This window comes from Copadichromis virginalis, linkage group LG13, assembly GCF_057382275.1.
Source record: "Copadichromis virginalis isolate Kocher_CV1m ecotype Utaka linkage group LG13, C_Virginalis_male_GT1.1, whole genome shotgun sequence".
NCBI classification, from domain to species: Eukaryota; Metazoa; Chordata; class Actinopteri; order Cichliformes; family Cichlidae; genus Copadichromis; species Copadichromis virginalis.
Genome location: NC_140630.1, coordinates 25,744,384 through 25,803,103, shown reverse-complemented (window position 1 = coordinate 25,803,103; position 58,720 = coordinate 25,744,384). Strand labels below are relative to the sequence as shown.

Sequence of the window (58,720 nt, the reverse complement as noted above, 5' to 3'; positions counted from 1 at the left end):
CTGAAAGTGAGAATGACAGAGAGCACAGATTTAAACCACACAGAGTGGAGTCTGACTGGCTCAAAGAATCCAGGCAAGAAGATGATTGGACTAGAGTAATGATGTCAGTAATGAGACTGACAGCGTGGGAAAGTGGTAGTGATGTAATGAACAAACTAGTGGCGGAACAAAGAGGAAAGCAGGCAGATGAGTGATTATAGATTTTCCTCATTGAACTTACACATATGCTTCATTTGCTGAAATTCATAGCTGTTATAAGCAGAGAATGAACATGTATGGAAGTCTTGAACTCGAAAACCTTTGCTTCTCTTGCTCAGAGTATTCCATTTTCTAGTTTTCATTATCTGAAACAATCATTCTTCTATTGTGGAATGCTACTTTGTAATTGATAGAGGATGCTAACCAAGCCGTGAAATATGCGTCTTCACTTTGGGGAGTAGCTGAATTGTCTTTCACAGTTGGCTGTTCTGCTCAACAACTCATTCAGATTTCGGGGAACTAATAATAGAACTCCAAGAATAAAACATAAAACTGGATGTTTTTCCTCACAGAGTCTTCAGCTTTACTTTCCTTGAAAAGACATGCTTTCAAATGCACATCTTATTTAGCCCTGTAGTACACAATGCTGGAAAAACAGCATCAGACTTCAGACGTCCATATTTAGATCAGAATGTGTAAATGCTGCCCACGTAATAAAATGACTCTGTGTGCAAATGAACCAGACTTTTTTTTTTAAAACAATAAAAGTGTAATGAGAAGTGAGGTTCAATAAAGTGAAGAACTCGGGGAATTGATTCAACCAATCTCTGTGTGGCGTGATGAGTCACTCTGTCTCAGAGAATATGCACCCATACCCATGGAAGCGATTAGGAGCACTTTGTAATGATGCCTTCAACTTTGATTTATTGAAGTACAACCTGTTTTGGAGTGCGCTATATGTCTAACCTTGAAGGGTAACCAGAACCTCAGGGAATGTGACTCACAGTCTACATTCCAGAAAAGTGGAAGGGGGAAAACTTGGAGATGGGTCACAAATAAACATGGCAGGTTCTCTAAAAGCTGAAAACTCTGATGGCTGGCAGAAAGCTTTGAAGTTGGAGCTCACCTACCAACCTACCACCATCTCGCTTCTCCTCTTGTTTTGTTCTTATTAGGGAACTGGCAAAGACTCCAGGCACATCACCTAGAATTCAAATGTATGAAAAAAAGGGAATACATCAAAACCTCTGCTGTGCATCTGCGTGTATAAGAGCATGCACCCATAGCCTACATTTATTTATCTTAGCTACACATAGCTAAAGGGATGCCTTGTTAACCAAGCAAGATGCAGACTTTCTATTTCGTCCCAGGTTGCAGAGCTTGTGACCCAGAAAGAAATCTGTGGTCTGGGGCTTTCTCTTCAGTGGTCTCTCCCTCACGGCCTATAACACGCATTCAAATGCACACAGCGGCACGTTTCAGACTGGCAGGTAATGCAGGAAGGCCAGCTTTAGAGGGCATAAAATATTCATGTGTGTCTATAAAAGGCTGGCAAGGTTTCCTGGCTCACAGGTATTGCTGCTGTCTGTGCTTCTTCATCACTGCCTGACTGCTTAGACCCTGAGGTGCTAGATTTGTCATAGGGTATGATTGGACAGTATGTGGAAGGCCCAACAGAGAGAAAGTCCCTCCGCCCCTCCCAAAGTGGTCTTCTTTTGTTCCAGGATTGCAATATCATGTGTCAGTAATATCAGGTAAGCCTGATACCGGTGTTGATGGATTAGTTCTACTAGAGTTGTAAAGGGTCTGGTCATGAACACCTGCCCAGATTGTGCCAGCGGAGGGTCGCCCTGCTTTGTGTCGCTTTTACAGCCAGTGGGTCATTGTAGTCTGTGAAGAGATGTTGGTTCAAGGTCTCTTTAGTGCAGAGCAGACAAGAAGAAACATGGAGGAGTGTTGGACATGAGCACTCGAGCCTTTCTTTTCCTCCCATGAGTGTCTGTGTGGTGTTCCAGAAACTTCTAGTCATCTGAATCTCCAAAGTCAAACGCAGAGGATGAGAGAGAGGGAGAGGAAGAGAGAGAGAGAGAGAGAGAGAGAAGAGAGAGCGAGACCCACACCACACAAGCTCGCTGACGCTCTGAGTATCTCCCTTTTACTTTGCAGCCTCCCATCACTTCCCTCTCTGTGCTGACCCACACCTGTACCTTCTCCCAAATCGGCTGATATCTTCTGGCCCCGAACTCCAATCTTAAATTAAGAAACTGATGGAGTGGAAGAGGAAGAGTTTCACTCGATAGAAGAGCAGCTGTCAGCAACAGAGTTGCTTTAAAGAAAATCGCCCGAGGGGGACAGAAACAGACGGGGACGAGCGGAGACAGGCGAAGGAGCGAAAAAGAGAGGAAGACTGCTTCAGGTGACCGAGTTGCAATGGAGGTGCACGGCATGCGCGATTAGGGAGCGCTGGGCTTTTGTTAAGGTGGATTACAAAAGTGAAAAAGCCTCCAGAACTGACCGGGACCGCCTTTTTTCTGCTTGAGTTGACGGATTGTCTCCGAATCATGAACGTGTCGCCTCCAGACCGCAGGAAAAACATGCGAGAATTGGCTCTGGAGATTGGCATCAGAGTTCTGCTTTTCGGAGTTTTCGTGTAAGTAAAGGCTCCAGCAGCTGAGTTATCTGAGAAACACCGAAAACATTCAAATTAATAACAAAAATAATAATAATGAAAAACTGCCTGGCAACTACGCGCGTCTTGGCGATGACATTCATTTTCGTCACTGATGTTATACATATGCCTTTCCATTATTTCGACACAGAAGTGTTGTGTTCAGGTTTATGTGCCGCGGTGTGGTGCTGAACGAACAGGTCCCCGTGCTTGTGTGTGTGTGTGTGGCGGTAGCTGCGGTTCAGCAGCGTGGACAGACCGCTGTCAAACCAGCAGCAGACCGACGCTGTGGTTAACAGGTTGCAAAAAACAAAACAAAAAGAAACAACTTAAATCTCCACCAGAATAGACTTTCTGTTATGAGCGCGCTCTGTACTGACTCTTATGAAAGAACTAGTATTTAGTTTCTTTGGATCACAGCCGGTTAGAGAGCTGCAGCGACAGCTCATCTGACCGTTTCACCAGACACGACACAGTAATCTAACTAAGCACACAATGATGAAATGATACTTTGCCCCCCTTTTTTTCTGTGAAGCTTCTTCCTCGCAAGCAAAAACTAACATAAATAGGTTATAATTGTTTGTCTATCTTGGAGCTATTAAGCTCCAGGTGCATCATGATTTTATCATTTACCATTTTGCTTATTTTTATGCTCGATATCATCTCAGTTGAGCTACAAGTCCCGATATCTACAATGCATCCCCTTGCTGCATCTTTTCCATTTATGGGAAAATAAAAGAAGAAGGAAAAAAAAAGAAGAAGACGCTCCTCTCATTTTGGAGTGTGTAGACACAGTGCGTGCATTCCGTGTGTGTCATTAATATCTATCTCTTGGCTAAGTGGTCCAACTCTGTGTGTGCTCTCACAGCAGACGGATTATCCGGCCAACAAGAGCCTGATGGTGTGTCCTGATTGTGTTTGACATGGATAAACTCAGATAGAGAGATGAAAAAAAAGCATAAAGTATCTTGGATATACCCTTTGTATATTTGAATGTGATACTAGGCTCTAGGATTTGCTTCTGTGAATCTGTGCCACATTGAAAGAAAAATGCAGTTTCACACAATACAATCTTCATCATCATCATCATCATCATCATCACGAGGCAAGTGTTGTATTGTAGCACAGAAGCCCCAGCCACAAAGCACTTGATCACCTTAATGAAGTGAGTTTTACTCCCCATATTCCCTCTACACTGCACAGAGCTTTAATCTGCTTCTGATAACACTCAGTCTCCCCCATCAGTACACTTGATCTACCCCTAATAGGATATTAAGAGCAGGATGGTTACCGAGCATCACGTTCTTCTATGAGACAGTGCACACACACAGACATGCACTGCATGTTGTTCAGCTTTGGGAAGGTTGTTACTTTCCTGCTGGGCTACATTTGATACCGATACCTTGGATTAAATAGGATTAACTAGTGACAAAGCTGGTGAACCAAGAAGCCATAGAAGCCAGATTCCTTTGTTTGCTGTTCATTTTGATTTGATGGATACAGAGTGCCAAATTTTAAGAGCAAGTTTCAATCGTGTATTCAGAGAAGGGAGAATTTGATCTTCTGCGTTTCTTTGGGGCTCAAAGTTATTGTTGTATCGAACAAGTTTTATTTCAGCAGACCAGATAGAGTCGCCCTCTGGCCTCGAAGGGCAGTGGATCCTGTTCGTATCTAACCTCAAAGACTGTGGTGAAGGCAGGATAATTGGGGTCAACTAGTTTCTGTTGTTTTCTCCGCTGAAGGTGTAGAGGACAGGTTTTGGCTGCCGCTATCCGTGCCTGCTGTGCGGTGTAGGCTTGGTGTAGGTGTAATGCACTGTATTTTTATCTTGGGAAGAAAACGACAGTCTCATCTGTGCATGTTTGCCAGGGAGAGTTACCAGTCGTCTTAAATTTAGTTTCACAACTTGGTGTTTTCTTCCTCTGCAGCTCACTCTTGAATTTGACAAACTGGAAGGAAAATGAAGAAAAGATTTTTGCTCATTTTGCTGTTCATATTCTTTCATAATTGTGAACATGTACCGAGGGGAAATGAATGAATTCATCCTGAAGTAGGTCTAACGAGCAGATATGAATGCATCAGAGGTGTCTTTCCCATATGCAAGTTTGGTAATTCGGTTTGTCTTTGATTCTGATTAAATAATGCTGACTGTGGCAAGGAAGTTATCCTCTCTGCTTGACTGCCCACCCACACAAACAGTGGACTCCTAAGAGGCTTGAAATCTCTGCATTATTCACATCCAAATTTTTCCAAAGACAGCCTGCCTTTAAGGGAACGTTACTTTCTATTTGCCCTTGCTTGCCAAGCTGCTGTCTGTTCCAAGCCTCGGGAGATGCAGTGACCTTAGTGAGAGGCTGAAAGTGTGACTTTGGGTTGGCCCTGTGCTATGAAACCACTAATGCCATGCAGTCATCATAGGTTAGCACCCCAGGAGTCACGCATGTCTTATTCTAAAGGGATATGATCTCTGACATTAGGCAAAGTATAAAACAAGAGAAACACAAATAAACACAAAGATAAAGTCCTTTAAAAAAAAAAAAAATCTCTAGTTAAATGCTCAGCAAAGAAGGAGAGGATAATGAGATTGGTCTTATTTCCCTTTCCTTGTAATCCAGAGCGCAACAAGCAAGAGCTTAGACAAATACCAAGGACTCATTTCTTCCTTGAGTGGTTGTGTGACAGAGCTCGTGTCCTCAATCAAGCAATACAAGCTTGAATTTTGTCAGTGTGTTTGTCCCGAAGCTCATAGTCGGACAATTGAATAAGCACGTCCCATAAATACCCGAACACTGCTTGCAAGCAGAACAGGTGACAAAAGCAAGAAAGACAGAGACAAAAAGAAAGAGACAGAAGAGGAAGATAAGATGGAGGACACACAGTTAGGGAGATCTAGATTGTTGAGAGATTTTCAAGATTAAGACCTGAGGCTCAGAAAATAGATAGGCACCATAACAACCGTGAGAACCCGTATCAAAGCAATCTAAAAGCCTCTTGATTGCCCAGAGAAGATGGCTGCTATTTTACAGGCTGTCATACACAGCAAAACAGAGTAGATCTGTTTGTGCCAGAAGCAACAATTTGGAACCAGGCAGAAATTACTTATTTATTGAAGAAAATTATGGTGATAAAAAAGGATTATTCTTAATTGCATGCATTGGTAATGAGGCATACTAATGTGTGATCTGAAGCTGGCATCAGCCATTAGATCATTTTTTGATATGCAGTGTCATGAAAAACTATTTGCCCCCTTCCTGATTAATTTTTTTAGTATTTTTCATTAGTATTTTTTGCACATCTGTCACACGTACATGTTTGAGAGCAAAAGGTTTTTAATATTCGACAAAGATAATCCGGGGAAATACAAAATGCACTTTTTAAATATTTCTTAAATGAAAGAAACTGTCTACACCCCCCTATTCATATGTGGAAAAAGTAACCGCCACCTCGTGTTAAATCATGAAATAACTGCGTAACCACAATTTTTGGAAAGCTGAGTCACTCACAGGCCTGATTACTGCCAGGCACGTTGAATCAAGAAGTCCTTAAACAGAATCTGTCTGATGTAGGCTAAAAGATACCAAAACGCAACCATGATCTAAGAAACTCTGGAGGAGATGAGAAACAAAAACTTTGACAACAGTCACTCTGGAAAGGGTCACGAAGCCAGTATTTAAGGCTCTGGGACTCTAACCATGGTGTGAGCCATTATCCACACATGCAGAACACTTGGAGCAGCAGTGAATCTTCCCAGGAGTGGCAAGCCTACCAAAATTACTCAACAACTCATCCAGGAGGTCACAAAAGAACCCAGAACAGCATTTAAAGAACTGCAGGCCTAACTTGCCTCAGTCAAGGTCAGAGGTCTTGTTTTACATTTGCCAATAAAAGTCCTTGATGATCACCAAGACTTTTGGGAAAATGCTCTCTGTACTGACGAGACAAAAGTTGAACTTTCTGGAAGGTTTTTGTAATATAGCATTTGATGGTCTGATGATCTGGGCAATTTTGCTGCTTCAGGACCTGGAAGACTTACCATAGTTCTAAAAATTTGCTCTCTATCAGAAAATCCTGAAGAAGAATATCTGACCATCAATTCATCCCCTGAAGCTCAAGCACACTTGGTTTATTAAACAGATTTAAATCTGAGATCCTTTTTTTTTTTTTTTTGCCTGTCCCATTTGGTTCTTTAGCCATCAGAATTGTTGTCTGAAGACCAACAAGGATACCCAATGGATTTACTTTGCCAAATGGATCTTCGTGGCATTGCCGTATTGGTCCATTTGGTCGATCTTTGTTTTTATTATTTATTATATTTTATTTTCAGATGTTACAGATGGGACAGACATGAGTGAGGGATAGGAAAGGGAGAAAGAAAGAGGAAGGAAAGGAAAAACAGAAGGGGAGAGGGACAGTGAGAAAGGGGGGGAGAAAAAAAAAAAAATCTCCTGGATCACCTGTTGAGAGAAGAATAGAAAACAAGCAAAAAAACAAAAAAAACAAAGCAACATACTAAACACAACACCATCGCATTAATCTAGCTAAGTGTAAACAGCAGTAAATACTAAATATTCAATGTTGTTGTGCAGCACGCAGGACAGATGTGCTTCGAAGTAGTAGCCAAGAAAGGTGTAATTTAAGTCTACGAGCAGTGAACACCCGTGTGCATACCTGTGTGGATCAGCGTGCTTGTATTCCAAAGGTTTCTCCATGTAACGATCTGCTAGGGAGTGTGGGGGGGGCATAGCCCCGTCCTCCAGGGTATGAAGCAGGTATGGAGGAGATCAAAACTCCAGGCATCCAGAGGCCCCCAGAACACAAGAAACCATGGAAGACCAACAGAGGGGCAGCTGCGCCACTGTCCCAGCAAGAGCTGAGGAGAGTCCCAGATGAGGGCTCACTCAGCTGCCGCGGAGCAGAAGCCAGGGGGAGTTGCAGTGACGCGCCCGTGAGCTCCGCCGGCAGCCAGCTGTGCCTGAGTGACCGAGCCCCAGGCCGAGAGGCCGGGGGCACCCCACCTCCGAAGTGGCCCGAGCGAGCCCCAGGTTCCAGGCCCCGATAAGCGGCCGCCAAGGAGTGAGCCGGTGTGTACCTGGACGCCCACCCCCAGACACAAAGAACCACCAACGCACCGACACCTGAGGGAGTCCGCCACCGGCAGGGGAAGTGGTGGAGGGGTGGAGATAGGCCTCCAAACCTTGGAGGGCCTGAGGTGTCCCCAGAGAGGTGGTGTCTGATACCCAACCTGACATATAGACACAGACATACAGGCACATCCATTCCCCCCCTCATGCTCTCATATGCACTCACTCCACACTCAACCAACGTGGAGACAGACATAAAGAGACGTTGTACACACGATCACACTCCCCAAGCGTACTCTACAAACCGGGTCTAGGTACCCTTGCCCCTGGAGGGGGGAACTGCACCCAGACCCAGGTGGTGTTTCCCTTTTCCCTGCGGTGGAGAGAGGCAGACCGCCCCGACTCCGTAGCAGCAGGGAGGCCCCACACTCCAGACCGCAGTCGGACGGCCAACTCCTCCTAGCCCCCCCGCTCCAGCAGGCCGCAGAGAATGGGGGTGGGAGAAGACTCCAAACCTCCCTCCACCCGCTCATTGTAGTGTTGATGCATGTGTGTTCTAAGGTGCAATTAAAACCCAGGAGGGCATGGAGCTACCTGCCAAGAAGCAGCAGGTAAGCGCATGGTCCCTCCTGCTAGCCCTCAATGTCTACGTGTATTTAAAATTGAGAGGTGGGCAACAACGCCAGGGGTGAGGTGTACACCCTGATGGTAATATGGACTCCGTGATTGTGCCCGCCCCCAGGCCCCTGCAGGCCTAACTTGCCTCAGTCAAGGTCAGAGGTCTTGTTTTACATTTGCCAATAAAAGTCCTTGATGATCACCAAGACTTTTGGGAAAATGCTCTCTGTACTGACGAGACAAAAGTTGAACTTTCTGGAAGGTTTTTGTAATATAGCATTTGATGGTCTGATGATCTGGGCAATTTTGCTGCTTCAGGACCTGGAAGACTTACCATAGTTCTAAAAATTTGCTCTCTATCAGAAAATCCTGAAGAAGAATATCTGACCATCAATTCATCCCCTGAAGCTCAAGCACACTTGGTTTATTAAACAGATTTAAATCTGAGATCCTTAAACAGGCCCCTTGTGTTCAAAAAACCTCCAATATAACAGAACTAAAACACCTCTGCAAAGAAAGTGGGCCAAAGTGACGTGAAAATTAGTCATAGCCTGTTATCACAACCAGCTGATAGATTTAGGAGGCAGTTTCTTTTTCACACAGGGCCAGAGAGGTTTGGATTACTTGTTTCCCTTAATAAATAAAATCATAATTTAAAAACTGCATTTTGTATTTACTCGGGTTATCTTTGTCTAATATTAACATGAGTTTGATGCTCTGAAACATGAAAGTGTGACAAATATGCATAAAACTAAGAACTCAGGAAGGGGGTAAAATGCATTTTCACAGCACTGTAGTTGCTGTCAAATGAGGTTAGATGCAAGTGTATTGAAATAACACAATTCATCCCTCAAAACAGTGACTGCACATCATTCCCCATCTCAGAGGAAAGTTTAGGCAGTAGCGAGATACAGCCCAGAGCGTTAGCCAGTCTCAGAGATGATGGGGAGGAGCAGAGTCTTGAAAGAAACTTGGACTTTTTGAGAATAAACAGATTGTTTAGTCAACACGTCTGTTGGATTAAAGGTACTTTCAGCTGCTCAATATTTTCCCGAGGGTGGATCTGCATGTTTGATTTGGCAGAGATTTTTCACCATTTTACACCAGATGCCCTTCCTGACGCTATCCTCCCGTTTATCTGGGCCTGTGATCCCCTGAGGCTGGGTTTATTTCTCCTGCCGGTTATAAACTAGGGATCTTTCACGTGTAGAAGTGAACGTGTTATCGGATTAATGGTTAAAAAGAGAGACAGAAAAAAAAGAGCAATGCAGAGTTTAAACTAAGCTGTAATCCTGATATAATTAGTCCTGGTTGATTACCATGACTGCAGTTTAATGATACAACAATAATTCCTTAAACATCAAACACAAGTGGAAATACAGGTGACTCTGTTTTTAGTGCAATTAGCTCACTTTGGTTTTATAAAGATGTCTGATCTGATCTGGATCTGATCTCACGCAGCACATAGTACAAAGAGCCGTTGTGCACAGCGAATCACATCGCCGATGATGACCCTGTAGAGGAGGATTCAGCCAGTCACCTACAGCTCTTCATCTAACCACTCCTCTAACTGTGCCTGCGCCGTCTCGTTCCATTAAAAATTTAATGGACCGCTAAAAAAAAAGAAAAAAAAGATTGTTGATAAGCAGTCATAGTCAGCACTTACGTCAGTGCAAAACACATTGCAGTTTTTAAATCTTTCATAATTAATCCCTCATGTTTTGCCAGTCCAACGCTTTTAATGTGAGGCAGCATATTCTCTTTACATTAGCAGTAGCTTAATACTCTTACTTGGCAGTCTCCTGGTCCTCGTTTGAAGAGAAATAACAATAGACGGCGAGGCTGTTATCAGTGGTGTGGAGAATTTTTCTTTGTTTTTAATTACATGCATGCATAGTTTTCTTGTGCAAGAATACCCTCTGTGCTTGGAAAATCTAAATTCTGCACGGGTCTTTTCGTTGCATCCAACAAACATTACATTACATCAAGAGTGATTATAGAATGTAAATGAAAAGGAGCTGAAAAAAAAAGCTATAATCAAAATGGGGGTCTGAGATCATGAAAGCATTAATGTAATAAAAGATTATAACTTTAAAGTGGTGTGGACACTAAAATATTCTTGGCCTTTCTCCCGAACTCCACTCACAGAAACGGTAGAAATAGTGTAATTATTTTAATATAAGATGTCAGTAAAGAGATTTTTACCCAGAGGGCCACAGGTGTGAGTGCCAAAGCCATAATATAAAGTGCTGAATTTTAATCCTTGTAATCAGAAAGAGCCGACCCCCAAAATAGACACAGTAAGTCTGCAGCTTTGCAGCCTTCAGCTCTTCGTTTTATTCATCTGTCTATATGGTTTAGTCCAAACGCTTTTTCCCCACGGGCAAAATTTCTAAGTAAACAAGATCACTCCTGCACAGTACACAGTGGGTAATGGCAAAGAGAGGGAGTAAATTCTGCAGTCCACTAAGTCCAGTGTGAAGCATTTAGACTCAGATACAGTGTTCAGAATTTGGATGACTGAACTAGAAATACAGACAAGCAAGAATTGGGGTAGCAAACGTTGACTGGTGAGAAAGAGGACTCCAGAGGGATGCTGCTGTTGTACTATTTGCCTGTATACATATTTATTATGTTCGGCTGTGGACAAACATGACTTCTCAACACTGACACATCGCCGTCTTCAGTCATCTGCCATTTGTGTAAATTTCATAATACCCGTCTTCATAATTATAATATATTCTCCTCGCCTTAATTTTTCCTGCTACCACATTTGAAGCACTGAGTCACGGGTCATCCAACCTGTGACCCTCATTATCTTTGAGATGAAGAAAGAATTGAGATTGCATGTTTGACTACTGACTGTAACAAGGCACTGAAATACTTCCTGACTCGATAACACAAACAGACCGAGTCAGCAAGCGGTGACTGAAACAGTGTGACCTCAGTAGTGTTCCCTTTGTACATCTTTGTCTGAAGAGCCCAGGGAGAGCACCCAATGTTGTGCTTGATTGTATAAGCTATATTCGACACAGTAACTTAATCCCTAAATGTGTAGGTTTAATAAAGTGGCAGTTTATTCAACAGTTTCGAATTAAACCAAAAAACTATATGAGTGAAAATACAAAAGAGACAACGTCAGACTATGTGAGGTAATTTTAAAAAGAAATCACATTTTGGATGTGATTGTGATTAGTGACCATGGTGAATTGGGAATCTGAGTGGTGTGAGAAGATTTGAGAAAAGATTAGCAGAAGGAAAGCTCTATTAGCAAACGAGGCAGATGCTGCAGCAAAAATATCCATGAATCCAGCGAGAGCAGAGGCAGCTGACTCTCACACCAAGACCAGGGAATCCCTGACAGCTCAGTCTGTCACCGCTCTAAGCTACTCTGGCATTTCATTCTCCACAATCGTTTGATCAGCTCATTATGTCTTGCTGTCCCTGCTGTCATTTTTCCAAACCCGTATCTTTATCCCTCCATGGGTAGCAGATTGCTCAGTTACTCTCTGTGTGTCCTTTACACCAGTCTGCCTTAAAGGGGTACTGCAAGTCGCTTTGTGAAGATTGCCTTGTGGGTCAACTTACCTGTTAGAGGAAATTTACTGTAAGAAAAAAAGTCAAACAGTACTATGCAACAGTCTTGAGCTGCCCTTCATGTCTTTATTTTCTGGTAGGAAAATTAATCAGAACACATGCAAACATACACAGAGATACAGTATAAAAGGAAAAAACTGGGTTTGTACAGTTCTTATGAGCTTGAAGATGAATATTTAGTTTGACCACATATGAACTCTCTTAGGTGGCCTTGTTTCTCTGTCAAGCTGATTCAACACTACTTCAGTAAAGTTGAGGTCCGGGCTCTGGGGAGACCAAATCCATGACTGATAGTGTTCATGATGGTTTTTCAATTCAGTTCAATTCAATTTTATTTATTATGCGCCAAATCACAACAACAGTTGCCTCAGCTCGCTTTATATTGTAAGGTAGACCCTACAATAATACATACAAATAAAAACCCAACAATCATATGACCCCCTATGAGCAAACACTTTGGTGACAGTGGGAAGGAAAAACTCCCTTTTAACAGGAAGAAACCTGAACCAGGCTCAGGGAGGGGCAGCCATCTGTGGCAACCGGTTGGGGAGAGAGAAGGAAGACAGGATAAAAGTCATGCTGTGGAAGAGAGACAGAGATTAATAACAAGTATTTTTCAGGTGTTTTTCTGTCCAGGTTTGCCTTTACTGCATTGGCAGTGTGTTTGGAATCACTGTAGTGCCGCAAAATGAAGATGTTCTGAATCTGATGCTTTTCAGATGGTACTGCACGGTGGATCAAAATCTGATGCTACTTCTTGTGTTCATAATTCCATCAAGATCCACTGGCACCATGACCATGACACAGCCTCCAGTGTTTTACTGGATTCATCACTCCATAAGACCTGTTTTAACTGATTAACATTCCAGTTCTTCTGTAATTAGAAATACTTTAGCATTTTCTCCCTATAGCCTAAACCAATGGCTAAAATTGGTTCTTTGCTAAGTTGTCTGTTTTGTGCTTCATCCCTTGAGTTAGGTGCCTTTTTTATGCTCGTAACAGTGTTAAAAGAGGATTAACAAACAATAAAATATTGCCTGGACTTCAGGTACAAGGACTGAAAATGAATAAAAAAAACAATATTTTATGAATGTCAAACTCTCATCTTTGACACGTTTCATGGATTCAGCTAAATAAACTGGAAAAATTATGTGATGTGACAGTGGCTTTTATTAGACGAGGCAGCTAACACATTCATGTTCACTTGGATGCATAGGTCAGTGTTAAGTGGCCAAAAAACCAACAAAAAACCCATCAAAACAAAATAAAGAAAGAGAAAAAAACTATTGCCTGAAAATAGTCAAGTACACGGAATTAAAAGGAGCAAAATACCCGCCAAAGTCCAAAGAAAACCTTCTGAAAACCTTCAGAAAGCCTGGAGAACTATTCCTCTTTCAGTGCACTTTAAAGAATTACAAACAAATATGGCTTCTTGGAAAGAAAACATTAAGAAATGAGGGGTGGCTCAAGACTTTTGCACATTACTGTAGGAGAAGCAGAAAAACCCTTATTCTAGTTAACAATAAATCAGATTACAGATTTTTGAGTTATTTTTTGTCGTGAATTTACGACATCTGAAAACAGTTCCAACTTTTACATCCACTCTGAGTTCAATGTTGTTGTCATGCGCCTTAATAATTTATCATATAACACAGAGTTGCACTTTTCCTCCCAAATCTAATTCCCAGCCTTCCCACTGCTCGTATTACAAAGTGAAAATAATAAACTTAACCAGTTTCCATCATTGTACTGGGGGGGTCTTAAAAGTCAAAGAAGAATCTTGTAAAAACTACAGTAACAGCAGGGATTGTGCTTTACATGTGGCGTTTTCAGCTGGAAAAACAAAACAAATACTGGAATGTAACCACTGTTCAGAATTATGAGCTTTTATATTTTCTTATTCTTAGGGAAAAGCTCTTACTGCAACATGGTATTGTGTTCTGGTATTGCAATTTCACCATTGTAAAATATGAATGTCAATCTCAGTTCTAGCCGTAAACAAATCTTAATGTTAAAACTGTTCCTTTTGTAAAATAAAGCGGCTCAGCAATCAGGTTGAAGCTCAGAGGATGCAAATGATGGAGCTGTAATGATGTTATGAAGATAAACTGCATCACATTATTTGTTCATTTTGTGCTTCCATTCTGTTCATCTGAACATGTTCTCTAAAACTTTAAAGTTTCCCCATTATTTTAGAAGTATTTGAACCATGACTGGTGCTCGGTAGATGTAGGCTGTGATGAGGGGCAGTGCTGTGGCGCTCTGAGGTGTGGAAGTGCGGAAGTGACAGCTTCTGTCAGAGTGGAGAGGAAGGTCCCCTGCACTGAGTTACACTTCCTCCCATCACGACGTTTCTATTCTTATACCTCCCCCTGTCACTTCATCGTTTTATTGCCCCTTTCTTAGGTGATTTTTTTCAGCCTCCTCTGTATTACTGTCATTTTCAGCATCATACTCTTATCTATATACAAAGACAGATGAGGGGCTGAGAAGATGAAAGAGCCTCCCGCCAACACACACACTAGCACATTTGGCAGTCTCCTGGCCCAAATCTTAAAATATATAACAAGCATGCTCCTCTCCTTCTGGAGAAGCCTTCATCACGTCTGTGTGTGTGTGTGTGTGTGTCCCTCAAGCCCCAAGCTTTTGCTGTCAGACCACTTTTTCCTTGATGAGTATTCTGTGATTTCCTTTAGAGAATACTGCAGAGTAACTGCTCACTTTTTGCCACTGTAAGGTGAATTTGTGGACAGTGTGCGTGTCATAGTTGAAGGGAAGAAACTTACATGTATATTTTGAAATCTGTCATAACTTTAAAGTAGAATGATAAACTCTATCATTCACCCATTTTCTTCCACGTATGCAATTTAGGATCACGGGCAGGCTGAAGCCCAGCTACCGTAGCACAGGAGGTGGGGTACACCCTGGACAGGTCAGCAGTCTGTCACACTAATTTAGGTTCTTTTGACTGTGGTAAGTACCTGGAGTGATCCCACGCAGACATGGGGAGAACATGCAAACTCCACACAGAAAGGCCAGATCATGGATTTGAACCGAGAACCTTTTTGCTAAGTGTTAAAGAAAAAGAAAGCCAAGTAATAATGAATGAATAAGTAACGAATAACACTGCGTTCCAGCTCACTAGATCAGAAATACAAATAAACAAAGTCTTTTCTTTTAATCTTTTCATTCTTTCTTTATTCTTCAACACTGTGGTGAACACAAAAGAAAAACAAATATTTGTATAATAAGGTTTAATGGTGGCACAAACTGTAGCATTACAATCTAATGAACTGGATTATGCAATAATATTCTGCACACTTGAGATACATAAAGCTACTTTTCCAGTTGAGTTTCTGTTTTCAGACAGTCCCTCTTATTATTATATCGCAGAATTACAGGATACCCACAGATACTGGTTTATAATTCTGTTGTAAAGGTGATAGGACTAATCGATAATGACTGGATCGAGACAGCTACGCTAAAAATCACATGCAATTTATCATCCAGCTGTCAACAGACTCAAGCTCAGTCTAACTTAACCTTTTAATGTGTAAATGCTGCACACCAAGGTGCTTCAGTTCAATTAATTATGCTGATTAGACCTTGTCACAAGACTTTGAGGTTAAAGACAGCTTGATTGAATTGTCCTTGACTCTAATTAGTGAGACTGAATGTGTATGAAGTTCTGACCTCTGTGTTTCCAGTATATTCAGTAGCTAAATTAAGGTGGCATTTTCATATACATACAGTAGTTCAACCATCATGAAGTGTAGGAACTGAATATTGTTGCCAAACCTAAGAACTTAGCCTTTTTAACTCTTCTGATATTCTGTTTGTCAAAACAGGACCTACAATTACAGGTACTAGTAATCAAAGATGTTTTAATGATTAATGCCAGTGAACCAGGATGCAGAAAGCCAGGGTTCTTTAACCCTAACACACCTACATGTATCTGTAATACACATCAATGCAACCTAAGATCAAAATAATTTAATATAATTATTTAGAATGAAAGTACATCTGAAATGACATCCAAACAAAAGACAGCAGTTAAAGGCCAGAGTAAGCCCACCAGTGGCTCCAATTATTTTGGCTGATTAGAGTGTAGAGTGCTTCTCCAGACTTGGTGTGTGTGTGCAGTCATGCTTGATCAGCATCTCTCTCACTCCCTGTTTGCTTCGCTGTCTTTAATAGCCTTATTAATGCACAATATGAAATGTCCTGTGGGTTTGGGTTTTTTTTGCCATTTGAAGTGTTTATATTTTGGGGTTTAGCTTCCTTTTGTTTTGTATTTCTGGTAATTCAGGTAAGTAATTTAGTAATTTTATTTAGAATTTATTAGTGCTGTCAGGGTTAATGCATTAACGTGCTAAAACGTGCTAATACACATTAGCGTGTTAACGCAGATCAATCCGTGTAAGGGGTTAGTCGGTGTTAACGCGTCATCGCGACTGATGTGATGAACATTTAACCCATCTGGAGCGCAGACTGACTCAAAATCCCTGAAATGTCTCTGTCAACGCATTTCGGGCAGTTTGTCCAAAGTTTGTCCATTCTGTGCTCCAGATGGGTTGATTGTGTTAAAATATTTAATCGTGTTAAACATTATGACAGCGTTAACGTGTGTAACCCCTTACCCTTACACGGATTGATCTGCGTTAGCGCGTTAATGCGGATTAGCCCGTTTTAACGCATTAACGCTGACAGCACTAGAATGTATGTTTTTAGGTTTTTGTGTTCTTGTGGGTTATTAATATTTGATTCCTTGTGTTAACTTTTTTCTTGCCTCCTCTTTGTAATGTGATTCTCCATTCAGTTACAGTTTCAGCTGTGTCTTGTTCCCACTTCTCTTGATTATATTGCTCAAGGTGTGTCATGGGCTTTGTTTCAATCCTGGATGGTTGGATAGGATTCATATTGATTTCCACTCAATTGTTGTAAGCAAGGAAATCCAACCCTTACTTTCACATTTTTGTTTAAAAATAGCATCGTCAATGGCCAGTATAAAAGGCATTTCGGTCAATAACACTGTGTTCGCCCTAGCTTCTCCTTATCAGAGTTTCATTGACTAGAGGAAAGAAAACCTTTCACTAGGATTAATGATTAACTCCTGAATGCGAGTAGGAACCCACAGCTATTGTTTGGAAATTAAAAAAAAATGAAGTGACTCCATTTTCTTGGCCATTGATTCTAAATAAAAGATGGATGGAGCTATTTCAACAGCTCCTGATTTGAAGCCTCAAGCTTAGCATCTCGTTGTTTTGAAAGTGGACATGATGACAGATGGATGGTCTGACTACAGCTGGGCTCCTCAAACTCATACAACAGGAACTTGAATTTGCCCCTCCCAAGCATGTCATCCTTCTTGACACTAATCGGGACCATAATTACAAAATCATGTTGTATTCACTAAGTCCTGGGACAAATGTTTATTAAATTAACAAATAAATAATCCATAGATTTTTATATTGTCAGACTTCTTTTTGCAACAAGTGGAGTCACAATCCCGCTCGCCACTAGAACGAAAGCATTTTTCTTCATTGGTTTCACTTTTCAGATCTGCACATGATATATTATTCAGGGTCTCCACAATAACAATCTTCAAGAAAATGAAAAACAAAGTCATTTTTCTGAAGTGGAAAGAAAATCACATTGAAGATAAGATTCACAACAGAAAACAACAACAAAAATACCCACGAAATACTATTAAACAAATCTGAGAAAGCAAAGTAAAAGTATTACAGTGTGATAACACTGAATATATAGACTTCACAGATAGGAGATGTATCATTATTATCCTTCAGATCCATAAAAATGCGGCATCCCTCTGTGTGTGTGTATCCATGTTTGTACAAGCAGTGGACCTCATCTCCCGATGCTTTCACACTGAGTGGTATTTGCAAGGGTTTTGTACACTCACTCTTCCTTTGAATGAGCAAAAAAGCTGCACTCTCCTTCATGTTGCTGTCAACTTTAACATTTACTACAATAACCAATAAGCATGACAACAGGGATAAATGTCAGCTGTGTGTTCCAATCCCACATCTGTGTCCAATCTGTGTGAGCGATTTCTGTCGAATTCTTTCCACCTCCCTCCCTTTTCCCTTGTCTTTTTCTCTAATGCTCCAAGCATGGTTACCTTTATGCTTAACTTAATAAGCTCTGCACACACACACACACACACACACACACACACACACACACACACACACACACACACACACACACACACACACACACACACACCTAACAAATTGTCTGAACTAAGCACAAAACTTATTAACTTCTGAGGTGATTGCCAATGGCAGCTATTCAGCCTGCTAAATTCATGATGTGTCTGTATAGGTTTTTTCTCATACATATAACCATCAGATTCAAAGAAGAATGCAGTGAAACCTTTTATATTAAAACATTTCAAGGTTGGCTGATAAATACACTCACGTAATTCCTATGTACATTCACCCATCAGTGGCTGTGGTTTAACCAAAGGTCACAGGATAATTATATAGAACTGTAGTGAGAGTTGCTTGGATAAAAATCTATTAGATGTACATTAGATATGAATTTTATTATTCTTTTTCTTTTTAGGGCCAAATTAAGGGCTAGGGTTTTTTTCATTAATGTAACAAAGTTACAAAGACTCCCTGGCAGCCATCGGTCTTTTTCTTCTTCTTTGGGTTGTTCCCTTTAGTGGTTGCCACAGTGGATCATCTGCCTCCATCTAACCCCGTCCTCTTTTGTCACACCAACCCTTTACAGGTCCTTCTTCACTACATCCACGAATTTCCTCTGTGCTCTTCCTCTTTTTCTCCACAGTTGCAGCTCTATATTCATATCATTTTTTCCACAATATTCCCACTATCCCTCCTCTGCACATGTCCAAACCATCTCAGCTTTGCCACCCTATCTTTATCTCTAAAACGCTCGACCTGAGCTGTCCCTCTCATGTACTCATTTTTCACTCTTCCTGCTGTCCTTCTGTCCCACATTAAGTTTAAAAGGTTATTTTCATGTCAGTCTTTCTGAAACATCAAAGATAAGCATTAAGTAATGTTGGCTAGAATTACACTTCTTTCTAGAGCAGCGATTTTGAAGAATCACCAGTAGCAAGTGGCTTAAAAAGAAGAACATTTTGTCAACATAGTGGAAATATGTTATTTCTAAACATATTCTTTGAAGTTTAAAGAATAAAACTTATGGTTACTACGTTAAGGCCAGCAGTACCCCACTGTTTATTGAAAAATACTTACTCAGCCACATATGTATATAGTTACACTTTACATGTTACACTTAAAGGAGCTTCTCAGCTATGGAAAACTCTACCATGAAGCTCCTGGTGCACGGTTTTTGTGCTGATGTCGATGCCAGAGGATGTTTTGAGTGCTGCACTTTTCACTCTATAATTTTATGTGGTCTGCCAATTTTTTGACTGAGTTGCTGTCGCTCCTAAACTCTTAATCTTTGCAATAATACCACACTAATAATAATGTAGAATATCTTGGAAGGAAGTAATTTCAGAAAGTGAAATTACTGATGTGTTGCAACAGTGGGGCTCCGGCTATCACAGCACCCCAATCAAATTCAGTGAGTTCTTTAGAACGACCCATTTTTTGACACACATCTGTAAAGGCAGTTTGATTCTGCCTGTGACAGTGGAAGTGAAAACACCTGAACTCAAAGGTGTGGCCGACGTTTTTATTCATAGTAGTGCATGTTAATCATTATGCACTGCTGTGTATACCACCTCCATTTCCACAAATCAAATCTTTTGTATTTAACAGAGCCTGGAACCAGAGCCTGTTTAAAGGGAGAATATCTTTAACTCATCATTAAAGATATTGGTATGAACAAAAAGACTGTATAACATTGATGGTCACACACCTTTTTGCTTCTTGATGCTTTGCCTGTTAAGCATTGTGGCTGTTAGTAGGGATATTCCTGGGTGACTAATTTCTTCAAAGACTAAACAAAGGGGAAAAAAATAAACTAACCAACTAGTCTAAAATTTAGAAAGATGCTGCTATCAACTTAAACTGGAGAACTGTTTACTGGAAAATGTCAAAAACTCTCTAAATAAAGGCATTTGAAACAATTAATTGCATTCTTCAATAATGATTCATGCTGCTTAACCTGCCGTTGTACGATATAAATACAGCCCTACTTCGAGCCCCTCCTGGTAGATTGAACACCTCACCCTATCACTAACAGAGCGTGAGCTCATCCTTTCGCCTTTTAAAGAACTAACAGTTACAGTGTTAACAAACAGAAAAGGTGTAAATTTACAGATTTATGGTATTTCTCAACATTGATGCGCCATCTGGTGGCTGGTGGATGCATAGCATTTAGAACACAACAATTTAACTGCACTGGGCATCAATTAAAAAGTAAAATGGTTAGTTTAAACATCTAGTGTGTTTGGTACCGACTAGTGACAATAGCAAAGATTGGTCAACTAGTCCACTAGTGTTCTTTGTTAAATAATTGCTTTCTAAAAGCTTCGAGAGTTCCCCTTTAAATGACTTGAATGATCTGAGATGATGAGCAAACAGCTGGTAGCTTCAATGTTGACACAGGATAAGGTCACCCAGTCTTGTCTCCTTGATCTTTCAAATACTGCGAAAATCAAACCTTTACTGTCATTCAACCATCTTTTAGTACACACTTTGATTTTCTCCCACTTTGATCATTACAATTCACTCTTCCCGTGCATCTCTCAGTCCTCCAAAGCTTGTCACCAATTGGTGCGTAGCACAGCGGCAAGGCTGCTAACAAAATCTAGCTGGCGGTCACATATTATATCTATCCTTGCATCCTTTCACTGACTTCCGTTGAAATTTAGAATCCAATTTTAAAAATATATTGGACAGGCCCCTGCTTACATAGCAGAGCTTTTGGGAATTTTATCATTTCCTTGAAGAACAATAGCCTGTTACATATCGTAGTAGTAGTACATGGATATTTCTGTTGTTTGTCTAACAGTCGTAGTAGTTACACCTGCATTACATATTGTATGGATTAAATCAATTGGATTACAGATGTGTAGTTAGGTTTAAAGGAGTTATTATTATTATTATTATTATTATTATTATTATTATTATTATTATTATTATTATTATTATATATCCCAATGTGTTAAACTTTTTTTAAAAATTTTATAGGCTGATGCCTGTTGCTTCATTCCTGTGTTATAGTGAAGCCATCATTGAAATGTGTGGAATTAAAAGCCTTTGACAAGCTGCGTGCGTCAGAAATTCAGGCGACAGCATTTTATTGTAGAACAGCTCCTTGTTGCTACTGTTTTATGTGGGAGCACTGAGTGTGGCAATTTTCTCTGCACAATGGAGAGAGAGAGAGCTCAACTAATATGATGAGTTAACACCAGTGGGGTGTTAAAGTTGATGCATTTACTCAGCATGCTCAGTGAATATAAGCTTTGGACCTGTTGAGCCTGTGCAAAGCTTTCTGGCAAATCTTCAGTACATGGCAGCCTCGCTCTTCTCCTTCCTATTGTGGGTTGGTACTCTTATCTCACCATGTGCCCCCACCCCACCATGCTTCCTTCGTGTCCCTTTGGTGATGTCCTGCCAGCTTCATATGGCTGCATTTCCTAATACCTGCCTCAGATGTGAGGCTCTGACCTTTCCAAAAGTGTCTGTGGGGCTTTTATCGTGAACAGACACCTTCAGTGTTACTAAGCCAGCCCTCAGCTTTTCAATGCACCCTCTTGATTTAGCCAGTTTCAATGGGTAATTAAAAAAAAAAGGACCTAGTTTTCCACTGTATCCCCCACCAGGGTTTTGTGTGACAAGTGAAGGATTTTCTGTTTCTTTAGCCAACTTCAGACGGGATTCCTCCAGGGAAGGCAGCGCTAGCTCAGTGTCACTCAGCATCTATTTTGCTCCCCTCCTCTCTTCCCTGCCTGTGACAGGACTGATGCTATGCATTCTCGACACGTCTGGCCAAAGCCCTGACTGTAACCAGTAGCACAGACACAGAAAGAGAGGGCATGTGACACTTATTGTCCACACCAAATTCAGACTTGCAAAATAAAGAAGCCACTTGGAATTTTTTAGTATGTCTTGGAAATTCAGGTGACAGTGTTAATGCCAGTCATGGAGTTGGCTCTATAGGAACTTCTGATGGCTATATTAATATTATTAAGGGTGATTTTCCCCATAGCAGGTGTACGACCTTTGTTGTATGATTTAGTCATGTGTATCCAATCCAAACTCAAGCTGTGACTGTTTTGCTGGAAAAGGTTAAAGAACTTTTTCGCTCAGAGGCACAACGTTGCCTCAGCTCAAGACTTTCCCAAGCTTCAATTCTGTCTCCAAACTCCAGCCTTTAAACCCCCTGCCATAGCCGGTCACACAGCCTCGCCTCCAAGCTTAATGCCTTCTGTTTCCACTTGTTTCCCTGCTGTCTGGTCTCTTTGCAGCCTAAAAAAATAAATATGCAGCCTCAAATATCATTATATCCAACAGAATTTTGCCAGGTAGATCGCTGCTAGCCTGATTTAAACTTCTCTTTTGAAAGAGTGCAATTATCTTCCAGCCTTCGGTCAGTGAGCAACAGTCACACACACACACACACACACACACACACACACACACACACACACACACACACACACACACACACACACACACACGTACACATACAAGCACGTGTTAAGTATCAAGACAGGATTGCTGTGCTGTGGTCTGCAGGCCCTGGTAATAAATGAAAAAAAATTTGCATAATTAAATCAAGAATGTATCCTCAGTTTGTCGTTCAGCTTCGCTCTTTCTCCACTGTGAACCAGCGCTAATCCAATTCCATCATCAGCAGCGCTATATGAAATTACAGATACCCGGTTGTCTTATTTGAATCCAGCTGTGCCAGAGGAGTTAGATTTGATTTTGCTGGAATAGCAGAGACAGGATTTTTTTTCTCTCCTATGTGGAATAAAAATTTGTAACTTAAGCAAAAACCCGTACTCGTCTTTTCCCTTTCAGCAGTGTTGAGTGTGTGTAAGTTGTGGATTTGTGATAAATCCAGGCTCACCCACTGTGACTCTCAGCCATCAATCATTACAAATTCTACTTTTGTAGGTTAAAACATCGCCAAAGCACATTTCACAGATCTGCATACCATTCATCTCATTCAGCTCTCAGCTTACTCATTCACTCTATTTCTAACAGGGGGGGAAAGTGTTTTTGACCCACTTTAAGAAGTCATTAGATACACTTCTATGCCTGAGTTGAACCGAACCAAAGAATTTAATAAAGTCTTCCAATTACCAAAAAGCTGTAAACTTGCAACTCAACTTCCAGAAAAGCTGGAGCTTTGTATAAAATTAATTAGAAAAATGTAATAACTTACAGAATATTTAAACCCTGTCTTACATTAAAGGATCCAAGGACACATATCGAATGTTGAAACAGACGTTTTTGTTAAAAAGTTAAAATTTTCAAAATTTGTTTTGCTGTCTTTATATTATTCTCAATTAAATGTTGGGTTAAATTAATTTGCAAATCACTGTGATTTTATTTACATTTCACACTGTGTCTCTTCTTTTAGAAATGACAATGGAAACTTGCCTGAAGTTTATCCAACTAAGCCATTTGGCTCTTCTGTGTGCCTTATTGCTTCACTGCATAACTAATTAAGGAACAATTCCATTACTTTTTTTTCTCTAAATCACTTTCTGTCACAGTGGCGCAGCAGAAGAATGTATTCCCGAGGCCACGATTCTGCCCACAGTGCATTGTAAATCAAGCGCTTTCGAATAAGACGCTCATATTGTTCTTTCTGCTGTTGTATGCTAAATCTCCCAATTGTTTCAGCACGATAGAGGAAGAGCAGATGTTGGGAAATAATTTTGCTTCATTTCTTTAGCTGTGGCTGCGCTCATCAGATTTGGGATATGCATCAAGGAGAGATGGATAGGAGCCGGTGGTGATAAATTGGCCCAAATGCAGAGCTTTAACGATGAAGAATGGGCACGAGGCAAATTTCATCACAAAAAGAAAAAATAATGTAGACATTAGTAGCATACCTTGTCTCCACTCAGCCTAAATGGCCCTATACAATTGCACAATTTGCAGAAAAATCAGACTAACCGCCTCCATTAAATCTTTCTTAAAGGTTTGTTGCCAACAATAGTTACCTTTACATATTCACCTTGAGGTCTGTTGTTGGCTTAATCTATTATGCTTTGGCCCCTGTAGAGACGTTTATCACTTTGCTCAATACTGCTCCTACAGAGGGTAAACAGAAGCTGATAAAACAAAATGAAGTACTCCCCAGGCAGCCAGCAGGCGGTGCTGAGTTCAGGGCATTTGCTGTGCCTCCTCTTTATGGGCACTTAGCTGTCTATTCTTGCCAGAGATTATGTCGGTGGGCTCAGCGGAGCCTTGATGAGTCTGCTTTTATAGAAAACTTTTTGTGGTGCATTTCCTGATGTGGTGGCCTTTTTTGTCACTGCTCCTCTGCTGCTTTTTTCTCTGTGTCTCCTCCTATAGCTTCAGGTCCTGTGGTCATTTGCAGTGCCTGTTTGATCTTCTTGCAGTGAGCAGAATAAAGATGAGCATTTAACAAGAAATAAATAAATAAAAAGGCCATAATTCAGACCTTTCAGACATTTTGACCATCTGAATGTGCCAATTCTATCTTTGACGCAGCCCACCACCCCTCTCCACAGTTCTTTCACAACTTTATGAATCAGTTTGCCTGCAGATATTTTCCTGGATGACATACTGAGGACTTTTTTTTTCTCCGCATTGTCTCTTGATGCGATCAGCATGGCCCTTCCTTTATCAAACACAGAAAAGACCTTCCATCACCACCTTGTAAATGTGTTCGCTGCAGTCTGTAAATTACAATAAAGGTGAAATTAATTTCCAGGTACTTCTATCCTCAGAAAGAAGAATGAATTCTGTGTTTGACTTTTGGAGCCTAGAGCCTTAAAGTGCACATAAACTACATTGGAATTTCACATTTAAATAAATTTTATCACTTGGGGAAACAAAGAAAAAGATGAGGCAAAAAATTCAATCTGAATTTCAGGCCAAAGGAAATCCGGTGTGGGCAGCATTGATTTGTTAGAAGAGATTTGATACAAATTCTCCAAAAGAAAGAGGAATATTACATGTCCAAAAGGCATTTGATTTCGAGCTTATGAAAGCAATCATTTCCACTGAAGAGAGAGGAAAAAATGCAATGAAAATACAATGCCATAATAAAACTGAGTCGGCCATTGTCCGTTGTTTCAGAATACGGATGCAACTCAGTCAAGTTATTACTGGGGACCGAGTGGCAAAACTTCACAAGCATCCATATTGTTTTTATTCACCATCGCCTTCTTCTATTCTTCATCATCTGTCTTCTTCTGTCTATGATAGTCCTAAAGCATATGGTTAAAAGTTCTGCAATTTGACACACTGATTAGTGATAGTGGAAAACATAAGAATGGAAATCAGACCAAGTTTCATGTCTGAGCACTCTAGCACCATCAACAGGTTCAATATTGAGATTCCTTTAGGCCTCAGTCCTCGGCCACCTCTGGTTGCAAGGAACACATTTTTTATTCCCCAGCTGGTTGGAGAGTGGTATGGAACCAAAATCACCAGGTGAAGTTGGTTGCAAAGTGGGTGGAGCACCAAAAAACTCCTTGTCATTGATTTGGTCACTAGCGGTGACGTGTAGTTTGCATGGAAGACAACAGCTTCTCTGCAAAGTGTATCATAAACTGGAACAGGAGATTGCTCACCTTCAAAGTAAAATATGTGTCTTAGTGTTGCAACCAACATGTTTCAAAAGGTTTTACTTTGAAGGTAAACAATTTTTGTTTACAGTTTGCATTTTATGTGTTCATGGGTTAGCACAGTAAGCAGTTAGCCAATATTTGCAGACAGAGTGTACACCAATGTCTGTTACCTGTTACAGCAAACCAAAGCAGCTAAACAGAAAGCAAGTATTCTGGGCTTCTTCCTGAGATCTTTCCCAAAAAGTGTGTCATGTGACTAGCAGGGTTGGAGCAATAATAACAAAAACTAACTGAAACAAAAGAAGATTTTTTATGAGCCTTAATGCATTAACCATTTTTTGTCCTGGTTTAAAATACCCTGTTTCTCTTTGCATTAACTAAAAACAATCTTTAGGTTTTTTGTTTTTTTTGCCCATCCAAGACAGGTAGTATTAAGCAGTCCAGCTAAAAGTTGATGCCTACGTTTTTCTTAAGTTCTATCTGCCTGTCTGTGACTAATTCGAAGAAGGAGACTCGCACACATTTATGTGCAAGAGTAATTAGACTGGCTAACAAAACACTGGAAAGAGAAGCTTGCACTATCTCACACAGAGGAAATGTGACTTCATTCTCTGCTAAGAACACCATTGCTCCAGTACATTACGTCATATAACAAATTATTACTTGCTGGTATAATAATGCTTAAAATCTCATTATGGGATCTTTGAAGTTACACAATGAAAATGAGAGTTACAAAACCTGCAGAGAGAGAGATGCAACTACAGTACTGAGCTTGTTCCAGCTTATTTTCATCCCTTAAAAACATACATACATATGCGTCTGCTTTCTTTAAATTCATAACACATATGTAATTTAAAATCATAAAATAAAACATGACTCTAAATTGTTCATATTAAGATATGTTACAAATCTCAAACCACTCTTAGTCTTCACATCCATACAAACCTAATGAATGCATTTGGCAGGAGCATGCAAAGTTAGTATAAGGTTAATATTATTATTATTATTATATGTGGAACAGCAAACTTTAATGGACCCATATAAAGAAGTGATTACACACCAGAGCAAGTCTGTGCATGCTTTGCATTCTAACATGACCCATGAAAGAAAATATGTGTCGCTATCTTCAGGGAGCGTGTGCCTAAAACTCATTAAGAATGTAATGACTGGATGCAAGATAAGCTTTACAGAGCGACAGGTAGATCATTGCAGTATTTAATGATCCAAGAGCGCCGCGTGCGCTCCTAATGGAGGTTCAGTTCGTATATTTGTGTCTGTATCTAAGGTGAGTTGGGGGGGGGGGGGGTTCTTCACTTGACTGTGTGTCTATACTGCTCTGCTTTTAATCCCCGGGGAGTAAAATTATATTTCCAGTCACCGATACCTGAACAACAGAGTTAAAGAGAATACAAGCTGGGAAAATTGAGTAATTTATGAAGCATATTGCGTGTCATTAGCACAGCATAATATATTGTGAACCACATACCGTGAATGTAATGCCGCTGAAGTGAATCATGCGCACGGGCCCAGCAAGGTGTAAAATGAGCAAGTACTGATTAGGCTGCTCCTTTGCAAAAACATCAGGAGACATTATTATGAGCCGACCAGCAAATAGACTTGGCCCAGTGTGTAACGTGCTGCATGTGTCCTTGAGAGATTAAAATTCTGTAATTGTTTTCCCTGTGATGATAAGAAAATTTGTTGTTTATCCTTCTTATGTAGCCAATGTTTACCGAAGACACATGAGCCCAATGGCCTTTTTAACTTTCCACAGTTAAATTCTCGCCGAAGAGCTGAACGAGATCCACAATATTCTCCAATTTCTGCCGCTGGACAATGAGCATGTCTACTGGAGTAGATAAATGCTTTGCTGAAGGGCCCACATTGTGGAGGAGAACATTATTCACTTGGTATTTCTTCCTATGCTGCATCAGTTCATCTGGAGGTTGGCCTGTTAAATCCAAGAACTGCTACAAGTTTAATCATATTAAACTTTTTGTTGAGGGGGTGGAGGGTTAAAATCTATTCAGCTTAATTAAAACATCTGCTGCTTTTGCCGATTTAAAGTCATTAATTGAATGGATGGATTTATTGAAGTCCTTGTTTAAAAAACACTTTTAATTGAGGTCTCTTGGAGCTCACTTGCAGAACTGAGGAGCTTGAAGCGTGTTGCAGTGCATTGACAAAAAGACCTTGTTGAAATGACAGAGAACAAGGTCGCGCCTGACAGATCACTGGGTGGCCCAAGAAGACTGGAGGAAGTAGGGGCATGCTAATTTGCTCCCACTCAACAAGTGTGTGTTGGAGAGGCAAAGCATGAAATGGACACGGTGGACCAGCGTGCCCGTTACACTCTTTGCCGTGGGACCACAAAGTAGTTGATCTTGGGTAAAGACGTCCTGCTCACATGGACTCAGTTGTGGTTACTTTTGCAGAAGAACGACAGGGTCTTCTTTTTCTGGAAGTACTTTGCACATATTAAAAAGTCATGCAATCTCTCAAATTGTACTTTTTTATTACTTGTGCATAAAGTGTTAGTTACTGATCAATGTGCATTTATTCCCTGCCACAGATTTACAGAGTTTCTGGAGCCCTTTGAGAGAGTGATTCAACCAGAGGAGCTTTGGCTCTACAAGAATCCTCTAGTTGAGTCAGACCACATTCCCAAGAGGGTCATGTTCGTAAGTACTGCCTGTTTAACTATGCATTCCTCTTATGTCAGACTTGGCACTAAGCACTTGGTAATTTTTGCGTTGTTTCCATGTTTAACAATTTCTGCATCATTTCTGCACATGGTTGTATTTTTACTGATGAGCTGAGGCCTGAATCCTGGTAACAAATACGAAAACAGCTTTAAAGAACTGTGGTGCTTAGCGCAGCAATGTAAATATCTGTTTTGGACAGCCGTAGGTGGTCCTCTGTTAAGATGAATTTCTAGCCGATGCAGCATGGATGGAAAGTAATTTTTCTCTGCCTCTTGCTGGAAGTACTGAACAGATAACCTGCCGTTTTTATCCAGCATCGATTGGAGGGTCTGCCAATTTTGACCTCAGTTAACAGCAACAATCACTGGCTTCAGTACACTTAACCAACAATGCTCAAATCCCTGAGTGAGTCATTGTTTTCTACCTCTAATGATACCACTTGAAAGAGTGATTATAGTAAAATAGGACAACACAAAACAGCTTTAAGCCCTTTATATAAAATAAATAAATGCATAAATTTATGTATGAGTGTATAAATGTGAATTATGTGTCCCTCAAAGTGTTTGAATTTGAAGTTGCAGTGAAATGAAATATAAAACAAGATCTGTTGAACCTTAAAACCTGAACAATCTGCACTCTCAGGAAATGAGATGTCAAGCAGACCTGCTTTTTAAAGGTGATATTTCACGACTCAGTCCCCAAAACTGAGTTTTAACAGTGATTGCATTCTACCATGCAACATCATACAGTAAATGGTTTCCAAAGACTGATCAAACTATCTTTTAGAGCTTTAACAGTCAGATATCTCGTGGCAAGAGAGCAGGACCACTACTATGTTATAACAGGCTTTGCATGCTGTTACACTGTCCTGTGGCAGAAATGGTATTTAAGCTACAGATATTTACAATTATCTCTTTGATATTTCTTAATATTGCAATCAAGAAATTACTTATTTTAGCATAACATTCTCAGATCGGTTACATGTGTATGTAATCGTTCACAGCAGGACAAGCTTATCTACATTATTCCTTGTTAGAAGACCTTTTAGAAGGTTCTGACTGTTTAATCAAACCATCTCAGCAGGCAAACCTTTGGATGCCTATTGCTCATGTAGCGTACCTGTTGAAATGTCAGCGTTTGAGTGACTGGTGCTCCACTCCATCCTGTGCTGCTTGACACACATCAGTCAACAATCAAATTATTATGTGCAGAAACAGCTGCGTAGTAGGTGGTAAGTTCTAACTGTCTGTCAATTCGAGACAACTGTCAGCTTACGCAATGCAAAACCCAACACCTTTACCCCAAGTGCCTGAATACAGCCCATTAAACATCAACAACTGATCCACTTGAGCTTATCTTGGCAGCTCTTCTTGATGTTTAGAAGCTTTTGTGACAGAAAAGTTAGTGCTTAACATAAAATGGCTAAAGCAGAAGCAGATTTTCTCAAATGGAAAATAAATAAAAGCCGAGCTTTAAATTGCTCATCAGTGAAACATTTGATGGGTAATTTGTGATAAGCACTTGAAAATGCATTAGTCATAGAACGCGCCAGTCGAGCAGAAAAAACACTCACATTCACATAAGCAAGCGATTACAGTTCAACAGCTGAGCTGAATGTCCAGCCAAACACCATTCACGAACAAGATTATTTAAAGCTCATCATCACTCTTTTGGTTTGTGTTTAATTTATAGATTATCACAACTTCAGTGTGCAAAGATCTTCACTCATGACACGACTGTAAATTACCCCACACTCCCACCACCCTACAGTCGTCTAGGAAACTATGCACAACTCAAGTTATTCAGTGTCACTGTTCTAACAACAGCTCTGAAGGTGTGGAGAATTTATCTAATAATTAAAAGCTGCCCATGAAGTGGAAAAAAAGCTTTACAAATCAGTAAAATACAAAAATTGCAACTGTTTCCATTTTTGCACTGTTTATGCAAATACCGATAGTTGATTATGCATGATTTCCAGATGAAGCCTTGAAGAAGTTAATATGAGTATAAAGTATTCTAAAACATTATCTACAGTAATAATCTCTCTATGAAGTGAAATGAAATTTGCTCCAAATACTAGGCAGTGATATTAATTGTTTTATGAATTAGTTGCTATCCTGCATGAGCCCTAAGGAGATGGGCAAATCTCAAAAGTACATGTAAATGTAAAGAAATATAAACATTGCAGTTTACAAATGTATTGCAAATACGATAAAATGCTGTTATATAAGGAGTTAAAGAACAAGATATGTGTCCGTTAAGTATTAAATAGGCTTACTGTTAATTGATTAAAAGGTATGCTTAGTAAATGTAAAAGAAACAGTTAACAAAATCTTTATATTCTAAAATGACGTATGGAAAAGCCTCCAGCTGTGCACTTTGGACATTTCAGTCTTGATCTTTTTGAATGTCATACGTGAGAGGTAGATCTGGCTGGGAACCCAAAAACATTGCATGCCCATGATGTACTATACTGCCAAAATTATTTGCTTGTTTGCCTTGAGTGACATCCAATTCTTAATCCATAGGGTTTAATACAGGTTTTAGAGATCACCCTGGGTCAACACACCTGAATCAAATCATTAGTTCATTACCAGGCCTCTGGAGAACTTCAAGACATGTTGAGGAGGTAATTTAGCCATATAGATCTGCTGTGTTGGATTAAGGATGCATCTAAAACCTGCAGAACACCTGACCTCGGGGCCTGGAGTTCCCCCGCCCCTGGTTTAATACGATGTTAGCCCATCCTTTGCAGCTATAACAGCTTAAGCTCTTCTGGGTAGGCTTTCAACGAGGTTTAGGAGTGTGTTTATGGGAACTTCCAGAAGACCATGTTGGACAATAAGACCTGGCTCGCAGGCACCTCAGAAGTATTCTGAGGTCTGGACTGTGTGCAGGCCAGTCAAGTTCTTCCACACCAGCTCAACCATGTCTTTTTAGACTTTGTCTTTATGTCTTTTCAGGCTATGTCTTTATAGGCTTTGTGTATGTAGGAACAGGAAGGGGCCATGAATGCTTTTGGCACTATAGTGTAGCAACTTTTCAATCACAAGGTTTCTGCGCTTTGCCTGATTTATTGTGTGTTTCACTCTAAATATGCCAAAATGTACAAAATAAAGATGCTGTAAGAAAATTTTATATGTCTCCATTTGCATTTGCAACGATAATATATTTCATGTATGTTAAAGTTATAAGTTACATTGTCCAGAGTACACTTTGTCTTTTATTGTACATTAAGTTTTGCATTATGTTGTTCAGCTTTAGTAGGACGTGTGCACTTTGCACCAAACCGACTGCCGTGTTACAAGGTTAAAAAAACCCACAGTGACTTGTTTAAATTGAAATTCAGAGAGCAACTCTCGCTTCACTTATGAGTGTGAATGAAAGTGTGATTACACGTTTGAGCTATTTCGAGGGGATAGTGAGGTGCAAAGTGAGATCATAATTGGCAGCGATACACAAACATACTCAGGATGTACACAGCTGAACTAATGAACAGGACTCACAGGGAAAGGAATATGTGTGCGTTATAATAATGGGACTAAAACACTACCTTTGTTTTTTGCTACCTCTGTTGCTTAAGGAAAAGAAAATATGCAGAATTTGTCCAGAGAGTAATTAATAGATTCTCGGGCATGAATAATTACCTAGGTGCTGAGAGGTCCCCAATCTCATATCAAACTAAGGGCATAATTCTCTCAGCTCAGGCACGAAGAACCACTGAACAATAAAGAAGCTTGTTTTGCCCCTCAGTTTGCCTTGTTAAAATTAACTCTGAATAATAGATGGGCTCGGGTCATTCCCAGAGGCACAAATCATTTCACAATTAACCTGCAAAAAAAAAAAAGAAAAAAAAAGACCTAATAGAGTGCTGTAGTACATCTCTAATGTCACAGTAATAACCATATATTTGTCACTGTCTTTATTTCCTTACAGGCAATTTCATTCCTTACTCCACTGGCAGTGATATTTGTGGTGAAGATAATTCAGAGGACGGACAAGACAGAGATAAAAGAGGCTTGTTTAGGTTCGTGGAGTTATTTGTTTGAAATGTCACAAATTTGTTGCTGATTATTGTCAGTGTAATCTAGCCCATTAGAAGTCTTCAACTGACATTTATATTGCATGTAGTGTAATACTGTGTGGTTTGGATTTCTTGTAAAATAACTATTAAAAAATGTCTGTTTCTTTAATCCGTTTGATCTTTCCACAGTTCGACCTGGTTTTACTTAACGGTGCAGATCTTTGTGTTTGCTGGTACTGCACAAATTGATCTTAATCACAGCAACCACGAGTATTTACCAATTGAAATTTTATGCTGTTTGTTCTATCAGGCAACATCTGAGCGTTTCCTCCGCACTGATATGCCATTTTCCACTGGGTCCAGAGGCCTGCAGAGGCTTTGGCACATCAGACAGCATTAAGAAAGTTTAACACAAATCCAATTAAAGATTCTCCCAAAGATGAATGGGGGGAGCGAGCGTAGCTCAGTGCATCGGTCCCGAGATTACAGTGTTGTGTAGAACTAAACAGGCCCATTACTGCCTGCAGAGAGGCACTCCTAGAAGCTGAACGAGAAAGCAGCATCACGCCGAAGAACAAAGACTAAAAGGAAGCCCATTATTTTGACAAGTTTCTACATGATCACATTACTGAAAGTAGCTTTGAACCAATTCTTCCGCAAGACTGAATGAGAAAGAAAAGGAAAGCAGCTGTTCAACTGGGTCTGTGGTTAAAAAGTAGCTTTACCTACAGACCAATTTATTTTTCATGCCAAACTAAAATCACCGAAAAGTAGCTGTCCTCATATTCTTGCTAATTTATGGGGTTTCAAGCAGTCCCTGAGGGTCCTCTAACTCTGAATCTATAAATCAAATTTTCAGACAGATTTAATTGAACTTTCATAATTTGTGGGTTTTGAGTTAGATTTCCCGAGTACCAATGGAAATTAGTTTTTCTAATGTACTGGGTTTTAATGTTTGATACAGTGCAATCTACTAACACACTGCCTCTTTGCCTCATTTTCTTTGGAGTGAAAAGGATTGTTTTTCTTTTTAGAGTTGTCTAATAATCCTTTATCATTCCCAAAGTCATGCTGCTTAATTACGTGATTATCTCAGTGAGGATACAACGATGCCATCTTGGAAGTTTGATTATATTATATACGACTCTCGGAGAACGGCAGATGATCCTGTAATGATTTCTTTATGTGTGTTTTTGGTGACAAAGAATGAATAATATTGCTCAGCATCTGAGTGTGAGATCCCATACCACACATATAGTGACGTTCTTATTTACTTATGTTTTTTACTGTGTGTATGGGGATCAATCTTCCAGCAGAGTACAAGAATGCATTTGTGTTTACGCTCACGTGTCAAAGCATCAGCATCTAGTTATGAAAGTACTATATAAAAAACGAGGCTCTATGTTTGAACACCTGTGCTGTTAAAAAGAGAGAAGATTTAGAGGGTAGCAATATATTAAGGATATGACAATCGATTTAAACAATCGGTGATTTCGTCAAATCCCACAAATCACCTTGTTTTTCTGTAAGAGCTGAAAGAGAGGGTCTTTGCTAATGTAACGGCCGCAGTCCTATCTTTATTCATGAGGCTACTAATTTCCTGAAACTGTGCCTTAGAGTAATCATTGGGGCAAACTCTAGGGTATATGCATATGAATGCGACCAGATTTGGTTTGCAGAGGCATAGCCCCAATCCAAATGTAAGTAGACCTATTTGGCATAGGGACTGGTGCCGGATGAATACTATATTAGGGGGATGAATATATTAGGATCCCTCATGGTGGGCTAAAAAATGGCTAATCATGCAAGCTCCTCTCGGACCCTTCAAGCTTAATTAGTGGATGTGAGGTGAATTTTGGCCGAACTGGAAGGACAGAGTTGCAGGGTGGGAATATACATGCGTGCCATATGGCAGTCCACCGCACTAGATGCACATTATATTTATAGCAACCACTTTCATCAGCAGAAATCTGCTTATTGTGTAGCAGGAGTTAAATGGGCATTAAGCGCAAAACACAAACTGTCAAACTGTGTCAGCGTTACGTTTGGCTATAGGTCAGCAAAAAAATCATTAGTGCAATAATGACCGTCAGCAAGCACCAAAAAGGATTTCCTAACATGTTAGGGAGTTGGAGTGGAGCAATAGTTTTATCCTGACAGAGATCTGACAAAGGATGAGGGAAACGCGCTGCAATTTAACGTCCCTGCCGAGACGGTATGTGCCTCATTCTGGGATTTCATTTGATCTGCACTGGTTTGCCCAAATTATCCAGCTGTGAAATAATACTGAATCTGTGCTCCTGTCAGCCACTCAGGAAGATAATTCATGTGTGTTTTGGTGGTAGGGTGAATGGACTCATTTCCACTGCGGACTACTGGGATGAACCTATGAGGTCAGGGTACTAATGATGAGTCCCGGTGGTTTTCTTTACAGCTAATTAAATGAACATACATTTGCAGTATAACACCTACCTGTCAACCTATTGGAGTTTTCCTGTTCCCCATCATGGATGTTTAATAAAGCAGGAATTGCCTCACAGTCAGACTAGGCTCTAAAAGGATGCGCTTATGTCAGTTTTTCTGTGAGGATTCTTTCTTCACTTTTATCACATTTTCAAATCTAACAAGTAACACATCAATCTCACCCTTTGTATTTAGTACTAATACTGTTACTAAACTTAGACATTATATTCAAATGATCTATTTTTTACTGCTTACCTAAGTTTTGTTGGTGTGCAATAGGGCTTACCCTTGCCCATGTTTTCCAGCTTTTCTAAGTCTTTGTCGAAGCTTTTCTCAGCCAACTTCTCACCTGCTAGATGTCCATCTATAGAATAGACATGCTCAAAAGCAAGGCACGTGTCTCATTGTATTGGTGGAAGAGCAGTGGCTCTATTTAAGGCTATCTCGCAAACTCATTGCCGACCCAGTTGATAGCCACGGCTTCAGTTTGAGGTCCTCATTCTTATTCTAACACCCGGCTGCATAAATCTGAATGTTGCTGCTTCATGAAGCTGTCATGACCACTTCATCTGCAAAAGAGACAAAGATGTAATCCTGAGATGATCGAACAAGACACCCTATGCCCCGAGCCTTGACTGAACCTAAAATTTTATCACTACTGTGAGATGAGAAAGCTTATTGCTGGATTTGATCTGACAGACATCTGTTGTATTTGGTCCACGGCAATTTACCCACACTCCTAAAACAAAAGCGAGATGGGGCATTTATGGTAGCTCAAAGCACCACGAGTCTCACAGGGTAGCTAAGCATACATTTGTCAGTCCTACTCGCTACTGTTGCTGCTCACACACGACCCTAACAACCATGTGTCCACCTGCAAGGGAAATTCCCATCGATGTTTTATTGCTATATTATATCAGAGGAGAAGTAAACCTGCCCGAATCTTTGTCACACTGACAGAATGAATGATTTACTGCAGCGTGATGGTTTCAATTAGTCCTACAGATGCTGAAAAATGTCAGTCTTAGTACCCCAACACTGTAAAATGTTCAGTTATGTGTCTCTCTTCCTCCAGCTGTATCCCTGGCTCTTGCTCTAAACGGAGTCTTCACAAATACTATCAAGTTGATTGTTGGCAGGTACGTTAAACAAGCCCATGTTTTTTTAAAGGCAGTGTCAGTAATGCTAAATGTTAGGCTCTTGGCCCTTGCCACATGAGATCCCTTTTTCACTCTTGACAAGTAAAATGAAATTCTTCCCGTCGATGGTATTGTTTGATTTTCAGACCGAGGCCAGACTACTTACAGCGTTGTTTCCCAGATGGGCAAATGAATGCAAAGATGCTTTGCACTGGGGAGCCGGCGGTAGTCTCCGAGGGGCGCAAGAGCTTCCCCAGCAGTCATTCCTCCTGTGAGTATCACAAGGCGATTGACATAAATCACCACCAGAAGTTGCAACACAATGCCAGAAGATATCAGACACTCATTAAAACGGCATGGTGCTCTGAGCAACATTTCACCAAGTAGAAACCAAATCTATGACTGACTGGCTGCTGTATGTATGAGGTGTATCTTGTTGCTCTCTCTCTTTCATGGTAATTACAACATGTAGCAATCAGTTTCATTCAATTTGCGCACCCTAAGTAAGAGTTGAATGCACACCCACCGTTTGATCTGACATCCTGCTGTGCTCAGCTGTGCATTCCGGCTTAGGACACACAAAATCTTATCCTCCAAGCTGTTTTCACTTCAGCAGTATGTTAAATAATTCAAATGTTTTCCTGTTGTCCAGCAGACGAATGTTAAGCGGTATCCATGGAACATTTGCTGGAGGCCACACAGATGCTGAATAAACTCTTGGCATAGCGTGGTGCATCTGGGATGTAAAGGCTTTAATCAAGAAGATACATCTTTGCAAAGATCTATTAATGGTCTTGCCAGCACTGAACAAAAATGTGACCGCATGGCTTTGGTGTTTTGGGTTTTTATTTTTTTACGGTGTTTTGTTCCGGTGTTTCTCCTCATTTAAAAGTGCCTAAAGATGGAATTTAAAACGGGTTCTTTGCTAAGTTGTCTGTTATGTGACACAGCACTGGTTCCTCCCTTGAGTTAGGTGCCTTTTTCATGTTTGAATGAGTCATACGTCAGTGTTAAGTGGCAGGAGCCTGGAGAACTATTACTCAAGATATAAAAAATTGCAAGAAAGTCTGGCTGCTTGGAAGAAACAAGGGGTGGCTCAAGACTTTTGCACATCACAATATCTGTTTTGTGAAATTAAAGAAAGCATCTTTGTGTGCTTTGCTACCGCTGTGACATGCATGAAATGTATTTTGTTTTGCTTGCTTCTGCATTTTCATTACATTTCTACTCTACATCCTCATTCAGAGTTGACAAGGTAATTACGCAGTAATCATTTGTACTGCAGGAATGTGCAAATAAGCAAATTGTTGCATCCTACCGAAACAGTTATTTGTCACAGTAGTGAAAAGAGCTGAAAATGCATGATGCATCTTAAACACCTCTTCTTCTTTTTTTTTAAAGATTCTAATGAAACCAAATGAGAATTATTCGAATTATTATTGAGGTATATTGGGCATATGTACAAGAAACGCTCTGCTTCTGAAATGCTTGGGAAATTTGTTTAATTGTCATCCTGCTGTCAGTGTGAATGTTTACAGCAGGCTCCTAATCAAACATGAGATCACTGGGCTTTTGTGTGTTACATGCCAAGACCATGTGAATTCAATGATGTAATTTCACAGCCCAGATTTATTTGAAATACATATTTATAGTAATAATGCTAAAGTCTAATGCTTACAACCTCTCAAACACCTGCTTTAAAGAAAGGCTTTGAAGTGTTGGCTTTGTCCCATTAGACATGGCAAAGAGGGACGATGCTCTGTAATTCACCGCAGCACTGAGCATGGATTACATTCATCTATGCGACAGCTCTAATAGCCTTATGTTGTTGCACAGTGAGTAAGAAAGTGATTGAGAGAACAGTGCGACTGGGGACATAGGGAGCGCCCATACACTAGCACATCTAGAGAGCAGAAGAAATCCAATTTCCCGTCTCTGTCCCTTTTCACCAGACATTGCTTGTTGGACCACGAATAAGTTACAGAGCTTTTACTCAGACAAATGTGGCGTGGGACAGAAGAATAGGGCCAAAGAGAAGACGAGAGTGAATGGAGCCTTGTTTAAAATGGCATCTGGATGTCTCACAAAATCAGCTCTGGCTTGTGTGAAGACATACACTCAGACTATAGGGGAAAAATAAACAGTTTTGCACTCACAGACTCAGAAATGAGGTCACAGATATGCAGCTTGTGTCATTAAAGGACGCACGGTAAAATGCAAACGAAATCCATCAAGAATAGCCAGAACAAAGATATACATATATATCAGATTCCACTGTTTGTCGACAGCTATTTTTTAAACACTCAGACTATTATTATTGCATTTGAAAGTTGTTAAAGCTGCTCACGTTGCCCCTGATTAGATTTCTTTTTCTTCGCCTCATAGCAAAGTAAAAGAATAACATAAATTGGAGGAGACAGGTTCCAGAAAAAAGAAAAACAAACAGATAAATAGCAACTCCCCTGAATTCGCTGCACCAATATCCACAGCGATAAAGCAACCGGGCCCTAAAGCATTAGCTCTAATTGTCTACTTCATATTCATATTCATCTCACCACTCTCCCCTTGTGAATATTAAGCCATTAGATATGATCAATTAATAAACACTTTTGAAACCCATCTGCCATCTTACCATCTACAGTCTCTCCGATTCCTAAATGAATCCTGAGAGATGGAGCTAATCACATCTCCAGCTCCTGCTTCTTTCACTTATGCACAACTATCTATATTAAATTAGCCTTAGCTTGCCATGTCCATCATATTAGTTGAATGTCTAGGGAGAATTAGGCTGCTGCAGCAGCGTGTCCTCTTATTTCTGCTATAACGCAGTCAGACACAGTTCAGTGCAGAGTGAAGGAGCAATTATACAGCGCTAATAAGGAGGTTCTGTTGAGCTTTTGTATGTTAATGGATGAAACAGTCTCCATGCTCAAGTGGTTAATTAATATGCATTACTTCTGTGAGAGTCAGGGTTGTGTCCCACTTGTTCCTGCTGGGGTCAAAAGTCAAAACAGCAAGAAGAGAGTGAGGAAGGCTGGGAGATTGGAAGCATAATAATATGAGTTTGGAGTGTGGTGTTGATGGAAATTCATATTATAAAGTAACACATAAATAAGTAATGAGTTAAGTGTTTAAAGCTAGAATGTAGATAGGTTTGGTGTAATGGCTCAGCCGCAGCCACTGAGATCTTTCAGACTGAACTTCAGCATTGCTCTGAGCTCATACTAATATTAGCACATTTGCTGTGTTAATTCTAACAAAGATAAAAATCTTTGTGAAAGTTAGACTTGCAGATTGGCAGTGATCTTGGTTACATCCCAGGGCAGTTACTTTTACCTAATAATAATCAACAGGTAGAATGCCATACGTTCAGTGTCAGGAGTCACAGGGATGTAAAAATTGACATAAATCTGTTAAAAGAAGCAACTGCCAGAAAATAAGGTTTAAAATGATCTCCTCCCTCAGGTTATACATATAAATGCATGTGGAAAGTCAAGATAATATTAAGTCTTACTCCCAAGTGCAGACATACTGTAATCAATGTCTCTGGCTCATCCTACCAAATACAGTGGAGAAATGGCAAGCTAATAGATACAGAGAGCCAAGAAGCCGAGATTGCTGGCTGAGCTTGACTCCCTGTCCTGCCAGAACTACAACTGAGTTTAATGTCAGCTTTTTTATACAGACCAAAGTCCTGAACATTTTAACTTAATAGATAGATAGACTTGAATAAAAACGTAAAGTAATTACCTGCGGGAAAAATGTCTATCAAATCACATGGCAACCTGTCCCGCTGTTGAAATGCTTCAGTCAAAATCCAAAGTAGGTACAGGAGCGTTTCTTGTATAAGAAATAATTGTGCAAATCTTTTGAGAGCCTAAAGAAAAACTCCTAGTTAGCAAATTCTATCTCATTATTTCAATTTATCATGCAGCTCTGCTATTGTCTTTTCTGCTGCACCACATCTCTAAAAAGATGCAGCTACAATTAAAAATCAAAAAGCAAATTTAAAAAATAAATGCCTGTAGGCTCAAACCTATAGGTGGTTGCTGGGGCGACGGAGGGGCTGAACAGCAGGCAGCGATACAGAGCAGCACATGTTAGTGAAAGAAATGGGAAATGTTGGTGTCTAAACAAATTCGAGGTCTTAGTTTGGTGTATGAGGCGAGGAGAGTAAGGCATGTGTATGACGCAGTCCAGCTTGAGCAGTCTGCCTGAACTAGCTTGCAGACTGTGCAAGCTAGCTCCATTTATGTGGCTGAGCGGTTCCTTTGGATGCACCAGTGGATGCCGTTTCTAACACGTTTACCAAAAAGAAAAACCTTCTTGCATCATTTCCATCTTTAAAAAAAGTGCAATGTTGGTCCTTCTTCACTTGAAACTTCTGCGCAAACCTTGTGTTTGTTTGAAGATGAAAAAAGGCAATCACCCTGTACTCATTACTCTCATTAGGCATCTCTGTTTAGTCTCAGGGGAATAACTTTTTCAAAGCTTTTGAAATGAATGAGACAGATTCATTAACATGATGTTTCCCCCCCATCCTTGGCCTCTTCCCTCTGTCCTCTTAGGGACTCCTGCCACTTCTGAACAAGACAATAACATCCCAGTCATTATTAAATTAAGTATAACCCAGCTTGGTCATATATGCAAATTTTACATCTACAAAATGTATTTGCGCACTTCTTTACACGTAGCCCGGGCAGAGCACATACTTATTGTATTATTCATGCCGAAAAAGCATTTCTATTAGAGCAATCCTCAAGATGTTGACTTACTGTGTCTACAAACATAAACTTTGTGTGTACTATGGCAATAAAAAAGACGATTTTGGCTCAGCTTTGCAGCAGGTTAGATTTAATTTATTCACATTTGTTGTTTCTGTCAATGAATTCTAAAAATAAAGGTTAGACAATATTGTTTCTATCTACAGTTCCCCTATTTTCTGTCTGGAGTATTTCAACATTGTCATCAGTTGCTCAGATTTATAGACTGCACGTCAGTTAAAATGGGCCATTTGCAGAATGTTATGTATGAAATCCACATATTACGAAAAAGCTCTGGTATTTAACTATAGCAGCAATTTGCTACAAATCAGGGAGAGTTGTTGTGTGAGTTTGGTGACCTGTGCAGCCTCCTTCTCATAAATGGATATGTGCCTGTCACTCTGAATGAATGATTATAGCAAGAAAGAGCAGTTTACTAGATGGCTGCTCCAGCTGGGTCATGATTTTAGAAGAGAAGAATCAAAGCATGTACAACGCACAGAGTAATGTATACGTTTATCATGTTCAAACAGTGAAGATGACTTTGTGCAATATGATACCCTTTTTGAAGTGTTACATTACTGCTGTTACTAATACAAAAATGATGTGTGATCTGCTCTCCAGAAATTGAAAAGATAATATTGAAAGTCTTGTTGAACTAATATGAGTTAGACCATGCTGACTGAACATTTCAATGTCCGACTCTATGGTTTATTGATAATTTGGTTCTGTCTTTCACAGTGAGTAATGTAATTGTCTTAGCTATAGTAAGAGCTATTAAAATAAATGGTGTGAGCTGTGATGGGAAATGTGGTGAGGTTGCCCAGAAGTGAGATTGATGGGCAGTGAGGAACGCTTAGGCTGGGGATGGCTTGTTCATAACCTCTGAGCAGAGGAACTCAAGTGAGCTAGAAAGCTCAAAAGTAATGCATTTTTGGTAATGCTGACAATGTCCAGTGTGTTATTGCATACAGAACAAGGTATAGCAAATACTGGCGCAATTTAAAGCTTGGGGTCCACTAAGCCTCTCTGTGCAATGCATTGTTAATATTGGGCAGGTGTGAATTTCCTCTGGGAGCCTCTTAAATCTGCTTTATATCACCCAAAGCTTCATTATCTTTGTAGTGTTTGCATCTTTCCTCGCATTAATTGGGCTCCCAGTTTACCCCAGTCTACTTTTCAAGCAGGATCCAACTTTTGCTAACATCTGATGGGTAAATTGGCTGGCTAGCAAGAAGAAGATACATTGTGAGCAATCCAGCAAAAACAAAAAGAGCAAAAAAACAAACAAAAAAACGCAGAAAAATGTAATATGGGAAAGTATTCTGAATAAGGATGCAATGAAGGAAAACTACAATATCTCCATAACTTCCCATGCAAGTAACATTGAATAACATAGCAATAAATCTTATATTAGCCTAAACCAACTGTCCACTATGCTGGTGTAAATTGTCCAGTGTAAAATTCAGAATTGTTAATGGATCCAAGTCATCACCTGAAAGCAAGACAGGCAGCTGTTGGGACGGCTGAACTTTCTGCCTCTTCCTTCTACCCCCATTGGATTTCCTCGCTTTCTCTCTCTCTCTCTCCTGGCTGCACATGTGTCCTGCTGGTCTTAGTATTCTGGGCCAGATTGTGGGGTGAGTGACAAATGGGCATCTGATGGGTGAGGCTGGGTGCTGTTTGGCCTGCTGTAGCAGTTAACTAATGACCCTGTGCCAGGGCAAAGATTAATGGCTCCATCACAAAACCTTTCATTCTGATAATTAGACTGCTGCTTTTTCTACAACATCAGTTAAAACAAGGGGTGGTCTCTTCAGCATTGCATGGCGAGTAGCTCAGTCACGATTGTTTTCTTACTCGGGGCTTTATTTTTCACTGTAACGTATGTTTCTGTGTGTATGTGTGTAATTTATAAACTCTAACCCACTCTCGAGTGGTACGATTTGGGACATGTGTGTTCTCTTCTTTTTGTGAGTGAGTGCTACCATAGGATCACTAATCCGATGATTTTCTTATGTACGGCAAATTTAGACCATTACCAGTGCACGTGTTTGGACTGTGGGAGGAAAACCGTGCACCCAGAGAGAACTCCCACAGAACTCAAACATAGTCCTCATATAGAAAAGCCCCAGCTGACTCATGGATTCAAACCCAGGACTTTCTTGTTTTGAGGTGAGAGCTGTTCAGTGTTCAGTCATTAGGAAGCTAATTATTTCACGTGGGATGCACACATTGATGCTGCAAACAGACCTCATTTTGCAAGAGTATGCAAATTGCTAAATGAGTCTCCTTGAGAGTGTGGGCTCTGCTTAGCTCTGTAAGTGTAGTTTTCTGCTTGCTCCCGTCTGCTCCTAGGCACCTGCAGAGTGTTTCAGCACAGCGTTTAGAGACTGCAGTCTCAGTGAAATTACCTGTGAGTGGGTGGCTGTGGGAAGAGGTCAAAAACTCCAACAACATCTCATCATAACGACCTCATTGTGATGATCCCTTGAAGGCCACAAGCCAAAACACCTTGGTCAATTAAAAAATGTTTATCTGTACATTGCAAGTTTTGCTGGAGGTTTGACCTCTTTCCATTTTCTTTATCATTCAATTCATGCACATTGAAAGCAGGTAAAAGTGCAGTGGAAACACATACTCAACTTCTGAAAAACTGCTGCAAAACTCCTATCAGTTTCCATTACATTTTTCCAAAATGCTCAACAGTTACACAGATGGATCAGCTGGTCAGTGAATCGATCCCTAACTCCTCCACAGGTTGAAGTATCCTTGGGCAAGGTACTGAAGTCCAAGCTCAACCTGATGCTTAAGCATGTGTGTGTTTGTGTGTGTGAATGTTAGTGTTGTGTGTCATAGGGTGAAAATGAGACTTATAGTAATAAGTTGCTTTGACTGCTCAGCTGAATAGAAAGGTGACTTATAAGTACAATTTCATTTACCTTTTAAACTACATAAATATATCTGTAGTATGATTTTATATAGACAGGTTACTTTTGGGGCTTCTTCACTCACCTCTTTTCCCTCTCTGTATTTGTACACCACTCCACATTTAATCAGGAGTTATTAATCTCTCGCTCTTTTCCACAGCTTGTGTTTTGTCCTTTCTCACTCACCTCAACCTCAACCCATCACGGCAGATGGCTGCCCCTGCCCGAGCCTGGTTCTGTTGGAGGTTCCTTCCTGCTAAAAGGGAGTTTTTCCTTCCCACTCTTGCCAAGTGCTCATACAATAGGGCAGGGGTATTTAACTAAAATTTAAAGAGGTCCACTTAGAAGAAAGTTACTGAAGCAAAGGTCTGGATGATCATAATGTTTAATTATATACATATATGTATGATTTTTCAAAATTCTCGCCATTAAAAGTTTAAGTGTTTAACTTCAGAAAAATCGAATAAAGGGCGGAAAATCTCGAATTGCCTCTTTTCTGTTTCCTATCCGGACTGAAAAGTCTCAACCATTATAAATCTCAACACAGCTGAACAGTTGTGAGCAGTTTTAGAGGCTCCCTTTATTCCCCTCTTTTAATTATGGAGAGAAATGTGCCGCAAAAAGGGTTGCAAATGTGTACAATATGTTCCACAAGTGTAAATTTAAACTTACAAATATGTACACCAATTTTGTGTGCAACTTTCTAGGACTCTCAGGCACGTGCTCCAATCCACACACAAGTAAGAAGCAATCTGACCACACGTAAAACTATTTTACAAACGTGTGCGTCAAAACCTGAATAAATACTGATCATTTACACACAAATTTATTGTGAGTGAATTGAGCTCTAGCTTGTCCTGCAAGGATTTTAAAGCTAGAGCTCAATTCTTTAGTTTTCATTATAACAACTGTGGAGAAAACTGCCTTGGTTAAGTGTGTAGACCCAAACGTGGTCAAGATGCACAGGGCTACTTTCCTCATACCTGAGAAACCTAACTCAGTTGAAAAGTGCAAGGATCAGCACATACAAGCTGCTCTTTCAGGTCCTCATCATCTTAGAGATCAACAAATTGCATCTGGAGAGGCCCAGCGTTCACCCATTGCTCTATTTTCACTGTCCACTTTTCATTTTTGCACAGCACTGTTCGTTCCTAATTTTTTCCTTCTTTCTTCCTTGTCAATTTTTTAAGCTTTTCACACAATCGTCTGTATTTCTCCCTTTCTTTCTACCATCTTTTCATGTGTAACTTACTCTCAGCTATTGACACTGTAGAGTCAGTGTTTACCACCTAGAATGCACAGAGCTGATTGGCTGAGTGGTATCACATCACTCTATTATTTATATTTTAGGGTCTTTACATTATAATATAAAACCCCTTGAGGCAACTGTTGTGATTTGGTGCTATGTAAAAAAAATAGTGAATTAAAAGTAACTGAACTAGCCTTGTGTGACTGGCTCACTGACTGTATTTATATCAAGAGCCTAGATCAAGACATCAACTGATAATCTGAATGTTGTAACATAACATTCAATGTTGATTTGTCTCTCTTTCTTTCTCTTTGTCTTCCCTCTAGTTGCATTCTCAGGTCTTGGTTTCACCTCCTTCTACCTGGCGGGAAAGTTGCAGTGTTTTACGGATCAAGGTCGCGGGCGTAGCTGGCGTCTCTGTGCTATGGTGCTGCCTCTTTACAGCGCCATGATGATTGCACTGTCCCGGACCTGTGACTACAAACACCACTGGCAAGGTCTGCCTGACAACTTAGACACGAGATTTTCCTCCATTTATTAGAATTATTGCCACAAAAAGTCTTGTGCCCGTGTCAGCCAGAAATTATTGATGTTCAGTCCAACCTTGCTCAAGGCACTTTTGTAATTGTAGATGCAGATGAGTAATGAGGCCTATGCTTGTAACAGCTGTATTCCTATAATCACAACAAGCTTTAACTTCATCATCACACCTGACAAATTGAGAGAAAGCTAAAAAGTGCAGCCGGTACGATAAGCCCAACTAAGAAGTTCACTTGTTTGTCCAACAGGCGTAAAATTGTGTCTTAAAGAGCTGTCTTTAAGATATTGCATAATGATTAATTCCTGAAAACTGCATCAGATGCATCATATCATTCACCAGCTTCGGGAGGAGATTATGATTATAAGGTTAAGGTTTCATGTTTCTCCACATCATTATTCTTTCTCTGTTTTAACTTCATATATTTACTAAAAGACTTAGAAAAACCTGGGATGGAGGGGTGAAGCGAGAGGAAGCGAATGAATATGTGGGTGAGGTGTGTAAAAGCGCATGTGCAAATATGATGACAGTTCTGTCATGGGGTGTTAATTAGTTTTAGAGAGCCATATGTTCCACTTTTTTTAGGAACTAAAATATATTTACAATGAAAGCAAAGCACCTACAGCAGTTCAAGACAAGCCAATCATTGCATGGGTCCTCATTGTGTTTCTTAGCTCGACTTTTTGTCGTGAATCTCCTCAGCAAACTGTAAGTACGCAAAGGGCTATTAAACTTGAGGGGGCTCAATCTGCTCCCACTGTAAACACAAGCTGGGAGCTGCCATTAGCCAGGCTGCGGCACCATTCTCAATAGATACTAATGTTCCTCACCATTCCTTTTCACTTTGGATGTGCCCTCTGTTCTCTGAGGGGAAAAGGCTGGCCTTCCACACGCCGTCTCAACGAGGCCGCCCAGCTAATATATCGCATCAAGTCACAGTCTATTAAATTCGGTTGACAGCAGTCGATGAAACATTCAGTGAGCAAACTCGTGCACTGTACAGCTGTTGAATGGCGGGAATCGATGTTGCAGTATTTTTTTCATTTCACCCAGAAGGACGAAATAAAGGGAGACCTGTGGAAAAAACATCATTTTGATATGGCAGAAGCCTCTACTAGAGCTGTTTCAGCCACCAGCTGGCTGTGTCATTTTGATCTATATGCAGCAATATAGACTTAATACTCACCATGGCAGTGTGATATTATATGATATATTATAGCTTAAAGGTGGCTAGGTATAATACAAGCCTGTTCAGCATATGACAAAGTGACACAGACAGCCTCCTGTCCTGAGGCAAGTGAAGCCACCGCTCAGCAGAGCAGATTCGTTACTCTCCCTTTCAAGTTTCTTTCATCGAACTCCAAACTACAATATAAGCACTGCAACACATACATCAATGGCTTATTAATTGTGCTAATTCTATTTGCAGGTGTTATTTTACTTCCTTCACGCAGGCTAAACTTAGCTATCCATGCATTCCTTTAAATATATCTGTTTTTGTGCCTCGCAGACGCTTTTGTTGGAGGAGTGATCGGGTTGCTGTTTGCATACATTTGCTACCGCCAGCACTACCCCCCCTTCCTGCACATGGACTGCCACCTGCCTTATGCCAGCCTGGCTGTCGCCACGCACACGCCCATGCATCCTCAGGACGACCCGCAGCCCACTGACAACGCCACCACCCTTCCCCTGGAGGGCTTGACTGAAGGGCCAGTATGACTAGTGGCCACCACTGAGACTACCCCCAACGCCCTCACCAAGCCGCCAAGCCCACCCCCCATTCCCAGTGACTGACTGACTCTTGTATACATTCCAGTGGACAGTGAAACGCCTCATGCATTTCTATTCTCTTAAACCCCACACTGCGGGTGGCACCTACATTATTCCTGTTTTGTTTTTTTTCTCTTTGATTTTGCTCAGCAGCCATTAAAGTCTATATTTAGATGTGTTGTATGCGAGGAACCTACGAATATGGGACATTGCCACAGAGAGGGACGAGAAAAAAAATGTTGAAAACCTGAGGAGATGTCTTACTAATGGCTGTGAAAGAAGATGAAAATATTGCCAGCTTTCGCTGGAATCTTTCTGCGTAATGAGAGACACGGTTGGCAGGTTGCTATATGCTGGAGTATATTTATTGTTTGGTTGTAAAGAAATGGGACAGATGGTTGAGGAGATCCCATGAAATGTCACAGCAATCAAACCATGAAATTAAACTAGTGTTATTGTATATGTCACACTTTAAAACAAAATGTGGAATCTGATAGCACCTCATGCCAGAAACGAAACAACATCCTGTGTTTCATTTAAATCTACAGATGTCTTCTGCATTTTGTAGGGCACCAGGCCTAAAACTTTAAGGCATGCAGGAGCAGTCTATATTCATACCTCTACTATTTCCAGCAGTTTTATTTTATTGTCTGGCAGCATAACGATAAATAAAGAACCAATACTCACTTAGGGAAGCACAGCTCCATGTCAAAAGCAATGTTTTGTTTTTTTTCATTATTCAAATTCTCACCATTCTCTTGGGCTTTAAACCCTGCATATCACCACTTCCTCATTTCTCTTCCTCCTCCTCTCCTTGTCACCATCAAACTCTATTTTTCACTTGCTTTGCATTTAACACTTGTTCCCCGAGGTTGCACAGGGACACGGACCCTCAGTGGGGGCAATCAATAACAGCCAAGCGGGAATGCTGTGGCAGAAGTGTGTCTGGGAAGGCGCAAACCCCAATCTGCTTCTGCATTAATCCTCATTAAGCACGGTCAGCCACTGCTCCTTATGAGGGCATTAGAACTATATGAGGTGCCCCGTGAACTGCCCATGCATCGCAAATGGCTTTCAGTCTAATGTAGCCCCACAAATAGACAATCTAGTATTCAGCAGACTAGAGATCTGAACCCAGGGCTGTGATTATGGTGTATTTATCATCCATTAAAGTTCAATTTTTTCTTAATATAGGGACAGCATGTTGAAACAAGCAAACACCAAAGATCTGTAGGTTTTTTTTATGCCTAGGTAGTGTGCACCAAGTTTTTCATTATGAACAGAAATCCCAGATAGCTAGATGACTGGTTTCCTATCATCAACAAAGCAATTTGTAGCCTTTTGCAGTTAGAAATGATGTTTTTTTTCGTTGCCTTGGTTACTATGCGCTTTTTTGCCATTGCTGTGACATTAATGGGAAAATTAGATATTAGGACAGCTCTAACCCAAACGAGCACTAAAAAGCAATGTGTTGGGCGATGCAGGAGAACTGCACAGCATAACAGAATGAATGAGCAGCAAGCCAAATGTAGAAAGCTTTTTTTTTTTCAAATCCTGTCAAGAAGCTCGTGAGCAGTGTTTTTACATTCTCTACAGTCTGTCGCCGCATATGTTTTAGTGGAAAACATCAGCTGTACCTTCGGCTGTTGTTTCACTTTATCCTGGGCACAGTTTGGCTCGTGGCACAAAGGTAGACAAGGAACGATCTCTCTGATCAAAATGACTTTTTACATGATTTATTTAAACGTGTCACAATTAAGCCTGAATCACAAATGCAACCCATTGGCAGCTGTTGTAAAGCATTTGTGTGTGTGCGCGCGCGAGCGTGTGAATGTTTTTGTGTGCAGCGTTTGACAAGGTCGATCTCACAATGATGCAATACAACGTGAAACTTTACAAAGAACGAACGTTTCACCAGAGGGAAAAAGGTGCTCGACGCTGCGCATCAGACTCTGTGATGGGACTTGAGACTCTGAGAGCTGACTGTAAGAAAGGAGAGTGACTCCATAGAGTCTTTCAGCACATGACTGCAAATGTGTCACTGTGAGATACTGGCTTTGTGAGGCAGATTTTCAGAGATAAAAAGGATTGTGACACAAATACACAATGTTCTATACCTGCATTTGCCTGACTGATGGCGGTCTGATGTTTGTACTCTGTCATTTAGTTTTCTCCTATTATGTGGTACTGTATATTGCAGGAAAAGCATTGTTCAGAAGTCTGTATTTTCACCTTTTTTCAACAGGGGATTTGAGTTCCCCGCTCTCTTAGAAATAATCTAAGATCACGGCTTGTTTTCATTTGGTGCTATAGATGCTGTTGTAGCAGTTGGTGTCCTGTTATTTCAAATGGTTGATGTGTCACTAAGAAACGAAATTTTATCTTTTTTTTAGAGAGAGAGAAAGAAAAGTTATTAAAATAAATATTTAATTATTTTAAATTAGATAAGCAGCCAGTGTGTACTCCTCAGATATTTTTTCCAGATGTTTCACCTTCACAAGGACTGAAGGCATAAATAAACTTAAGAAAATAAAAATACTGAAGAATATTGAGATGATTGTCAGCTATCATGAATAGATGTCTGAAGAAAAAAAAAGAATCTTTGTTCATGGCATGCCAGTTCCATTTGTGAGAAGATTGTTTTCTATCAATAAGCATGTCAGGCCTTGAGAAGTCTTTGAGCTGTGTTTTGCTATTTGTATACTTTATGTACAATAAAGGACTGCAGCTGTGTGAACCTTGTCCATGAAGAATCAAAGGATCCTTAGGTATCTTGTGCGATCGTGGGGGTCTATACTAACTCTGATGAAAGAAACTGAAACTCACAAATCAAGGTTTGGGGTATTAGAATAAAAAAAAAACTGTATTTAGCAGCTACTACACTGTTCCTTATATTATGCAAATGAACAATCTTAGATTGTGCAGTAGCAAACATCTGAATGAGCTCAGTTAGTTCAGTTACTTTATGCTTCAGCGGAGCTGCCATCGGTTAGCACAGCGCAAGCAGAACTCTGGTCTAAGTGTGTGTTGTGCTTTACTGCACCAGCTGTGTTGCACTCTTGCTTAGGGAGTTTCCAATAAACATATTTGTGCCTAAGACTGCCTGTTGATTTTCATAACCTGATTGGGTTGCTGTCAGTGACAGCTCTAGCTTTTCTTTTTTTTTGGCCATGCTAATGACAGCAGTGCTAATACGTTGGTCGGTCAGTTCACCACACTGGAATAACTGCAGCTCTTGGATGAGTTGGCACAACGTATCTTACAAACATTCTTCTTAGTGACTTTGGTCTCCACATTTCCACATTGCTTGTCTCAGTTTTTTTAATCTTTCTTTTTTTTTTTTATATAAATTACAAAAATATATATTTGGATCTTTTGAAAGATTGGACCCAGTTACTGTGAGTTAGTTTCATGGGAAGGAGACAATGCTTACCAACCTCAAACCAATACTATAGCCTAGCAGAATGCATACTAACACTACAGAGGTGTAATTGATTCACCTGGTGGCGACTAAAGAGGTAAAGATGCCTTTTATTAAGCTTTCAAGTCAACTGAAGCTCTTTTAAGATTTTAAGATAGCTTGTTAATGAAAAAAACATATGAGCAGGATTTTTATTTATGGAAAGTTTCCTTAGAAAACATTTTTACAGAACTCTGTGCAGTCTTAGGTATGGCTTCTATAGGCATTAAGAGGGTTATTTGATTAACCGCCAATATGACCACCCCTCTAAATTCAAAAGTTTGTCAGTTTGTTGAGCTGCACATCTTAACACCTTTATTTGACAACTTTTACATCTGTAATAACACAGGTGTGTGTCATAACTGTAGTGTGATAACTGAATTTCTTACAGTAAAGCATTACTGTGTAACACTTTACCCTAACACTGCTCCTCTGTATATGAGCGCATTCTTGAGTTAAATGTAAGGCCATCTGACAGCTAAAGTGTGGCTGAAATCTGAAAACAAAATGACTGAACAAGAAAAGAACCAAAGGGCTGATATGGCCTAGTCAAAGTCCAGACCTCAATGCTGAGACAAGACCTTCTGAGAGCTGTGCATGAATGAAAACCCACAAACATCAATGAACTAAAGCAATCTAAGGAGCTTAGAAAGAAAGCGACTGGACTTCTTTAAGTCTCTTTAGAAGTCTAGTCACTTTCAAACCTGCAAATAATAGAGTTTGAAAATACATTCAGTAAATTGAATGGCTAAAATTTCAAACCCTTTTCATGAGGGCCTTTAACCCTTGTGGCGGTGTTACTCATGGAAGTAATTCCTCCTGAGTAATAAGATAAAGACATCACAGATCAATGAGGTTGTTGCTCCCAGACATCTCCCCTCATTGCACTGATGAGTTGCTGTGATGTGTCTTTTTTCCACAGCATATTAAAGTGTGATGACAATTGTGAAAGCAAACGGCCTCAAGGTTGGCGAGGGTAATTGAAAGAAAAAACAGAAACTCAGCTGAAACATTTAAGTGCTGTGTGATGTCTAAAAAAACCCCCATCCAATCAGACCCAGCAGAGCTGCAGCACCTACTTCAACAGTAAGTGGAGAAAGTCTCCCTGCTGAGAGTGAATCTTTGACAACCTGAAAACTCCAGGCTTCACCTAACACCTCAGACAGGTGTGAGGGTGTGAAATATGATCCATTCTGCAATAAAAATTTATAAAGTGAACGTAATCTGACGTTCACAGTTGTTTGTTTGGATTTGACAGTGAGCTGGTAAATAAGCACAATATTTCCTAGGAGCTGGCGCTTCTGCTAGGTACAGTAGATAGTGTCGTTTCAAGGCACATTGAGCACACGCGAAACTGAAAACCACCCCCACACACAATCACTATTACACAGAAAGCCACAGTTGAAAATGTCTTACGGAAAATTTGGGAGAAGCCTCTTGCTGTGAACTAATAGAGATATTGTTCTGAATTGCAGAAAACTAAAATTTCATACAGCAGTAAAAAGCTTTGTGTAACACGTTTGTTTGCCTCAGAAATAGGCAAGATGATTTCCATTCAGTATGTGATTGATTAGAGTGCTCAATCACAGGCAAATGTCATCCCTCAAAACACCCAGTATTGTTTTCCTGTCAAGGGCAGCTCCCCACTTCTGGATGAGCAGTGCCATTATGGGAGTCAGATCAACCTAGATCTAATGCATCAACAGTCAGCTGGCATCTAATATCACTTAACATTGCAATACCCTTCAGGAGGCTGCACACATAAACATAGTGTTTTCAAAGGGGGTTTCAAAAAGAATGTGCTTAGAGTATAAGGGAAGAGGGATCGTTAATATGGTAATTAGTTATTGTAGATGCTGATAAGATATCTAACAGTGAACACACACACACACACACACACACACTATCTACCCTATATACATTTTTCAGCGGTGTAAACAAAAAACAGCTCGATTAAAAACACTGTTAATCAATATACATGGCATTATCTTTGCAATACACAAATAACAGAATTCCACCAACACTAACAGTGACACTTATCAGACATGTGTTTCAGGTCAGATCTCTGCTATTAAAGCAACCAATCAGTTGCAGAGTTGGGAAATTAAAATTATTAGAGTCACACAGAAGTAAGAGTTTTATGCATAACGAGAAAAATTGGGGTAGATGTGCTTTGCCAACTTAATGCAGAACATGAGAATGTTTTTGCCAAATATATCTGAAGCATTTTAATTGGTTTCAGTCATTCTTCTGTGCTGCAGCAATAAAGGGATCGTCCAGCGTTTTAGTATTTTATGTTCATAGTCACAGGACTCAAAACTAATTATCTTGCAAACGATTACTTTACAGTAAGTTTAGGTATAGCGGTTCAAAGGATTGTTAATGCAAATATCTATAGCAACTGACTGCATTTAGGGATTTAAGCATGGTCAGGAAGAACTGCTGAAGTTTAAACTCAGCACCACATAGAAAAGAAAATTGACTTTAAACAAGTCGTGGCTGCTGGTCAGATGGACTAAGCTGAGTATTTAGTAGAAACTGCTACTAGGATTTTCCCATACAACCATCACTGAAAGGTTAACAAGAATTCTCACAAAAAGCAGGGAAAAGAAGAAAAAAAATATCCAGTGAGTTAGCAGTTCTCTAAATGAAAATTCCTCGTTGACACCAGAGGTCAGAGAATGGCCAGACTTCTTCGAGCTGATGTCAACAGTAACTTGTAACTTGTTAAAGTCAAGTCATACAGAAGATCATTTCTGAATGCACAACACATCAAACACTAAAGCCGATGGGCCGCAGCAGCAGAAGACCACACCAGGTGCTACACCTATCAGCAGCGACTTGGCAACCGAGCCCTTTCTTTAGCATAGTTCTGCTGGAGGTTTCTTCATATTAAAGGGGAGTTTTTTCTCCTTCCCACTGTGCTTGGCATTTGTTTCTTTAATATTGTAGAGTCTCTTTAGTGCCTTGAGAACACTGTTCTTGGGATTTGGTGCTATGTAAATAAAATTAGAATACAAATAATAAATTGATTGAACTCGCATTGACTGAATTGTGCAATAGAGGGAAAAGACTTGATGACCTGATCTGAAGTCTCAATTTCTCCTGTGACATCCAGCGTGTAGGCTCAGGCATAAACAACATGAAGCCAAACCTACCTTGCATGAACATTTCAGCCTGCTGGTGTTGTTGAAATCTTGTAGAAAATATTTCCCCAGCACACTTTTGAGCCCCTTAGTACCAGCTTAGTATTGCTCCCTCTCTTTCCCATCTCCTGATGGTTGCTTCCAGCAAACTCAAATCAAACTTTTTCTTGAACATGACACTGAGTTCACTGTACTCAGTGGCCTCCAAAGTCACCAGAGCTCAATCTCTAATAGAGAACCTTTGGGATGTGGCGGAACCAGAGATTCATACCACAGATGTGCAGCTGATAAGTCTGCAGCAGTTGTGTGATGCTGTCATACAAATGTGGACCAAAATCTGAGGAATGTTTCCAGCACATTCTTAAATCAATGCAGAAAGAATTAAGGCAGCTCCTAAGGCAAAAGAGGATCCATCTATCTACTGGCAAGGTGTCAGATGAGTGTAGTTATTTGTCTGTAGTGTCTAATTAGAGGAAGACTGATTGTATCTCATACAGAGGACCAAAGCTGTCACAACGCTAATAGAACAACTGTTGAAAGAAAACAGGGGAAACCTAGTTCACCTTTTCACTCCTGTGTGGCTTTATTTCTGTAAAGGATAAAAATATTGAAGGGTTTTTTGTTTTTTTTTCTGGACAGGGCTTTAACCCAAGTAGACTGGGTTAAATAAAAAAGAAAAGTAAGGCGTCATGTTTCAAAATTGGGATTAATTAAGTTTGTCAACTTCAGACGCCCGCCCAAAAGTTCTGCAGCAGGAAATAATCTAACAACTGAATCGTTTCATTATTTTATTATAACAAATGCATAAATAATAAATCCACGTTCCTTCTGTCTCTTAACTTCATATAGTGTGTTTTTTTTACACCACATGTGAATTATTAATGGATGCAGATTCTAGTGCCACATAAAGGAGTCATCGGATTTGCTCATATTTAATGGATCAACCAGGAAATATAGTTCTCATACTTGTTGTTCTAAATTACTTTGGAAAAGAAGAGTAGCAGAGATATGCTGCCAAGCTTCTTAAAGCTAGCCTTAATTAAAGCGAAAACTTACAGAGAGATCGATATGTTATGTGTATGTTTAAATTACTCCAAGCACAGCAAAGCCTCTGTGGCTTTTGAAAGAAGGAGTATTTTTGTGTGGGTCTACACCTTTGTCTGAGTTCATTACAGGGTTTATTCAGCCATATAAAACAATATTCTAAAAAAAAAAGAAAGAAAGAAGAGGGGGGAAAAGCTGTAGCATACACAATAATTCTCCAACTCTGCATGAATCACAACTAAAATGGAAACTGACATTCATAATAGATCAATAGCAATGAGCAGACAGCTGTGGATGTACTTTTCATGCTCCTGTAAATTCCTCAGGGCGCTGTGCTATATCGCAATGTGTCATGTCTGCCTCATTAATACACAAACCACAATTCTGTCAAAGTGCAACATTCAATATAAACCTGAAAGAAGGGTTGGGGGAATTGTTGGCAAAGCGGGTAGCAAGCTCCCGCTCTCCTTTCTTAAATGTTAAGTACTGATTCCACTCGTGTTTGACTCAGAAGGACAAATTGATCCATATCATTTAGAAATATGATGCAGACAAGTGTTCAAGTATAAACATACTAAACATACGTGGGTGAATGAACGCTCTCAATTTTTATTTTGTCAGTTAGTTATGAGATAGAGTTTTGAGAAGCCATCAGTAAAAAAGACAGCCTCACAGCTGTTGCTGTTTTATATGGCTGCTCAGTGAAGTGGGGGAAAAGCACAGTAAGATATTATTAGGTGAAATGCTTTAGTGCGGTATTAAACAGGTTTAAGCTACAAAATCAGCAAAACCAAAGTGAAATTTGAGGACAGCTCCATCCATCTCTGCTCACACCGTTATTTAGTTGCATTACATTCACATTGTCTCCTTACGCTTTTTTCACTCCCACAGTGCACAGTATTCCCGTTTACTTCCTACTCTTCCTTCAGAGGGAACACAGACCTGTGCTCTGTGCCAATAATATTAGTTACATCTGTCCAACTCCTCAATACGGCACACATATATCTAATCAGCCAGTCGCCAAACCACTCACATGCATTTGGGCATGTGGATATTGTGCCTTTGAATCTGGTATGGTTGTTTGTGCCAGACAGGCTTGAAACCAAAAGCCAGTCTTGGGATAAACAACATGAAAGCAGCCATCCAGTATGAAAGCTTCAGAGTGCTGATTGTGGCGTAGCCTGTTGATGTAGGAGGCATTTTCTGGAACACTTTGAGCTTCTAATTGAGCATGATTAAAAAAAACAAAAAACAAAGCCTATGTGAGTGTTGCTGGTCATGATCATGCTTTAACCCTTTAAGACCTACCATAGAACCAAGGCCGCCAGAGCTTACTTTATATTTTTACATGCTGTAATGCCATTTTTGGGAGCATTTCAAGTTTCTATACATCAATACAACTGTTATAGCCCATATTTTAATAATATGTATGCATTAAGTGCATAGTAACTACATAAATTGCAAAAAAGTGCAATAAACTACAAAAAAATTGAAAATCGTTTTTGGTTTTTTTAACATATATTTCTACTTGGAGAAATTTAAGAGGTTTATCCCTCAAAACTTGAAATACAAAAAAGTTGCAAAAAATAGTTTACAACAACAGGAAATTTATTTTGAGTGTCTTCATAGTTTTATTTTTGAGATACACCAATTTTTATATACTGCAGGAAAAACGAAAAACAATCCTATGATGCAAATTTGCAAAGAAAACAGCAGGTGCATCAAAATAAAAATAAACATTTTAAGCAGTGCAATTTGAGTGCTAAGCATCCCAGCAACTATTCAGAAAAGCATAAAGTCAAACATGACTTATAAAAACACCAGTATATGCTTTTAAGGCCTACAAGTAAAAAACTACATTTTCCGCGAAAATGACGTCACTTCCGGTTTCAGGCAGGAAATGGCCGACCTGCGATCATTCGAGCTGACATCTGTTTCAATGTGGGAAGTGTTACGAACAGCTGATGTGTTTCTGGAATATTATGTTTTTGTTCCTGCGAGCGCTTTTTATGCAATATTTGCAAAGCTATATGTGGAAGGTAACCGTGACCTAGGACAAGCTGATGGCATAAGATGTAAGTACAACTCTGGTTTCATATGCAAAAAAAATTATTGCGGTTCTACAGGGATTTAACAATAGTTACGCAAAACGGAGCATGCCCGCTCTGACCGGCTTTAAAGGGTTAACCTTCCAGAGTATTAAGTATTAGAATTTGGATGAAACACGAGGCAATTTTAACCTGTTCCAGAACTTTTTTTTAAATTTAGTACAAAACATTTTTTTATCTTGCCCCCTTTTACCCAACCACAGAAGCAAAGATTCTGGATTTGTTTAATAGATTTTACACCAATATAGGTTTGCTTCAAGAAAAATACAAAATGTATCACAATCTCTTTATTACTGTGTATGGATGAAGGAAGATGGTGCAGATGTGGTCTAGACAGCATGAGCTAGAAAATGAATAAAGTGATGAAGTCTTATCAAATCTTATTCAACTAACAGCAACCGTTTTTAAAGGGAAAATTCAACTTGGAACTTTTTTTAATCATTGATAAAAACTTCAGAACATAGTGATGTGCTCCAGACCAGAACATTCCCAGATCTCTGATGTTGAACTTCTACAACTGTGCCATCAGCAGCGTTCTGACGTATGGATTTCTAGTGTGGTTCCCCAGCTGCACCAAGGCCGATCAGCAAGCACTCCAGCGGGTGGTGAAAGAAGCTGGCAGAATTATTGGAACAAGTCTGCCAGAGATCAGTAATATCTTCCCCACTCGCTGTCTGAGGAGGGTGCACAGTATCCTGCGGGACCAACATCACCCTGCGCGCCACCTTTTCCATCTGCTGCCCTCAGGGAGAAGGTACAGGTCTATACAGGCCAGAACATCCAGACTGGCCAACAGCCTGTATCCACAGGCTGTGAGGCTCCTGAACTCTCTGCCCCCCTCTCACGGACAATAACCATATCCAACTTCTTAATAGCAATGAACTGGTCTGCATTGGTGCATCATATCTTTATTCTCTTCCCCCTCCTGCCCCCCCCCCCCCTCTTTCTTAAATAGATAACTATCATATCTGATATCATATCTCACAGTACAATAATATTGAATGGGTTGCATTGTTGTATTTTGTCATGTTTCTCAGGTCTTTGTCTGAATTTCTACGAACATTATTGCTAAGGATTGTCTTATTGCATTGGAGTCACACTGGGTTAAATATGTACACTTGGGTTTTAAGGGGTATTTATTATTTTCTTCTTTTTTTGGGTTGTATGGAAGCCCCAAACGCAATTTCATTGTTCTTGACAATGACAATAAATAAATACTACTACTGCTCAGAGCAAAACAAAACAGGAGCACTAGAATGTCATAAAACAAAACACGAGTCCAAAACCAAAAGAAGACAAAAAAGAAACACACCGGAGCCCAAGAAAACCAAGTCCAAAAACAGAACAGTTCAGGGGGCCGGCCCGGGGGCCGACAGCACAGGAGCCCAGACAGTTCAGGGGGCCGACCGTGCGGAGGCGGCGGCGCAGGCGGCGGCGCAGGCGAAGGAGACAACAGGACTGGTCCGGACCGTGCGGAAGGCAACGGCGGCGACTCAGGCGAAGGGGGTCTGGAGGCCGGCCACGTGGAAGGCAGTGGCGGCGACGGCAGAACTGGTCCGGAGGCCGACCGTGCGGAAGGCAGCGGCGGCGACTCAGGCGAAGGGGGTTGTTATGGATAGGCGTAGCTTTGGGTCACGTGGTGTCAGTAATAGTGATTGCTATATCACCTGTTCACGGCCCGAGGG

General features: G+C 40.3%; 1 protein-coding gene across 1 annotated transcript; it reads left to right on the top strand.

Annotated features, from left to right (window-relative positions):
* Nucleotides 1-2,133: 2,133 nt before the first annotated feature.
* On the top strand, nt 2,134-50,010 carry plpp4 (phospholipid phosphatase 4). The gene is made up of 7 exons (XM_085478218.1): nt 2,134-2,629; nt 28,269-28,377; nt 32,338-32,428; nt 35,964-36,027; nt 36,174-36,298; nt 45,296-45,466; nt 47,018-50,010. The coding sequence occupies exons 1-7, from the start codon at nt 2,541-2,543 to the stop codon at nt 47,224-47,226; spliced, it is 858 nt and encodes a 285-aa protein (XP_085334344.1). The 5' UTR covers nt 2,134-2,540; the 3' UTR covers nt 47,227-50,010.
* Nucleotides 50,011-58,720: the final 8,710 nt, after the last annotated feature.

Bases quoted from the DNA above. Each gene is read 5' to 3' on its own strand.
- plpp4 (XM_085478218.1), top strand. From the start codon at position 2,541: ATGAACGTGTCGCCTCCAGACCGCAGGAAAAACATGCGAGAATTGGCT. The intron at 36,299-45,295 runs GTGAGTATCACA...TCTTCCCTCTAG, and splicing joins CCCCAGCAGTCATTCCTCCT to TTGCATTCTCAGGTCTTGGT. The intron at 45,467-47,017 runs GTCTGCCTGACA...TGTGCCTCGCAG, and splicing joins CTACAAACACCACTGGCAAG to ACGCTTTTGTTGGAGGAGTG.